The following is a 72,089-nucleotide window of genomic DNA, read 5'->3' as shown; positions in this document are numbered from 1 at the left end:
CGCTCCCCACCGCTCCCCATCGCTCTCCACCGCTCCCCACTGCTTCCCATCGCTCCCCATCGCTCTGCATCGCTCCCCATCGCTCTCCGTCTCTCCCCATCTCTCCCAATCGCTCCCCATCGCTCCGCATCGCTCCCCATCTCTCCCTGTCGCTCCCCATCTCTCCTCATCGCTCCCCATCGCTCCCCATTGCTCCCCATCGCTCCGCGTCGCTCCGCATCACTCTCATTACTGCCTGAAACATCCCACCACACCCTCAACCCCTGGCTGTGGAAAAAGTTGTCTTCCACGAAACCGGTCCCTGGTGCCAAAAATGTTGGGGACTGCTGATGTACATGGCATCTTTTAGTGTGTGGCATTGAGATTCGCTTTTTTTTTAGTTAGCATAATGTATTTTTGAGATCCATCCAAATTGTTGTGTATTAATAGTTCATTCCTTTTAATTGCTGAATTAATTAATTCCTGTTAATTTCATAATATGGGTATACTACAGTTTGTTTAGCCATTCACCTATTGAGGAACATTTTGTTTGTTTCAGTTTCTGGCTGTTACAAATAAAGCTGCTCTAGCTCTCATATGTAGAATCTAAAACAAAACAAAACAAAAAAACTGAGCTCATAGATACAGAGAACAGATGAGTTGTTGCCAGAGGCAAGGGAGTGGGGAGTGGATGAAAGGAGTGAAGGGGGTCAAACGATACAAACTTTCAGTTATAAAATAAGTCCTAGGGGTGTAACGTATAGCATGGTGACTCTAGTTAATGAAACTATATTGTATATTTGAAAGTTGATAAGAGAGTAGGTATTAAAAGTTGTCATCACAAGAAAAAAAATGTATCCATGTATGGTGACAGATGTTATCTAGACATATTGTGGAGATCATTTTGCAACATATGCCAATATCAAAGAATTATGATGTACATCTGAAAGTAATATGATGTTATATGTCAATTATACTTCAATTAAATTTTTTTTAAAGCTGCTATAACAATCATTTACTGGTTTTGTGTGAACATAGGTATTTGTTTCTTTGGTATAAATACCAAGGAGTGAAATGGTTGGGTTGTATAAATGTATGTTTCATTATTTAAAAAAAACTGCCAAACTGATTTCCCAAGTGTACCATTTTACATTCTCGCTAGCAATATATGAGAGATCAGATTCTACATTATGCCAGCATTTGTTATTGTCACTATTTTTCATTTTAGCTGTCCTAATAGATGTAGTGATATCTCATTATGGTCTTAAAAAATTCTTTTTAAACCTCTTTGTTGGAGTATAATTGTTTACAATGTTGTGTTATTTTCTGCTGTATAACAAATAGAATCAGCTATATGTATACATGTATCCCCATTTCCCGTCCCGCTAGCGTCTCCCTCCATCCCTCCCTATCCCACCCCTCTAGGTGGTCACAAAGCACTGAGCTGATCTCCCTGTGCTAAGTGGCTGCTTCCCACTAACAATTATACTTTTGGTAGTGTATATATTTCGATGCCACTGTCTCACTTCGTCCTAGCTTACCCTTCCCCCTCCCTGTGTCCTCAAGTCCATTCTCTACTTTGGCTTCTTTATTCCTATCCTGAACCTATGTTCATCAGAATCTTTTTTTTTTTTTTAAAGATGCCATATATATGTGTTAGCATACGGTATTTGTTTTTCTCTTTCTGACTTACTTCACTATGTATGACAGTCTCTAGGTCCATCCACCTCAGTACAGATAACTCAATTTCGTTTCTTTTTATGGCTGAGTAATATTTCATCGTACATATGTGTCCATCTTCTTTATCCATTCATCCGTCTACCGACACTTAGATTGTTTCCATGTCCTGACTATCATAAATAGTGGTGCAATGATTATTGTGGTACGTGATTCTTTTATTTATTTTTGTCAATTTTTACAAATTATTTTATACAAAACAGTAGCAATCTAGAATATGGGAATTATCTTCTGCTGCCACACATGCAAGTTGTGAACATTCCAAGCCAATGTATACAGTTTGGAGGGGAAGGCTAAACAATAGCATCAACCATGCTACTGAACATAGGAATTTTTTTACCTAAAAAGACTAAAAAGTAGATAGCAACGTCTTCCTAATATTGCTCTCATCATTGAAGATGGAAGAAACATAAAAAGTGACTTTTTTTAAGATTAAAAAAAGGAAAAGGAGAAACCAAGAGGCTTCTACAGCACTGCCATACAGTCAAACCATCATATTTCAATATTTGCATACTTGATAGCAGCATTATTTTTACTGAACCTACATTTAGAAATACATCAAAGCAAAATATTGTGGCAGTCATCCATCAAGATGCAAAAGAAAGAAAGCAAACAAACAAACAAAAAGCTCTAGGATGAACATATTATATGTAGATGAACATTTATGGAGACTGAATCAATATCTACATCCTTGGACTGTTCCATTCTGCCACAATAAAAGCCTCAACTCAAATTGTCAACTGTGCATTTTTTGGAGGATTTGAGTTTTTCCAGTTCTTATTATACTGCATGCTTGGAACAAAGAGGGCCATAATAAATCCTTCTACACAATGAACTTCAAGTAGACAGTTGAAAATAATTTTACTACTTGTAAACATACACAACAAGAAAAATACAAGATTCTTTTTATTTTTCAACAATCAGTGCTTCCAAAAGCACATTATCTTCTATATCGACCTCTCTCCCCTCGGTCTCTGTCCCGATCACATAATCGCTCTCTTTCTCTTTCTCTATCACGTCCTCTATCTCGTCCTCTGTCTCTTCTGTTATCTCTAGGGCGATCTCGCTCTCGCTCCCGATCTCTTTCACGAGGTCTACTTCTCCGACCAGTGACAACAGCTTGTGTTCGACGAAGGAAATCATCCACCCTCATATCATAATCATGTAGTCGTTTATCTCTGTATCTTGCTTCATGTGGTACTGGGTGATGTCCTGAGTAGAGGGGATGAGCTTGAGGAGGTGGAGCATGGTGCTGATGGTGTGGAGGTTGTTCCATTCCAGGATAAGGAGTCATTCCTCGCCGAGGTGCTGGTGGTCCCATGTTATGAAATTCCCTCAAATAATCATTGTAGGACCCATTTAAAAACACATCTCGGGGAACTCCTGAAAACCATCTATCTACTTCCTGGTATCGTGGATCCTTTAAATACCCTGGTGTCTGATGAAACTCAGGGGCATAGTCAATCCTTGCTTTCTTTCTGCTGTTATGAATATCATAATCTTCTGGTGGACGCCTTCCCACATCCCGGACTGGTTCTCGACGGGATGGACGATCTCTTGACCGGGGCTGAGAATGCATTCTTCTCTTGTGAGGCATTTTACGAACGACCTGATGCAAGTCAATACTTTCATCAGGGGGAAATAGAAGACAAAGCTGGTTTCCACATTCAAGTTCAATTTCCTGTCCATCACGTCCGATGTTTACTGGCTTATGTCCATTCCAAGGATTGGTGAGATGAGCCGACTTAGTGAAGGGTAATTCACGCCTGCAAATCCAGTCAATTTTAAAGACACCTCCCAGCATTTTAGCGTTCATTCCTGCTGGAAGTACCCAATGTATAGGAGATCCTCCGTGGTGTGATTCTGAAGAAAGTCTTGCAAATCCTTGAAATTTTCCACTGTCTCTCACAGAAAATATTAAGATAACACTCCTTGCAGATCTGAATGCAGCATTTAGTTTCTTCTCATTTACTGGCAGTGTAGACCATACACCCTTAGCTTTGGCAAGGGACACATTCTCATGGCTGTTACTCTCTATGAGAAAAAATCTCGCATCCTGTAGGACATATTTGAGTTTACTGGTTTGATCTTTTCGGACAACATGAACGGCAGATTGTAATTTCGCATGCTTCTTTTCTGAACCTGCATATGACGCTGATGCAGAGCTTCCACTTGTATCACAAACAATAGGAGATATGCCTCTAGCTCTCTTCCTTTCCTTCTTTTTCTCCTCTGATCCATCTGTTCCTGAACCAGATCTGACAGGCCCATCCGTGAAGGAAAGAGAGTCGATAGCCTCCCTTTGGGTGTCATAATCATTTCCCTCTTCCTTCTGGTCTCTCTCATCCTGTTCATATTCTTCTGCGTCCTCCTCCTCCTCTTCCTCCTCCTCCTCTTCCTCCTCCTCCTCTTCCTCTTCCTCCTCTTCCTCTTCCTCCTCTTCCTCCTCTCCCTCGTCATCCACCTCTTCATCTTCCTCCACATCTCGCACCCCTTCCTCCTCATTCTCAGTGCTGTTGCCTTGCTCATCAGAAGAACCACTGCTGCCAGTCTCATGGTCAGAGGCATGTTCTTCAGAGTTCACTTCCTCCTTAGAAGACTGGCTGGATCTGCTTGCACGTCTATCCACTTCAAGCCCAATTCTCTCAGAACCATCCGGTGTAGGGGATTTGACCCTCCTTTCAGGATCCCTTTTCCGCAGACATGTTTTCTCAGGTTGACTCTTATAAGGTTCTCTGGAGGCACTACTTGACAAACGAGTCTTCCGATCAGCTTCTAGACGTTTGTATCTTTCAGATCTTTGATAGTCCTCATTTTTATACTCTGTGACTGGCTTTCCTTCTGTACTAACCATTCTGTTGTTATTGCTGACTGATGAGCTCAGTGGCTTAGAAATCAATTGTCTTGAATGAACAGAAGGCTTTTGTTGCTTTGTGTCAGTAGATTCCATTCGGTCCCTTTTTCTTTTTGAACGCTTTTCCTCAGTTTTATCTGGTTCACTCTCTGGATTATAGAGTTCATCATCCTGTTCTGGTATTTCAGACACAGTAGCATCTAGAACAATCAGTTCTATATCTTTCTCCTCTCGGCTGTCGGCCGCCATTGCTCCCCTCTCGTTTCCGCTGCTGCCGCCGCAGCCACCGCCGCTGCTTCGACGTGACTCGGGCGGGCGCCGCAGCCGCGGCAGCAGAAGCACAGGCGCGTCCGTCAGTCCGTCCGCTGGGCTTGCGCGCTTCGCACGTTAGCCTCTACCACTAACCCTTCCCGACTCACCCTTGCTCCTCACTTGTGCCCTTTCTCTCTTTTCCGCTTTCCTCCTTTCACTCCGGCCTCCCCCACCCTAGCCCCAGCCTCCCCGTTGGGGCTTAGGGACAGGAGGCGGTAATGGGGAGGGAAGGGAAACCATGGAGGCAGCGGGCAGCGCTATAATGGAGCTGTGTGAAACGATCCCCCTCCCAAAATGCCCTGCGCTGCTTACGCTTCGTTCCTCCCTGGGAACGTCACAGTGCCACGTGACGCTTTTTGAATTATGGTTTTCTCAGGGTATATGTCCAGTAGTGGGATTGCTGGGTCATATCGTAGTTCTATTTTTAGTTTCTTAAGGAGCCTCCATACTGTTCTCCATAGTGGCTGTATCAATTCACATTCCCACCAAGAGAGCAAGAGGGTTCCCTTTTCTCCACACCCTCTCCAGCATTAATTGTTTGTAGGTGTTTTGATGCTGGCCATTCTGACCGGTGTGAGGTCCTACCTCATTGTAGTGTTGATTTGCATTTCTCTTATGATTAGTGATGTTGAGCATGCTTTCATGTGTTTGTTGGCAACCTGTATATCTTTGGAGAAATGTCTATTTAGTCTTCTGCCCATTTTTGCATTGGGTCGTTTGTTTTTTTGATTTTGATTTTGGAGATTAATCCTTTGTCAGTTGCTACATTGGCAAATATTTTCTCCCATTCTGAGGGTTGTCTTTCCATCTTGTTTATGGCTTCCTTTGCTGTGCAAAAGCTTTTAAGTTTCATGAGGTCCCATTTATTTATTTTTGGTTTTATTTCCATTTCTCTAGGAGGAGGGTCAAAAAGGATCTTGCTGTGATGTACGTCATAGAGTGTTCTGCCTATGTTTTCCTCTAAGAGTTTGAAAGTGTCTGGCCTTACATTTAGGTCTTTAATCCATTTTGAGTTTATTTTTGTGTATGTTGTTAGGGAGTGTTCTAATTTCATTCTTTTACATGGAGCTGTCCAGTTTTCCCAGCACCACTCATTGAAGAGGCTGTCGTTTCTCCACTGTATATTCTTGCCTCCTTTATCAAAGATAAGGTGACCAGATGTGCGTGGGTTTATCTCTGGGCTTTCTATCCTGTTCCATTGATCTATATTTCTGTTTTTGTGCCACTACCATACTGCCTTGATGACTGTAGCTTTGTAGTACAGCCTGAAGTCCAGGAGCCTGATTCCTCCAGCTCCATTTTTCATTCTCAAGACTGCTTTGGCTCTTCGGGGTCTTTTGTGTTTCCATACAAATTGTGAATTTTTTGTTCTAGTTCTGTGAAAAATGCCATTGGTAGTATGATAAGGATTACATTGAATCTGTAGATTGCTTTGGGTAGTATAGTCATTTTCACAATGTTGATTCTTCCAATTCACAAACATGGCATATCTCTCCATCTGTTTGTTTCATCTCTAATTTCTTTCATCAGTGTCTTATAGTTTTCTGCATACAGGTCTTTTGTCTCCTTAGGTAGGTTTATTCTTAGGTATTTTATTCTTTTCGTTGCAATGGTAAATGGGATTGTTCCCCTAATTTCTCTTTCTTATCTTCTGTTGTTAGTGTATAGGAATGCAAGAGATTTCTGTGCATTAATTTTGTATCCTGCTACTTTACCAGATTCATTGATTAGCTCTAGTAGTTTTCTGGTAGCTTCTTTAGGATTCTCTATGTATAGTATCATGTCATCTGCAAACACTAACAGTTTTACTTCTTCTTTTCTGATTTATATTCCTTTTATTTCTTTTTTATCTCTGATTGCTGTGGCTAAAACTTCCAAAACTATGTTGAATAATAGTGGTGAGACTGGGCCACCTTGTCGTGTTCCTGATCTTAGTGAAAATGGTTTCAGTTTTTCAACATTGAGAACGATGTTGTCTGTGGGTTTGTCATATATGGCCTGTGTTATGTTGAGTTCCCTCTGTGCCTACTTTCTGGAGGGTTTTCTCATAAATGGGTGTTGAAATTAATCAAAAGCTTTTTCTGCATCTATTGTGATGATCATATGGTTTTTCTCCTTTAGTTAGTTAATATGGTGTATCACACCATATTATGGTGTATCCCTTGTATGTTATTTGTTGTTTTTCCCTTGCTGCTTTTAATATATTTTCTTTGTATTTAAGTTTTGATAGTTTGAATAATATGTGTCTTGCCATGTTTCTCCTTGGCTTTATCCTGTATGGGACTCTCTACCCTTCCTGGACTTGATTAATCATTTCCTTTCCATAGTAGGGAAGTTTTCCACTATAATCTCTTCAAATATTTTCTCAGTCCCTTTCTTTTTCTGTTCTTCTTCTGTTATTCTTATAATTCGAAATTGGTGTGTTTAATGTTGTTCCAGACGTCTTTGAATCTGCCCTCATTTCTTTTCATTCTTTTTTCTTTATTCTGCTCTGCAGTAGTTATTTCCAGTATTTAATCTTCCAAGTCACTTATCCGTTCTTATGCCTCCGTTATTCTGCTACTGATATCTTCTAGAGAATTTTTAATTTCATTTATTGTGTTGTTCTTCATTGTTTGTTTGCTCTTTAGTTCTTCTAGGTCCTTGTTAAACGTTTCTTGTATTTTCTGCATTCTATTTCCAAGATTTTGGATCATCTTTAGTATCATTACTCTGAATTCTTTTTCAGGTAGACTGCCTTTTCCTCTTCATTTATTTGGTCTGTTGTGTTTTTCCTTGCTTCTTCATCTGCTCTGTGTTTCTCTGTCTTCTCATTTTGCTTAACTTACTGTGTTTAGGGTCTCCTCTTCATAGGGTGTAGGTTCGTAGTTCCCGTTGTTTTTGGTGTCTGCCCCCAGTGACTAAAGTTGTTTCAGTGGGTTGTGTAGGCTTCCTTGTTGTCGGGAATAATGCCTGTGTTCTGATGGATGAGGCTGGGTCTTGTATTTCTGAAGGACAGTTCCGTGTCCAGTGGTGTGTTTTCGGGTGTCTCTGACTTTATTATGAATTTAGGCAACCTTTCTGCTAGTGCGTAGGGTTGTGTTTCTGTCTTGCTCATTGTTTTGCATAGGGTGACCAGCACTGTAACTTCCTGGTTGTTGAGTGGTGCTGGGTCTTTGCATTGAGATGGAGATCTATGGAGAGCTCCTTCAGTTTGGTATTATGTGTGGTCGGGAGGTCTCTGGTGGTCCCGTGTCCTGAACTCCACTCTCCCACCTGAGATTCTCAGGCCTGACATGTGCCGTAATGCCAAGACCCTGTCAGCCACATGGCTCAGTAGAATATTTAGAAAAAGAAAGAAAGAATGAATGATAAATAGCATAAAATAAAGTTATTAAAATAAAAAATAAAAATTATTAATATTAAAAAATATATAAAATAATAAAAACAGAAAGAAAGAATGAAGGGAACAACCAAAACAAAAACAAAGCCACCTATGAGAACAGGGGCTAAAAGCTATACTAAGACAGACAAACAAACAAAAAAACCAAAAAAATAAAATAAAATAAAATAAATGCACAGACAGAACCATAGGTCAAATGGTAAAAGCAAAGTTATACAGAAAAAAATCTCACAAAGAAGCATACACATACACACTCTGAAAAAGCAGAAAAGTTTAAAATATATATATATATATATATATATATATATATATATATATATATATATATATATATATATATATATATATGAAGAGAGCATCCAAATGCATAACCAAATCTACCAGTGACAATAAGCTCTAAATAGTAAACTAAGATAAACATAAAAGCAGAAAGAAATTAGATGCAGAAAGCAAACCCCAAGTTTACAGTTGCTCCCAAAGTCCACCACCTCAATTTTTGGATGATTTTTTGTCGATTCAGTTATTCCAGAGATACAGGGTACATCTACTTGATTGTGGAGATTTAATCCACTGCTCCTGAGACTGCTGTGAGAGGTTTCCCTTTATCTTCTTTGTTCGCACAGCTCCTGTGTTTCAGCTTTGGATTTGGCCCCACCTCTGCATGCTCGCCTGGTGTGTCTGTTCCCTTCCCAGACAGGACGGGGTTAAAATAGCAGCTGCTTAGGGGGCTCTGGCTCACTCTGGCTTGGGAGAGGGAGGGTACGGAATGCAGGGTGAGCCTGTGGCAGCAGAGGCCACTGTGACATTGCAACAGCCTGAGGTGCCCCGTGTTTTCTCCTGCAGATGTTGTCCCTGGATCATGGGACCCTGGCAGTGGCGGGCTGCACAGGCTCCCAGGGTGTGGTGTGGTTAGTGACCTGTGCTTGCACATAGGCTTCTTGGTGGTGGTGACAGCCGCATTAATGTTTCATGCCCGTCTCTGGGGTCTGAGCTGACAGCCGTGGCTCACACCCATCTCTGGAGCTCCCTTTAGTGGTGCTCTGCCTACTGTGGGCACATAGGTTGGGAATCCCCTTTCCTCGTGCACCCCGAAACAATGGTCTCTTGCCTCTTAGGCGTCCGGAATTTTCCCCAGACACCCTCCTGGCTAGCTGTGGTTCACTAGCCCCATCAGGCTGTCTTCATGCAGCCAACCCCAGTCCTTTCCCTGGGATCTGACCTCTGAAGCCCTAACCTCAGCTCCCAGCCCCCACCCGCCCTGGCGGATGTGCAGACAAGTCCCTCAGGCTGGTGAGTGCTGGTTGGCACTTTTCCTCTGTATGGGAATCTCTCCACTTTGCCCTCTGAACACCTGTTGCTGTGCTCTCCTCCATGCTTCAAACTCCCCCCACCCCGACCACTCGCCGTCTCCACCAGTGAAGGGGCTTCCTAGTGTGTGGAAACTTTTCCTGCTTCACAGCTCCCTCCCAGAGGTGCAGGTCCCATCCCTATTCTTTTGTCTCTGTTTCTTCTTTTTTCTTTCACTGTACCCAGGTATGTGGGGAGTTTCTTGCCTTTTGGGAAGTCTGAGGTCTTCTGCCAGTATTCAGTAGGTGTTCTGTAGGAGTTGTTCCACATGTCAATGTATTTTTGATGTATCTGTGAGGAGGAAGTTGATCTCCACATCTTACTGCACTGCCTTCTTGAAGGTCCCCCAATTTTACTGCTTTTGTCTTTTAATGTTCATACTAGCTTTTGTTCATGGTTGATTTACTATCTTTACTGTATATTTGCCTATATCAATGAGCTTTTTCTTTTTGCCATTTTCATATTTATAGTTGTGACCTTTGCTTTTTCACGTAGAGAAGTTTGTGTAACATTTCCTTTAAAGCCCCTCTCATGGTGCTGAACTCTTTTAGCTACTGCTTATCTGTAAAACTTTTGATCTCTCCATCAAACCTGAATGAAAGCCTTGCTGGAGACAATAATCTTGGCTGTAGGTTTTTCCCTTTCATCACTTTAAATATATTGTGCCACATTTTTCTGCCCTGTGGGATTTCTGCTGGAATGTCAGCACTTATCATTGTGAAAGTTCCCTTGTTGATAACTTGTTGCTTTTCCCTTACTGCTTTAATGTTCTCTCTTTATCTGTAATTTTTGCTATTTTATATTTTTTAATATTTATTTATTTATTTATTTATTATTTTTATTTGGTTGTGCTGGGTCTTAGTTGTGGAAGGAGAGCTCCTTTGTTGTGGCTTGCTGGCTCCTTAGTTGTGGCTTCCCAGCTCCTTAGTTGCAACTCATCTGCTCTTTAGTTGTGGTGTGTGAACTCTTAGTTGTAGCCTGCATGTGGGATCTAGTTCCCTGACCAGGGTTTGAACCCAGGCCCCCTGTATTGGGAGCATGGAGTTTTAACAACTGCACCACCAGGGAAGTCCAACTTTTGCTCTTTTAATTACAGTGTGTTTTGGTGCTCCTCTTTGGGTTGATCCTCTTTGAGACTCTGTTGTTCCTGGACCTTGATGTCTGTTTCCTTTTCCAGGTCAGGGAAGTTTTCAGCCATTATGTCTTCAAATATGTTTTATGCCTCTTTCTCACTCTTTCTCTTCTGGGACCCCTATAATGCAAATGTTAGTACACTCTTTGTTGTCTCACAGGTCTTTTAAATTATCCTCATTTCTTTTTATCTTTTTTTTTTCTGTTCAGCATCAGTAATTTCCACTATTCTGTCTTCCAGCTCACTAATTCACTCCTCTGTATAATTTAATCTACTGTTCATTCTGTTAGTGTAATTTTTATTTCAGTTATTGTATTTTGCATCTCTCTTTGGTTCTTCTTATAACTTCTCACTCTGTTCTGTTCATCCACCCTTCTCCCAAGTTCTTTGATCATCTTTACGATCATTACCTTGAGCTCTTTATTGGGTAGATTGCTTATCTTCACTTCACTTAGTTCTTCTTCTGGGGTTTTATCTTGTTCCTTCATTTAGAACATGTTCCTCTGCTGCCTCATTTTATCTAATTTGCTATTTTTATTTGCTATAAAATAATTGCTATTTTTATTTCTATGTCTTTGGTAGGTTGGTTACATTTCCTGCCCTTGGAGAAGTGGCCTTTTGTATGACACATCCTGTGCGTCACAGGACATCCTCTGGTCACCAGAGCTGTATGCTCTAATGGTGCCCCCTATGAAAGCTGTGTGAGTCCTTCTGTTGTAGTGGGCTGACTACTATGAGAAGTCTGGTAGGCATGGCTGGCCACTTGTCTGTGGAAGCTGCTGGCTGGTGGTGAGTGGGGTCAGGTCATGAGGTGCTGGCTGTGGAACCCTGGGGTTTCCAGGGCTAGTGGTGGCCCACTGGTGGGCAGGGCTGGGTCTCCAGCTGCAGGGCCTTGGGAATCCTGGTTATTTTTATGGCTGGCTGTGCGGTCGGGGGCATTCTGAACATGGCTTTTTTCTTTATCATCTTCATAGGACATTTCATGGAGCAAAAGTTTTTAATTTTGATGAAGTTCTTAGATTTTTTTCATATCAATAATATGTTACATTTTTCTTTTAGTGGTTGCATTGTATTCAGTTGTAACGATATCTAATAATTTACTTGATTGGTCCTTTATCTATGCATATTTAGTTATTTCTAGTAGTTTACAATTAAAAACAGTGCCACAGTGATTTTCTGGGGATACTCAACTTTGTGTATGTGAGCAAATATATCCTTAGGATAAATTCCTGGATGTGGTATTGACTGGATCATAAGGTGTGTGTATTTTAATTTCCCATCAACTACAATGCAACAGTTTACATCTTTACTAACAGGGTGTGAGAATACTTTTTATCCTACACTCTCATTAACATTATATGCTTCACATTAAAAATCAGACAAATAACTTTGATGGTCTGAGAGGTAAAAAAAGTATGTATATATATATATATATATATATATATATAAATGACTTTTTATCTTATTTCTTCAATTATGAGTGATATTGAGCATAGATTCATATGTAAGCCTTCCTTCTATTGGCCATGAACTGTTCCTGTCATTTGACAATTTTTCTGTTGAGTTGGTAGTTATTTCTTAGTGAAGAGCTTTCAACATTAAAAAAGGAAACAATCCCTTTCCATGTGCAAATATATTTCTTGTTTTACCCTGTTTATAGCATTTTTGCCATGGAAAAATTTAAAATCTTTTTGGCCAAATTCTTCAGGTTTTCTACTGTGATTTCTGGATTTGTAACTTATGTAGAAAGGAAAAAATGTTTTAAAACATATGATGTAATCTATAACACCAGTTTAGGTGGAATAAATCTTTTATAGTTCAAGTGTTTTTCGAAGAATCTCAGGCCCTACTTAAGGCCACCTTGCATCTGCACTTTACCAAGACCCCTTGATGGTTCATATGCACTTTAACATTAGAGAAGCACTGGTGTAGGTTGTATATGTTTGCATTTTTCCCTTTATTAAACAGTGGTCAGACCCTGCAGAATAGATAAAAGAGCACATTTTCAGCTCAAAAAGTTTTCACTAGGTGGCGCATGGAGAATTTTAAATAACAGTTAAGATGCAAAGATTGTGAATTCAGCGAATTGTGAAAAGCAGACTTGACCTATTGGAACCATTCAGAGTGTTGAAAGAGGTTAAGACAGAAGTTAAGAGAGAGCTAATCCAGGTCTGTGCCTTGTTCTGTGATCTGCTTTTATTCTCTTCTGGTCATTGGTTTGAATGTTCTCTCACTGGCTGAACCTGATAGTTTCTTCCTAATAACTCTACAGAGGTTTGTGGAACCTGACTGGTTGCTATCAACTTCCAGAAATGGGTTTTTTTTATTTTCTGTGATGGAATCACCCTCCTTAGTAATGGCCAACCCAAAACCCACCTAGCACTGGCGGTTGGCTCATGCTGACTGGACAACCCTGGACTGTCACAAACACTACCATTGTATTTACTTTGCCCCCTCCTTTTCTCACTCAGAGCCTAAGGGGCAAAAATAGGGGAAGTGATTAGTGGCAGCCCTCCTCCAGCAAGAAGAATAAATCAGGAATTATCTCCCAATCAGGCACTTCCCTTTCCCCTCATCAGCTAGTCACATAACACTATAGAGGGAAAATGCTGTCTTTGTCCTCAGACTATTTTTGTGAGCAAATACCCTTTCAAAGTATGTACAATTGATTTAATGAGGGTCTTGATGAGTCAACAGATTCCTGAACCTTCAGAGTTCAGGATGCTGGTCTTTTTTGGGGACAGATATTTCACAACTGCCTTTAATCACTCACTATAGTGTTCCAAACACTTAGGGCCAGCCAGGGGAGTTGCCTATTTTCTTTGGGAATTGAGTGCCTGCTTATCAGGAAGCCCAAGTGAACGTGAGGCTGGCTTCTGTTTAGTAAAAGCGTGGCACACAAATGGGGACTGTGGACAGAGGTGACTGCCAGCTTCCTTGATCCAAGTTCTGTAGTTGACTCTATAGAGACAGACCAAAGCACAGTCAAGGGATGTGGGCTCTCTACCTATCTTCCTTGGTTTTACTTTCTCTGCTCTCAGGCCTTCACCATTGTAGCCACAATGCTGTTAGGAGGACTAAAAAGGCAGGGGGTGTGTTGGTGGGGGCAGTGCAGACTGTAGTGATTTTCAGAGTGTGGTCTCCCGACCAGCCATATCAAGATCACCTACTGAATCCCAAAGTCTAAAGAGGGGCCCAACAATCTGTATTTAACAAGCCCTCTAGGTAATTTTGATGCACACTAACACTTGAGAACCACTGTTTTAGAAAGTCCGTGCTACTCAAAGGAAGTCTATGGACCAGTGTCTTTGGGAGCTTCTTGGAAATGCAGACTCTCAGGTCCCACTCTCCTGAGATTCTAATGTAATTGATCTGGGATAAAGGAGCCTAATTATTGGTAATTTTAAAAGCTTCTCAAATGATTCTAATTGTGAATTGTTATGGATTGAATGTTTGTGTCCCCTCCAAATTCATGTTGAAATCCTAATACCCAATGTTTGGAGGTGGGGCCTTTGGGAGGTAATCAGGGTTAGATTAAGTCATGAGGGTGGGAGCCTGATGATGAAATTAGTGTGTTTATAAAAAGAAGAGTAGACAGGAGATCTCTCTCTCTCCTTGCATACACATAGCAAGAACAGGCCATGTGAGGACATAACCAGGAAGAGAGCCCTCACCAAGAACTCCACCGTGCTGGCACCCTGATGTTCCAGCCTCCAGAACTGTGAGAAATAAATGTTTGTTGTTTAGGCCACCCAATCTATGGTATTTTGTTATAGCAGCCAAACTGACTAAGGCATGCATCTAGGATTAAGAATTACTTCTCTAAGGAAGAAATTGTTAAGTGCATTTTATGTTTTCTGGGAGAAAATGTGGTCCCTTCCACACAGATATTAAAAGATGTAAATGATTTTCCTTTGCAGATTTACTGGAGCTCAGTTAGAAGAGCTCAGTTATCACACCTTTATCCAAAGAGGGGTAAGTTTCAGAGTTTCAGCAGTAGAAGATGGCCCAGAGGATATAGGTGAGGTGTTATAAATGGCATAACATTAGTCAATGAAACTTTCAGGTTCCCACAAGGGAATGAAGCAAAGAACTAAGATCTAGCCACTACCAGTGAGGTGAAGGCCATGAAAAAACAAAATGAGGAATAAGAAAAAGAGGGCCTGGCAGCCTAGATACAACTCCAAGCCAGCCCAGGATCATCAGCCCAGAGGCTGCAACCAAGGAGAAAGGTGGGCAGGTCTCACCATGAGAGGTGATGGGAGTCCACCTGGACTCTGCCCGAGGCCCGGCCAAAGTTAGCTGGTAGAGATGCCCAGCTCGGGGAGGGGAGAAGGCAGTATTTGGGGATGCTCCTCTTCTTTGGATGATGCAAGGCAGTGAGTTGGATTTTAGTATTCCCCAAACCACCACTGGGATCCCAGGCTTGTGTCTTATGGAATAAATGCAGGGAAAATTAAGATCTAAACAAGATCATAAAAGTATTACTGCAAGATCATTTCTTTCAATCCAGTACATATTCCTTGAGGCCTCCTAGGTATTAGACACTATAGTAAATATTAAGATTCCTAAGGCATGGTCCTTACATTTAAGAAGGGAGTCATTTAAGACTAAAACAATATCAACAACAACAAAAAGAATTTGGAGAGGTGAAAAATGTTATACAAAGTGCTGTAGTGAAAAGAACACAGAACCATTAGCCAGGGTAGCTGAATATGAATTCCATCTTTGTTAGCAACTCATTGTGTATCTTAATTTTTTTCTTCATAAAATGGACTTATTACCACCAGCATTTTCTTTCTTACCTCCCAGGGTCATCTTGAGAACCAAATAAGATCATGGATGTGAAAATAATTAGTGAAATACAAAATTTAATCATCATTATTGTCATACTTTGCTTATGCAGTTCTGTACAAATAACTTGCAAGCCAACATTTTTAGTTATTTTTGAATTACTGTAAAATAAGGGAGCCCTTTGTCAAGAGGCTGAAGAGTTGAGATGTTTGGGTTCCCCAAAGCCTCTTTGACAATTGCATTCAACAGGAGTGTTTTCATGGAAGGATGCAGGCACCATCAGGTCCAACGTAAGCTGGGTTACTGTGTTTTGTCACTTGGTGTGTTGTAGCATTGCTTAACAGGGAAGGTACTGTGTTCTTTCCTTTTTCTTTACACACATTGAGAAAATAAACCGCAGCAATCATGAAATCAGAACTTTGGTGAAACATATTGCAGAAGAACCAGGAAACATGTTGCAGTGGAGCCTGCTGGGTGCTGCTGCTGTTTGTGAGGTGAACAGGAGAATCAGGTTCTTATAGGTAAATAGAAAATGTGTACAAGGGAGTAATGTCTTGTTTTGTTTTGAGTGGTGTCCAGTACAGGACATAAGAGTGTTAGAACATTCATATTCCATGAGAACATTGAAAATGTGACTATATGAGACAGGATCTGGATTCTGACATTTATCATGTGACCTTGGGCAAGAAAAATAATCTCTCTAAATCCCATTTCTTCATTTATAAAATGAAACAATACCCACCCTTATAGGATTGTTATGAGGATAAAAGAGATACCATAAAGTAACTATCATTCTTGTGTTTAATAAATGTTCAATATCACTATGATTATTTAAAGAGTCCTTATAGAAATAGCTGCAGATAAACTATCTTTAACAGTGAAGACAAGGGCTTAAAAATGGAACACTCTTTTTCCACTTGAAAAACTCTTTATCTGCTTCAAACAGGGTAGGTACTCCATTCTGATATCATGCTGTTCTTGCTACCAGGAGTCAGGTCTGAGAGCAGGATGTTTTCCTAATTTGAATGCAACAACTGAGGTGGAAAATGATCAAGTGAGGTTTTCTTAGAAATGTTGCCTCTAATTTTAAATTCTTGCATTGATTCTTTTTGTTGTTTCTTAAAACAGGTTCCATTCTTATAGAAAAAGAAAAAAATGTCAATGTTTATAATGCTTATTAAAATAAAGTCACAATAGCCCACAAGGCCAGAAACTCAGCTTGCAGACCATTTGGCAACGAGGTGAGGCAGAGTCCTCCTACAAACACAGACAGTACGTCTCTCCTCAGATGGCATGATGGAAGCTTTCTTATTTTGTAAATTTTCCCTCATTGATAAAAATGTGTGAGATATCTATAAAATATACATATAAAACTATGACATACATTGTTGACATGAACATGAATGCATACCCAACAGGAAGAACGTGCCCACGTACATAAATAGAACTGCTGGGGGGATCAAAATGCCCAACACAGTTTATCTTTAATCTGTCAGTGACTAGGGATCAGGTCTCAGTTTCTTCTTGTCTTTATCTGGGCCACTGCCTAGGTGACCTAATCTGATCCTGTGTCTACACAGTAACCCCCAGATGGATCCCGCCATGCTCAGCCTTTCCTCCCAACTTCAGACCTGTGTATCCTACTACTGACTGGACATCTTGATTTTCTCCTCAGAGTTGTTGCTTCCACAGACTTGATCACCTCAGTAAATGGACACTCCATTCTTCCAGTTGTTCGGAAACAAAGTTGGGTTATACTTGACTCCTCTCTTCATATCACACCACTCATCCAATCAATTAACAAGTTCTGTGGTTCCCACCTTCAAAGTACATCCTCAGGTTACTCACTGCTACCACCATCATCTGCTGTTGCAGATATACACCTCGTTTCTGCTCTTTTGCCCCTAAAGTTTATCATCCTCAGAACAGCCAGTGATTCTTTTAAAATACAAATCGAATAATTATGTTGTTTCTCTTCTTAAATCTCTCTAGAATCTAAGATCTTTATAAAGACCTGTATTGCCCTACACGATTTGTTTCCCTGCCATTTCTCCAATTTCATCTCCTCCCTCCAACCCTGCCTCAATTCTCCCTGGGTCACCGGTGCCTCTTCACAATTCTGCAGCTAAGCCTCAGGGCCTTTGCCTCGAACTGTTCCTCCTGGGGTGCTGTGTTCCCCAAGTTGGTTTGCTTGCTCACCTACTTCAGATATAGGTCTCAGGTCTTCACTAAGAGCTCTGTGTAATTCTCCAAACACCTCAAGTCTGCTACCCTCTCTATCCCCTTTCTCAAAGTATTAAGTCACGTGTCAACCGGAAAACAGAAATCACTCTGAGTGTTTAAAACAGGAGGAATTTAATGCAGGAAATTAGTTCTGTGAGTGATGGCTGAGAAGCCAGAGGAGATAGAGGAACAATCCAGTAGTTAGAAACAGTAGGAAATCGCTAGTCCCCGTCCCCTCATGCAGGTGGGAGAAAGCCACCCATATCACCTGGCGGAGGCAGGCAACACAGTGGTTGTGGCAGAGGTGGAGCAATGGGGAGACAGCCACCACTACCGATGCTGACTTCTCCCTTCTCCTGCCCTCTGGGCTCTCGGTACCTCTCATTGGATGAACTCACTGAGGCCTGTGCTGAGCCTGCAGGGGACAGCACCCACCATCTTGTTCTGAGCAGAGGAACCAACTACAAGGCAAACAGGCCCAGCACCGGCACAATCTGCTCTCTGCTTTTCCTCAGAGCATTTATCATCCTTGAAATATGTACATTTTTTTGTTTATTTGTAGTTTCTCTACTTTGACTGGAATATGGTGTCCATGAAGGCAGGGGCTTTGCTGTTTTGTTCACTGTTATACCCCCAGCTCCTAAAACAGTGCCTGGCACATAGTAGGCAGTCAATAAATATTTGATGAATGAGAGAATATGTCTCAACAGACAGTGCATCTGACTTATAGCAGGCATTAAACACATATTGAGTAATTGAAACTGATTAACAATTATAATACCAAGGTAACTGTTATGTGAAAAATAACAATGTGCCAAGCTAGATGAAATCCATCTTAACATTTTATAATGCAAGACTCCTGAGAAGATCACATTCATATGAAGAAACTTATAATTTATGATGCATTTTCATTTGTGGTTCCTTCGAATCCCTAGTATCATATTTCCTGAAGCTTTTAGACTCATTTAGTTTCCATTTCATCTTCATGAATTTGTCATTTGAAATACTTCCCATTTGATTCTTTTTACTTCTAAGTTTTAAAAATAGTTCAGGAAACCTGAAATTCTAAATTCAGTGTATCAAAGCAATAAAACAAACTTTGGAAATAAATGCTTCTATTTGTTACTAGTAAAATTGAGCACTGTAATTTATTAAAAAATGGACAAAAATCATTAATTTGTCAAATCTCAGGACTAAAACCAAATTTGGCCTTATTGTCAATTAAGCAATAAATACTGCATGAAACTATAAATAGTAGTCAGACAGAAACACTTCTCTGTTCTGGAAACTTATCACTGTAAAGAGGTCTTAAATTCATTGTTGACTGTCTTGTTTGTATTTTTTTGTTGTTCCTAGAGATCAAATTCTAAATCTAAGTGATTCAAAGTGGATTTTTATTTTCATGTGGAAACTTCGGATAGATAGTGGTATTGGGTAGTAAGTGAATAAAGACCCCAAATTTATGATATTATGACCAATTTAAGTATGTTGAAGATATTTCTTAGGTGCTGATCTTCATTTTGAAGATTCTCTATATGCGAAGACAAACAAGGGGCTGAATTTCAGGCCCAAAGATATGTCATGTGTTCACGGGACTTCCCTGGTGGTCCAGTGGCTAAGAGTCCGCCTTCCAATGCAGGGGACACAGGTTTGATCCCTGGTTGGGGAACTAAGATGCCACATGCTGTGGGGCAATTAAGCCTGCATGTCACATCTAGAGAGCCCATGAGCTGCAACTACTGAGCCCGCACGCTCTGAAGCCCATGTGCCACAGTGAAGACCCAGCACAGTGAAAAAAAAAAAAAAAATATATATATATATATATATATATATATACATGTCATGTGTTCAAAATAATTGCAAGACCAAAACCAAAAACAACAATAAATCATCCTGTTTTCCTCTGGGACAAATGGTTCATTCAGGTGAGAGTCTTTGGAGAGTCCACCCATGATAAATAATAGAAAGGTTATGATGAGTTTCTCTCTTTGTCCCAAGGCAAGAAGAATTCAATACATTCTCTGTGTGTGAATTTATTTGTTCCATCTCAGCTGCTCATATCTCCAAAATGAATAATATTTCTTGACATAGTCTTGTTCATGCTTGTTTTTAAAGCTGTTTCTTTCTTTCAGGACCTGATCACAGGTCCTTGAGAAAACAAAGTTTGCTGTTCCAGTCAATTTGTTCCCAGTATGTGTATGGTACAGCAGGCTTCTAGTTTTTCCAACTGTTTGTACTTTTGGATAAACTGTTTAACTTACCTAATTACAATAATGATGGCTCACACTTATCTGACACTGTGCATTAAGTGCTGATTCTACGAGCTGTATGTGACCAGTTGTTCAGAGTCTGGGTTTCTTACTCTCCTCCTTTCACAAATGGAGAACCCAAGGCACAGAGAGGTCAGTAATTTGCCCAAAGTCCCACAGCTGTTAAATGGAGGAAGTGGCGGCAAGCCTAAGCAGTCTGGCTCCCGCGCCCATACTCTTCCCAGCCTCCAGGCTAGCAAAGGGAAACTAAAACGTCTTCTTTATGAAGAAAGGCCAAAGTGTATTTTGGTACTCTTCTCTGGGAGAAAAAATAAGCTGCTTTTCCAAGAAAAGGGAGGCCCTGACGGCATGTTCAAGAGACAGTAAACAAAGTTACAACTTAACTGCTTTATGTTTAAAAAGAAAAATAATTAAATAAGGAGGAACTTGGGTTCCTCATAGAGGGCAAAGCAGGGAGGGGGTCAGACAGGGGAGACCGAGGGTGGAGTCCAGGGCAGAAGTGACTGGAGAGATGACTGAGGGTTGGGTTGGCTAAAGGACATTAAGAATAAGAAGGCTTTTCCCCAACCACTTGGAGGGCCTTAGAAAACTCCATAGGTTTTTTGAAGTCAAGTTCATTTAAATATCAAAGGATGAGTGATATCACCTGACCTCTGGGTTATACTTATAAATCTTTAACATTGCCCTAATAGTCAACATAGGTTCCTTAGAAAACTGTTTTTAGATATTCCACTAGGTTGAAAATAGGATTATTCTTATAGTTGTATCAAATTTTTTCTTGAAAATCAGGGAGACAGTAAATGCCCATAAGCAAATCTGAGTACAATTTCAGATGCTCTCCAAATATCACAGGTATTTATGCCACAGACTGAGAATAGATGTCAGGAAACAAAACAAGACTGATCAACATTTGAAAATCTACTTCATGTTATGTACTAACTTGCACTACTTTTTCTAATAAGCAATGTTGAAATAGAATTAATGTACAATAAAATTCACTAATTTTAGGTGTACATTCTTAAAAAATATATATTCAGTAGTCTCACCACCACCATAATCATGATATTGAACATTTCCATCACACGTGTTCCTTTGTAGTCGTCCCTTCCTCCACTTCAGGCCCCTGGCAACCAGCCATCTGTTTTCTATCATTATAGTTTTGCCTTTATAATTTTTCATATAAATGAAATCACATGATACATGGTCTTTTGTGTCTGTCTTCTTTCATTTAACATAATGCTTTTGAGATGCATGCATATTGTTGCATGTATCATTCATTTATTACTTTTTATTGCTGAATAGTTGTCCATGGGATGTACCACAGTTTATCCATTCACTGATTCATAGACATTTGGGTTGTTTCCAGGTTTTAGATATCATAAATAAAGCTATCATGAACATTTATGTGCAACCAGTTATGTGAGCATGTTTTCATTTTTCTTGGATAAACGTTTAGGAGTGAGGTCATTGGGTCACATGACATGTATATGTTTAATTTTATAAGAAACAGCCAGACTATTTTCCAAAATGCCTGCATTATTTTTCCTTCTCACCAACGCTCTAAGAGAGTTCCAGTTACTCTACATCTTGTCAACATTTGGTATTTTCTGTCTTTTTAATTTTAAACATTCTGGTGGGTATGTAGTAGTATCCCATTGTGGTTTTAATTAGAATTTTCCTAATGGTTAAGATGTTGAATATCTTTTCATGCGTTTGTTAGCCACTCATATAGCAAATATTTTAGCCATTTAAAAAACTGAGCTGTTTGTCTTCTTATTTTCAAGTTAGAAGCATTCTTTATATATTCAGGATAGAAGTACTTTATCACATATATATTTTTTGAAAATATTTTCTCCCAATGTGTGGCTTTTCCTTCCTTTTTGAAAAGCAACGTTTTTTGTTTGTTTGTTTGTTTGTTTTTGTGGTATGCGGGCCTCTCACTCTTGTGGCCTCTCCCGTTGTGAAGCACAGGCCCTGGACGCGCAGGCTCAGCAGCCATGGCTCATGGGCCCAGCCGCTCTGCGGCATGTGGGATCTTCCCAGACCGGGGCACGAACCCGTGTCCCCTGCATCGGCAGGCAGATTCTCAACCACTGCGCCACCAGGGAAGCCCTGAAAAGCAAGGTTTTTAAATATTGATGAAGTTTAATTCATCAATTTTTTCTTTTATGGTTCACACTTTTTATGTCCTATCTAAAAATCTTTGCTTGATCCAAGATCACAACATTTTAAAAAATATTTTCTTCTAGAAGTTTTATATTTTTAATTCCTCTATTTAGAGGTCTATGACCCATTTTTAGTTAATTTTTGTGAATGGTGTGAGTTAAGAATTGAAGTATTTTTTTAAACATGTTTGTATATTTGATTATTCCAGGGAAAGTTTTTTTGAAAGATGCACCTACTATTCCCTACATGCTATGTATTAAGCTGTACTTCTTAAAATTTACTTTCTGGTTCAAAGATGAAATCACTCTTTTCTATATCCCTTTGTTTTTCTGTTTTTCATGTGACTCACTTTATTGTGGTATTCACTTTTTTTTAACATCTTTATTAGAGTATAACTGCTTTACAATGGTGTGTCAGTTTCTGCTTTATAACAAAGTGAATCAGCTATACATATACATATATCCCCATATCTCTTCCCTCTTATGTCTCCCTCCCTCCCACCCTCCCTATCCCATCCCTCTAGGTGGTCACAAAGCACCAAGTTGATCTCCCTGTGCTATGAGGCTGCTTCCCACTAGCTATCAGTTTTACATTTGGTAGTGTATATATGTCCATGCCACTCTTTCATGTCATCCCAGCTTATGCTTCCCTCTCCCTGCATCCTCAAGTCCATTCTCTAAGTCTGTGTCTTTATTGCTGTCTTGTGCCTAAGTTCTTCAGAACCTTTTTTTTTCTTTAGATTCCATATATATGTGTTAGCATATGGTATTTTTTTTCTCTTTCTGACTTACTTCACTCTGTATGACAGACTCTAGGTCCATCCTCCTTACAACAACTAGTTCAATTTAATTTCTTTTTATGGCCAAGTAATATTCCATTGTATACATGTGCCACATCTTCTTTATCCATTCATCTGTTGAGGGACACTTAGGTTGCTTCCATATCCTGGCTATTGTAAGTAGTGCTGCAATGAACATTGCGCTACATGTCTTTTTTGAATTATGGTCTTTTCAGGGTATATGCCCAGTAATGGGATTGCTGGTTTGAATGGTAGTTCTATTTTTAGTTTTTTAAGGAACCTCCATACTGTTCTCCATAGTGGCTGTACCAATTCACATTCCTACCAGCAGTGCAAGAGTGTTCCCTTTTCTCCATACCCTCTCCAGCATTTATTGTTTGTAGATTTTTTGATGATGGACATTCTGACCGGTGTGAGGTGATATCACATTGTAGTTTTGATTTGCATTTCTCTAATGATTAATGATGTTAAGCATCCTTTCATGTGTTTGTTGGCAATCTGTATATCTTCTTTGGAGAAATGTCTATTTAGGTCTTCTGCCCATTTTTGGATTGGGTTTTGTTTTTTGATATTGAGCTGTATGAGTTGCTTGTATATTTTGGAGTTTAATCCTTTGTCAGCTGCTTCACTTGCAAATATTTTCTCCCATTCTGAGGGTTGTCTTTTCATCCTGTTTATGGTTTCCTTTGCTGTGCAAAACCTTTTCAGTTTCATTAGGTCCCATTTGTTTATTTTTGTTTTTATTTCCATTTCTCTAGGAGGTGGATCAAAAAGGATCTTGCTGTGATTTATGTCATAGAGCGTTCTGCCTATGTTTTCCTCTAAGAATTTGATAGTGTCTGGCCTTACATTTAGGTCTTTAATCCATTTTGAGTTTATTTTTGTGTATGGTGTTAGGGAGTGTTCTAATTTCATTCTTTTACATGTAGCTGTCCAGGTTTCCCAACACCACTTATTGAAGAGGCTGTGTTTTCTCCGTTGTATTTTCTTGCCTCCTTTATCAAAATAAGGTGACCATATGTACGTGGGTTTATCTCTGGGCTTTCTGTCCTGTTCCATTCATCTATATTTCTGTTTTTGTGACAGTATCATACTGTCTTGATTACTGTAGCTTTGTAGTATAGTCTAAAGTCAAGGAGCCTGATTTCTCCAGCTCCGTTTATCTTTCTCAAGATTGCTTTGGCTATTCGGGGTCTTTTGTGTTTCCATACAAATTGTGAAGTTTTCTCTTATAGTTCTGTGAAAAATGCCATTGGTATGGTAGTTTTATAGGGATTGCATTGAATCTGTAGATTGCTTTGGGTAGTATAATCATTTTCACAATGCTGAATCTTCCAATCCAAGAACATGGTATATCTCTCCATCTGTTTTCTTTCATCAGTGTCTTATAGTTTTCTGCATAGAGGTCTTTTGTCTCCTTAGGTAGGTTTAATCCTAGGTATTTTATTCTTTTTGTTGCAACGGTAAATGGGAGTGTTTGCTTCATTTCAGTTTCCGATTTTTCATCCTTAGTGTATAGGAATGCAAGAGATTACTGTGCATTAATTTTGTATCCAGCTGCTTTACCAAATTCATTGATTAGCTCTAGTAGTTTACTGGTAGCATCTGTAGGATTCTCTATGTATAGTATCATGTCATCTGCAAACAGTGACAATTTTACGTCCTCATTTCCAATTTGTGTTCCTTTTATTTCTTTTTGTTCTCTGATTGCTGTGGCTAAAACTTCCAAAACAATGTTGACTAATAGTGATGAGAGTGGGCAACCTTGTCTCGTTCCTGATCTTAGTGGAAATGGTTTCAGTTTTTCACCATTGAGAACGATGTTGGGTGTGGGTTTGTCATATGTGGCCTTTATTATGTTGAGGTAAGTTACCTCTATGCCTACTTACTGGAGGGTTTTATCATAATTGGGTGTTGAATTTTGTTAAAAAGTTTTTTCTGCATCTATTGAGATGATCATATGGTTTTTATTCTTCAATTGTTAATATGGTGTATCACATTGATTGATTTGCATATATTGAAGAATCCTTGCATTCCTGCGATAAAACCCACTTGATCATGGTGAATGATCCTTTTAACGTGCTCTTGGATTCTGTTTGCAAGTATTTTGTTGAGCATTTTTGCATCTATATTCATCAGTGATATTGGCCTATAGTTTTCTTTCCTTATGACATCTTTGTCTAATTTTGGTATCAGGGTGATGCTGGCCTCATAGAATGAGCTTGGGAGTGCTGCTCCTCTGCTACATTTTAGAAGAGTTAGAGAAGGATAGGTGTTAGCTCTTCTTTAAATGTTTGATATAATTCACCTGTGAAGCCATCTTGTCCTGGGCTTTTGTTTGTTGGAAGATTTTTAGTCACAGTCTCAATTTCAGTGCTTGTGATTGGTCTGTTCATATTTTCTATTTCTTCCTTGTTCAGTCTCAGAAGGTTGTGCTTTTGTAAGAATTTGTCCATTTCTTCCAGATTGTCCATTTTATTGCCATAGAGTTTCTTGTAGTAATCTCTCATGATCCTTTGTATTTCTGCAGTGTCAGTTGTTACTTCTCCTTTCTCCTTTCTAATTCTATTGATCTGAGTCTTCTCCCTTTTTTTCTTGATGAGTCTGGTTTATCAATTTTGTTTATTCTCTGAAAGAACCAACTTTTAGTTTTATTGATCTTTGTTATTGTTTCCTTCATTTCTTTTTTTTTATTTCTGTCTCATCTTTATGATTTCTTTTCTTCTGCTAACTTTGGGGTATTTTTGTTCTTCTTTCTCTAATTGCTTTAGTTGTAAGTTTAGGTTGTTTATTTGAGATGTTTTTTGTATCTTAAGGTAGGATTTTATTGCTATAAACGTCCCTCTTAGAACTGCTTTTGCTGCATCCCATAGGTTTTTGGGTTGTCGTGTTTTCATTGTCCTTTTTTTCTAGGTTTTTTTTACTTTCTTTTTGATTTCTTCAGTATATCTTGGTTATTAAGTAGTGTATTGTTTAGCCTCCATGTGTTTGTATTTTTGACAGATTTTTTCCTGTAATGGATATCTAGTCTCATAGCATTGTGGTTGGAAAAGATACTTGATATGATTTCAATTTTCTTAAATTTACCAAGGCTTGATTTGTGACCCAAGATATGATTTATCCTGGAGAATGTTCCATGAGCACTTGAGAAGAAAGTGTATTCTTTTATTTTGGATGGAATGTCCTATAAATATCAATTAAGTCCATCATGTTTAATGTAACATTTAAAGCTTGTGTTCCCTTATTTATTTTCATTTTTGTTGAAGTGTGCATTGGTGAAAGTTGAGTGTTGAAATCCCCTATTATGATTGTGTTACTGTTAATTTCCCCTTTGAAGGCTGTTAGCATGTACCTTATGTATTGAGTTGCTCCTATACTGGATGCAGAAATATTTACAATTGTTATATCTTCTTCTTGGATTGATCCCTTGATCATTATGTAGTGTCCTTCTTTTTCTCTTGTAATAGACTTTGTTTTAAAGTCTATTTTGGCTGATATGGGAGTTGCTGTTCCAGCTTTATTTTGATTTCCATTTGCATGGGATATCTTTTTCCATCCCCTCACTTTCAGTCTGTATGTGTCCCTGGATCTGAAGTGGGTCTTTTGTAGACAGCATATATACAGGTCTTGTTTTTGTATCCATTCAGCCAATCTCTGTCTTTTGGTGGGAGCATTTAATCCATTTACATTTAAGGTAATTTTCTATATGTAAGTTCCTATTACCATCTTTGTAATTGTTTTGGGTTTGTTATTGTAGGTCTTTTCCTTCTCTGTGTTTCCTGCCTAGAGAAATTCCTTTAGCGTTTGTTGTAAAGCTGGTTTGGTGGTGCTGAATTCTCTTAGCTTTTGCTTGTCTGTAAAGGTTTTAGTTTCTCCGTCAAATCTGAGTGAGATCCTTGCTGGGTAGCGTAATCTTGGTTGTAGGTTTTTCCCTTTCATCACTTTAAATATGTCCTGTCAGTCCCTTCTGGCTTGCAGAGTTTCTGCTGAAAAATCAGCTGTTAACCTTATGGGGATTCCCTTTTATGTTATTTTCTGTTTTTCCCTTGATGCTTTTAATATTTTTTCTTTGTAATTTATTTTTGATTGTTTGATTAATATGTTTCCTGGTGTGTTTCTCCTTGGATTTATCCTGTATGGGACTCTCTGCACTTCTTGGGCTTGATTGATTATTTCCTTTCCCATATTAGGGAAGTTTTTAACTATAATCTCTTCAAATATTTTCTCAGTCCCTTCTTTCTTCTTCTTCTGGGACCCCTATAATTTGAATGTTGGTGCATTTAGTGTTGTCCCAGTGGTCTCTGAGACTGTCCTCAATTCTTTCCATTCTTTTTCTTTATTCTGCTCTGCAGTAGTGATTTACACTATTTTATCTTCCAGGTCACTTATCCATTCTTCTATCTCAGTTATTCTGCTACTGATTTCTTCTAGAGAATTTTTAATTTCATTTATTGTGTTGTTCCTCATTTTCTTTTGCTCTTTAGTTCTTCTAGGTCCTTGTTAAACGTTTCTTGTATTTTCTCCATTCTATTTCCAATATTTTGTATAATCTGTACCATTATTGCTCTGAATTCTTTTTCAGGTAGACAGCCTATTTCCTCTTCATTTGTTTGGTCTTGTGGGTTTTTACCTTGCTCCTTCATTTTCTGTGTGTTTCTCTGTCTTCTCATTTTGCTTAAATTACTGTGTTTGGGGTATCCTTTTTTCAGGCTGCAGGTTCTTAGTTCCCGTTGCTTTTGGTGTCTGCCCCCAGTGGGTGAGGTTGTTTCAGTGGGTTGTGTAGGCTTCCTGGTTGAGCGGAATAATGCCTGTGTTCTGCTGGATGAGGCTGGTCCTTGTCTTTCTGGTGGGCAGGTCTGCATCTGATGGTGTGTTTTGGGGTGTCTGAGACCTTATTTTAGGCAGGCTTTCTGCTTGTGGGTGTGTTTGTGTTCCTGTCTTGCTCATTGTTTGGCATAGGGTTTCCAGCAATGTAGCTTGCTGGTCTTTGAGTGGAGCTGGTTCTTAACGTTGAGATGGAGATCTCTGGGAGATTTTCGCCATTTGATATTACTTGGAGCTGGGTGGTCTCTGGTGGACCAATGTCCTGAACTCGGCCCTCCACCTCAGAGGCACAGGCCTGATGGCTGGCTGGAGCACCATGACCCTGTCATCCACATGGCTCAGAATGAAAGGAAGAAAGAAAGAGAGAAAGAGAAAAAATAAAATAAAGTTATTAAAATAAAAAATAAAATATAATTATTAAAAATTAAAAAAATTTTAAAATAATAAAAAAGAAAGAAGAGAGCCACCAAACCAAAAAACAAACCCACCAATGATAACAAGCACTAAAAACTATACTAAAACAAACAAACAAAAAACAACAACAATAACAGAAATAAATACAAAACAAAAAAAACCGGACAGACAGAACCCTAGGACAGATGGTAAAAGCTAAGCTATACAGACAGAGCACACACAGAAGCATACAAATTCACACTCACTGATAGAAAAAATAGAAAACGTATATATATATATCGTTGCTCCCAAAGTCCACCGCCTCATTTTGGGATTATTCATTGTCTATTCAGGTATTCCACAGATGCAGGGTACAAGTTGATTGTGGAGATTTAATCCACTGCTCCTGAGGCTGCTGGGAGAAATTTCCCTTTCTCTTCTTTGTTCACACAGCTCCCGGTGTTCAGCTTTGGATTTGGCCTTGCCTCTGCATGTAGGTCGCCTGAGGACATGTGTTCCTACTCAGAGAGGATGGGGTTATAGTAGCAGCTGATTAGGGGGCTCTGGCTCACTCAGGCTGGGGGGATGGAGGGGTACAGAATGTGGGGTGAGCCTGCGGTGGCAGAGGCCAGTGTGAAGTTGCAACAGCCTGAGGTGTGCTGTGTGTTCTCCTGGGGAAGTTGTACCTGGATTATGGGACCCTGGCTATGGCGGGCTGCCTAGGCTCCCAGGAGGGGATGTGTGGATAGTGACCTGTGCTTGCATACATGCTTCTTGTTGGTGCAGCAGCAGCCTGAGCGTCTCATGCCCGTCTCTGGTGTCTGCGCTGGTAGACATGGCTCACGCCCATCTCTGGAGCTCATTTAGGCGACACTTTTAATCCCCTCTCCTTGCACATCGTGAAACAAAGAGGCAAGAAAAAGTCTCTTGCCTCTCAGGCAGTTCCAGACTTTTTCCCGGGCTCCCTCCCGGCTATCTGTGGCGCAATAGCCCCTTTCAAGCTGTGTTCACGCAGCCAACCCCAGTCCTCTCCCTGGGATCTGACCTCCGATGCTGGAGCCTCAGCTCCCAGCCCCCACCTGCCCTGGTGCGTGAGCAGACAAGCCTCTCCGGCTGTGAGTGCTGGTCGGCAGCGATCCTCTGTGCAGGAATCTCTCCGCTTTGCCCTCTGCACCCCTGTTGCTGTGCTCTCCTCTGTGGCTCTGAAGCTTCCCCACACCCCCAGTCCATCTCCAACTGTGAAGGGGCTTCCTAGTGTGTGGAAACCTTTCCTCCTTCACAGCTGCCTCCCACTGGTGCAGGTCCCATCCCTATCCTTTTGTCTCTGTTTTTTCTTTTTTCTTTTGCCCTACCCAGGTACGTGGGGGAGTTTCTTGCCTTTTGGGAGGTGTGAGTTCTTCTGCCAGTATTCAGTAGGTGTTCTGTAGGAGTTGTTCCACATGTAGATGTATTTCTGATGTATTTGTGGGGAGGAAGGTGATGTCCACTTCTTCTTTTTTTTTTTTTTTTTTGCGGTACACGGGCCTCTCACTGTTGTGGCCTCTCCCGTTGCGGAGCACAGGCTCCGGACATGCAGGCTCAGTGGCCATGGCTCACGGGCCCAGCCGCTCTGCAGCATGTGGCATCTTCCTGGACTGGGGCACGAACCCGTGTCCCTTGCATCGACAGGTGGACTCTCAACCACTGCGCCACCAGGGAAGCCCCCACTTCTTACTCTTCCTCCATCTTAAAGCTCCTCCTATATCCCTTTATTTTAGGAATCTGGTAATACTTAACCCAAGGAAATAAATGTGTGATTTGGAGGACTAGCTGTAGGAATTCCTGAGATATTCTGTGCTTATTTTCTATCAGTTGACACCTACTGAATCCATCACCTAATCAGAATCAAGTTCAACTGACAACGTCCCATCTTTTGGGTCAGAAAATTAATGTAGAGCTTTGCTAAGCATTTAGCTTTGAGGGTGTAAAGGTAAAACTTAATGAACAGATACATGGTTGGGTTTCTAAACATACAACAGATACATATAAAGAGGTCAGGAAATTTCTACCAATAGGTTTAAGCCCAGGTGACCAATATACACAGGAAACACAAGAAATCTCTACATTTCTTGTATATGATATCAGTGTGCACACAACTTGCTTTTAAACTTTCTAAGGAATGGTTCAGTGTATTGGTCTATGCTTGGGGTGGGGTTGGGAGGGTTGGAAGGAAAACTACTTTCCTACTCCTGCTAGTTCCTTAATTGTTGGGGGATCATCTTTAGTGTAACACTTCCTGCATCTCTCTAGGCTCTCACTCCTCTCTTTGGTAGGTAGAATAACTTATTTGAATGGTGAATTTGGGAGCAGAAACTAGGCACATGTAGCTCCATCCTTGTTTCTTTCTCTTTGGGCTCCACATAGTCTGTAGGCAGCTCACTTTTTCTTGGGGAGGCATGGTGCTTTCCAGTTCTTCCCATGACTTGTAAGTATAGCTCACTCTAGAATTTGATATTAGGAAGCTTGCTTGTCCACAGATACATTCTCCAATATAAGCTTTTTGTAATAAAGGTGGTATTTTACTCTCCCAAATGTATGTTATTTCTCAGTGGGTTCAGAACATGGGTAGGGATGAGGGATGCAGTTTATCAAGCTTCTCCAACTCCGAAGGTCCAGACAAAATAGAATGCTAAAGATTAGTTTAATAAATGTCTTCAGTATTTTGTTATTATAACAAACGTCTTACTTCTTCAAGTCTACAAAGCATAAAATATGTTTAAAGTCCAGTGAGAGTTTTGTTTATACATAACTTCCTGTAAAAAGAATCAGGAAGCTCAAAAAGCTGTTTGACTCTTAACTAGATAGATATTTAGAACTAGGACTGGCAACTTGATGTTAAAGAATAGTTCTATTCTCCTTTGAAGCAGAGTTCAGATTAAAAGACCCCTTGAGGTTTATTTTAGGTCTATGACTTTATTGATAACTGTAGTTTTTCAGCACATGAACAATACTGAAAATAAGCAAGTTTAAGTTCTTATGATAAAACATCTCCACTCCCCCTGAATGTACATTTTCCTCGCTGATAGTAAAATCAGATGATGAATTTAACGGTTCTCTGCATTGAAATCAAGTATTGGTTTTCATTATTCGGGTAACGTTCTTTGCCTTAGGGTCATATTCAAATTGCTTTGATCTACGGAAGAAGTAGAAGAATCCTAAAGAGAGAGAATCATGATTAGTTACCTTGCACCACTATACAATGAGTCCACACTTTTTAATTTTATGAATATAGAATAAAATAACTGAACATTATATGGAGAGAAAAGAAATGTGTAACTATATAGATACATTTTACTCTGCTCAGTCACATGAGAAATATTATTTTTATTTCCCTGACAAAATAGCCAAGGTATGAAACATGAGTTTCAAGGGCTTACTACCTTTCTAGTCAGACTGTGGTTTATGCCAGAGGTTCTCAAACTAGGTTTCAAAAAAGTGTCTCAGAGATGGGGAGAAAGAGGCACCTGTGAGTATGGCCTTGGTCCCTACATCCTCATTTTCCTAGTGTTGCTCTGGTTAATCTGTTTTAGTTTTTGAGGTTCCATGTTACATTTCACTAAAATAACAGATGGTGTTACTCAAAAACATGTTTAGACTCCTGCTTACTTCATGGTCTGGTTTGTTGTCTTTGAAGATATAGTAGCTGGACTGATGCATTAAATTGCTTGAGGTTCTTTTAAAACTATAGATTCCTGGATCTTACCCACAATCCTACTGCCTCAGAAACTCTAAGGAACTTGTAGTTTCATAACCTCAAGCTGTGTATATTAAACTATGTACATTAAGATTGAGAATCACTGTTCACTTCACGTGCTTAGTCATTTTTCACACTTAAACCTCTTCGGGGGTATCTTTATAAGGTATCTTGGATCAGTGATAGTTAATTTTTTGCAGTTTTGAAATAGTATGACAGAGAATATAATTCAGAACTTACTATTCAGTTTTTGATAAGGCCCTCAGATTAAAGTTTATTATTATTTACATGTACTCTAGAGTAATAAAATGACGTTAGAATGGAAACATTTAAGATTTCTTGCTGTCTTATTTCACAGTCGGCAAAGTCTTCCAAGTATCCTTATAGTCAGGCACTGATGCTTACCTTTATGTTGGAAAGCAGCATCCACTTGGAGACCAATTCCTGGAAAGTATTTTACCACCCTGTGTGGATACCCTTTGTCCATGGTTTGGGTAACTTCGTCATACCTGGAGACATGGATTTGAAAGGTTTTCAGGGGATCTTAGTTTTGGAGGGGGAGGGCTTAATTTTTTACTGCCTCCTTGGAGTCAAGCAAGGATGTAGAAAAAAAAAGTCCTACTGGAAGAAAACAAGTTGGATCAATAATAAAATAAAAATGGCAAAGATTATGTTTGGTTAAATCACTTATAATGTCTTGAAAGCAAGGAATTATGAGGGGGAAAAGCCACATAATTTGCCGGATTGATGCTATTCTGTGGAACTGTGAAATCAAAATAAGAGCTCATCCTGGAGTTTCAAAGACTTTGACTAGATATGTTTGTCATTGGCGGTTTGGTTGGCACCACCAGATTTATGATTTTATCTTTATTTTTTTAACTTGGAGAAAGGTCTTTGAACTGATTGAAACATTCTTTTGTTTGGCGAATGCCATCCACCTAGGATTGCCCTCAAGATAACACTTTAGGAAGACTGTAGGTTAATTTTATTTTTGCTCATGTTAAAGTGAAGTTATCTGGATATTTTTCTCCAGAGTAAAACAAAGGGTCAATTGTCTGTAGACTTGCCTCCAGCACCAAATGCCCACAAAGAAGTAGGTTTTTCTTGTGTTTTGATCACAGACAGCTGCATCAATTTTCTTCACACGTCTTGGAAAGCCAAGTATATGGATGGATTTGGGATAATCTGGCAAGACAGCATATCCTCTGATCATCCAGAAGTTTTCATCTAGGAAGAGAGAAAGTGATTATCTTCTGATTTGTTTCCTAAAGGGAGAAATAGCTGTCTTAAGAAGTTTGAAAATAATTAGATGCTTAGTTCCTTTCAGGTTCAATGCTTAGAGATTTAGTAATCTTATGTCTCCATTTATTCTTACTGCTTTCTTTAGATGCTTATATCATTAACATTACACAAATAATATATACCTATAGTTAGTAGTGTGCATACCCATGTCAATTGAATTCATTGTATTAATTCTTTCCAACTCTGACAAAACAGTCAAGTATTTGGACATGTTCTCCTAAATTTCAGCACCCAAGTGTTCTCAAAGGCAAGTAATCTGGTGAAACCCGTATAAAAAGTAGGGTTGCTGGGCTTCCCTGGTGGCGCAGTGGTTGAGAGTCCGCCTGCTGATGCAGGGGACACGGGTTCGTGCCCCGGTCCGGGAGGATCCCACATGCTGCGGAGCAGCTGGGCCTGTGAGCCATGGTCGCTGAGCCTGTGTGTCCGGAGCCCGTGCTCCGCAACGGGAGGGGCCACAGCAGTGAGAGCCCCGCGTACCGCAAAAAAAAAAAAAAAAAAAAAAAGTAGGGTTGCTAATTTGAATATTAGATACCAATTGAATCTGAATTTCAAATAAACAATAACTAATTTTTGGTATAAGTATATCCAAAATATTGCAAAGGACATACTTATACTAAAAAAATATTTTGTTTTTTTGTCTGAAATTCAAAGCATCTTGTATTTATATTTGCCACATCTAGCAACCCTAGTAAAAGGGGAACATAGAAGAGAAATGGGTTACCTTTATTTTTCAGAAAAAAAGACTTTTTCATTTTTGTTATACAGTTTTCGTTTCTCCTGTGCTGTTGGGATGGTGTTTATCTTCACAACCACAGAGAATCCTTGGATAGTTCTTCTTTTTTTTTTTTTTTTTTTTTTGCGTTATGTGGACCTCTTACTGTTGTGGCCTCTCCCATTGTGGAGCATAGGCTCTGGACGCGCAGGCTCAGTGGCCATGGCTCACGGGCCCAGCCGCTCCGTGGCATGTGGGATCTTCCCGGACTGGGGCACGAACTCGTGTCCCCAACTTCAGCAGGCAGACTCTCAACCACTGATCCACCAGGGAAGCCCTGGTTAGTTATTCTTTATGATAGGAACCTAAGGTCAGGGAAGAAGCCCTGTCTATTTTGCTCATTCATGAAGATTATATTCCTTGCACTAAAATACCCACTGAACAGTTCAGGCATCCAGCGGGAGAAGAGGAATAATGATGGATAAAGTTACCTTTAAAAACCAGAATCTTGTCTTTGGGGTTCTCATATGCAGCTTGAATATCAGCTGGCAGAGATGGCCAGAATGAAGAGATTAATTCAAATTCAACATCAGTGATATCATAGTAGATCCTCCATAGATGCCTGTGTTAGACAGAAAACCATACTTTATACACAGTGTATATATATCTATTTCAATGAAAATGTTGCAAACTGACACTTGTCCCTTATCTAACTGGTTGATATTTTCCTCAAACAATTTATAGCATTAATACAAATTTCCTCAGCAAATTTAGGTGGTTATGAGTTCAATTCTACCCTTTGGAATACCAAGGCCAGGACATGACTTTGTGCCCAATCTTTTGGGAACTTAGAATAGCAAAATACCCATGGAAATCTCATAAGTAGTTCTCAGTGTGCTCAATCATCTCATTTTTGCCAAAGCAACGATTCCCAACATTCTAAGCCAATACCAAGCAATCTAAGAAGAATTTTTTGGTGCTGATGTTTCCTAGAATAAAGAAATGTTATTATTCTCATGGCTAAATATTTCCTCAGATTTTCCTTCTGGCTGTAAAGTTCTCAGCCTATCAGGAGGACTTGAAAAGTCCTTATAGTCCATTTTCCTTCCCATGCTGGCTACCCATCCCTGACAAGTGGTCTCTCAGCCTTGGCTATTAAGAGCATGGTAGTGACAGCATGTCATTACAGTGCTATATAGTTGTGGGTGGCAGGAGTCTGATTTCAGATATTCTTTTCTTTTGCCCCTATATCCTTGTCAGATGGTGTATGTCTTGATACTTTGTTCTGAAAATATGGTCATGGTATACATAACTGACACACCATGTTGCAAGTTAAGTGCAGTAAATTATACATAGTGAGAGAAGAGATTTCCTACCACAGCTAACACTGTTGATTCGGCTTCAAGAAAAGGTCTGTCGATGCGTATTTAACAATTGGCTCTCCAGGTAGGAAAAAAACCTAATTTTTATCATTTGATGATTTCCAGGGTGTAAATACTCCAACCATGGCCAGTTGCAAGCTACCAAAGTGATTTGAACTAGTTTACAGAATTCTTGAAAATTTAACAGTTGGATCCTGAAATGGTATAAGCCAGCTCCAACACACCACCAGGAGTGATGTGTTATTTTAGCTAAGAAGTCACTGGAAGTAGACTCTGTTTCAATGGCAATTTAAAAATTTGCCTAAAAACATTTAAAAATTAATTTATCAAACAAGTAAGAGATATGTGCACAGAATAAAACATTCAAACAATATGGGCAGTTATAAAACGAAAAGGAAAGGCACATATTCTCACTACCCCCACAGCTCTCTTATCCCCAAATCTCTTGAAAAGAAAAATCTTCATAGGAAGTTGAGGTGTTTAAGGGAATGGGTTTACCTGCCTTTAAAGAACATTACTTCTCTGCGGAAAGTGGTGATAGCATCAAAAGTCAAATCGGGGTCACAGACATGGGGTACAGTGGGTCCCTTTGGCTTAGCAGGTGTCTTAGGTGGACTTCCTTGATGAGAAAAGAAATACCTTAGTGAATTAAGAAGGCATGTAGAAATACCTACAGAAGGATCTTACCCAAGAGAATATTTTCTTCATGATAATATTTCAAGAAGTGATTTTCTCAACGTCCTTCCTGGAAGGCTTTCAATTCAGTTCACATATATTCAGATTTGTTGCTCACCATAGATGGATTGTATTCCATTGATATCGTCCTGAGAAAGTGGGTATTTGCTAGGATCCAGGGAGACATAATTTGGGAACATCAAAGCTGTTTGATCATTGGTGTGAGAGAGCCCCAGTGAATGACCAAATTCATGAGCAGCCACAAGAAACAAGCTGAATCCTTAACAAAAACAGAGGAAACATGAGTACATTAGTCATTCAGAAGGAGAATGATTGCATCTGAGATTAGGAAGTAACTGAGGGGAATGATGAAAAGGCTTGCCAAACAGCAGATAATTCTTATAACATATTCACCATCATTTATCTGGGAAATATTTCAAGATTGATTGGTATTAGTCACATCATGGAGAAATATAACCCAGAGTTAACAGATGGCAGGAAACAGGTGTCTCAGAAATGGATAGTAGTAAAAAAAAAAAAAGAGAGAGAGAGAGAGAGAGGGAGAAGCCGCCAGTCTTTGGTTGTTTTTACGCTGCTGAATGTGATCATGTTTCTCCTACCTATATTATTCAGAGGTTCTCCATTGGCTGTAGGATCAAGTCCAAACACCTAAACATGGCCTTCCATGAACTAGTCTCTGCTTTTTTTTCCAGCCTCATATTTTATTTTCACATTCCATGAGCTAGCCATATTGAATCATTTGCATTTCTCATCTATGCCATGTTCTTTCTAATCTCTGTGTCTCCATATCTCCATCCCTTCTGCCCAGCGTATTACTTTCTCACCCCGCTTTCTCCCCACTATCCCATGTATTCCTCAGGAATCCCCCTAGAGCCATCTCCCTCATGAGGCTTCTCTTATTCCACAGCTCCTATCCAGGCTGACTTAATTGCACCTCTCTCGGTTTCTGTAGACTCAGTGCTTAATTCTGTCTTTGCAGATAAGTACTGCATTGTCTATTTCTTTCACCAAGCTGTGTACCCTTCAGGTACCTGGACCATGTCTTAATCATCTTTTATTCCTGGTGACTGAGAAACTGCTTAGTGATGGTTGCTGGATATCCAGGTTTTTATGTGGTTGATAGAATGGTTAGTTGTGCCTCCTATACAAGACCATAGTACTCTGTATTTTACCACACCAGAAGTCATACCATGCATGATTGGAGTTGCCTTTTTATTTCTCTGTCTCTCCCACAGTCTGTACGTTTCTAAGTATATAAAAGACTGTCCTTGGACTTTCAACTAAGCCTATGGACACGAAGGAAAAGGCTGAGCCTTTTGTGATGGAGCTTTGTCCAGTGATGTTTGCACAAAACAAACATGTAATGGCAAAAAATTATTTCATGGACTTTCATGCTTTTCTGCTCTGGCTTTTGCTGCTACCCTTTGTCTGGCTGGCAATATCACTGCATGTGCTTTTGGACAGGGATGGGACAAGTGACTCTTTAAAAAAGTAATTCAAACTCAGATCATCTGAATGAAGTTCAAACATTTATTGTGGCTTTCAAGACCTTCTATTTAGGACTCTAATCTGAATCTTATTCACCATTTTAGCCTTCTGTTCCACCACAATTCTAATACTTGGGTTGGTTGGGTTATTCTGTCTAGAACTGTTTACTCCACTTTGCCTTCAGAGTTCCTGCAGAGCCTTCAGGTCTCAGGTTTGGCATCACTTCCTCCCTGACCTCGGTATATGGATTGGAGTTTATCTTATGTGCTCCTATTACATTGCCATAGTTCCCTTTATCCCACTGTTGATCATACTAATTTTAATTGCCATTTGATAGAGTGTGTCCTCTAGACTGTAAACCCCTGGAGGGCAGGGTCTGTGTCTTGTACACTATTGTATATTCCATTTCTATCACAGAGCGTGGGTCAGAGTAGATGTTGAGTAAAGGATTGTTGCGTGATTTCATTTATCAAATATTTGTAGAGTATCTCTCATGTCCTGACAATATTATAGGCTGTATGATACTGTAGAAAAAAAAGACAACATTGCTGCCTTCTTGGAGATGTGACTAAATAGATAAATTGGTATATAATACATCAGTACCTTTGTGAATAGTTTTTCCTTCTCCTAGAATTCACTCTATCTAATCATCATCATTATCATTAATACTAATAATCACCAACATCATCATCAGTCTCAAACACTTTCTGAATGTTTGCTAAAGGCAGGTGCTTTGCAAGGTGTTTTCACCTTCATTACAGATAACGTGTGTCATCCTTCTGCAAGTAAGGTCTGCCAAGCCACAGACCACTGCTCTTCTCCATCCCAGCACTGCATCTGTAGCGGTCTCTGAGGTCTGTTTCAGTTGTTTAGTGCACATGTGTGAGTAGAACATTTACATTCACATACAAGCTTGACACTGACCTCCCTTTGGGAGATTCTCAGGAAAGCCTCTCTATGTGCTCAAATTCCTCCAACATCATCAAGCAGTGACTGTCCTCCCCTTAGGAAACAGTGGGATTAGCAGATGACAGTTGTCTATTGCTTTTAAGGAAGTTACACTAAGACTTTTGTGCCCTTTCCATAGAGAGAGCTTACATATACGTAAAGAAGGTAATCATATATTATACATTATTGCCAAATTTTCTATTTAAAAAATCTGATTGGAGGTCACATATGCTTGAGATTTTATTTTTTTTTTATTAAAGAACAGGAAGGCATTTTCCCTTCTACGTCAGTGAGGTAAGAGTTATATGATTGGGCATCCCCCAGGGCCAAAAGTTTCAAAGCTGAGGGAATGTAGTAAAGTAGTTAGAAGATAACCCATTTTAGTATTGTTGCCTGGCAATCCAGCCAGAACTTGGTGGAGGGCTATATTTATCCTCTGCTTTGCTCAAGCAAGTTTTGCCAACTTGGGGCCCAGATCACATTGGACTTTTTCGTAATCGACCCCACACATCCCCTTTGACAAGGGCCCTTTTGCAGTATGCGTAATAGTAATTTTACTACTAAATATTGGAATTAATAGGGATAAAATGACAGTGAAACTTTCATATCTACCTCTAGATATGAAAGTAAATACTGGCTGACAAAGTGGAGTCATTCTGACTTCGGTGAGCACTAAGATATTTCCTATAACTGCCTGATTGGACATATCCACACTGCCTTTAGGCCAAATCCAGAGAAATATTAGGACATGTTTCAGCAGGAGATACAGACATGGTCCATTCAACTACTCTGTTGTTTGGGTCATGGTGTCACCCTACCTCTTTCAGTTTCTTGTCTTTAATGTAACTCACGTGGCAGTGGCAGCAACCAATCCCAGACTTCCCTGGTACCTGAAGTTCAGCCAGCACTGAGTTCTTTACCCTCTTTGTTTCCTAGCTCTTGGAAGAACAATTACATCACATGATCAGACTTAGCAAGGAGTGGCCACGCATCATTTTGAGTCACTGGCTTTCAGTTTTGCAGAAACTGTAAAACTGACCCACAGACTGTCTAGAGTTACGTGGTCAGGACTGAATTGTGTCCTCGCATACCATCCACCAGAGAGACACAGCCTCCACTTTTCTGGGACCTGGGAAACCAGATGCCAGACCCAAGATGACTGTAGTCAATGATAGAAAAAAAGAGTGGGAGAACCCAAGAGTCTATTCAACCTGCTCCTTCATTTGAGGCACATATTTTTACTATAGTAAAGTTTTGTATTTTGTTTGAAAAGTAATAAAATATCTCTTATTTTAGTGCCAGGGAGGCCCATTAAGAGAAATAAAATCTACTCACTTAGTCTGAAGAAATAAGTCAAATATAAAGACAAGGGTCTAATACTTTGGCAGACAGGCAAGAGTTAGAAGAGGTTCATGCATATAAACAGACTTCCTATGGGCCATAAACCCACACAGCATCCTTCAATCACTAACTTAGAATCACCACCTCCCCAGAGTCTTCTTTCAATCCTCAAGCCAGAGATGACTTCTGCCACGGGTATAACAGACAGCACAGTCTGCCTTGTATGGTAGTGAGTGGGTCTAGGCCTTATACATCACACAAGATCATGAACCTCTGAAGAGCTGGAACTTTTTGAGTACAACTTTGTGGTCTGTACAACACCTTGCGCAGTTCCAGGCACATAGTGGCCCTTCAGGCATTGTGGGTATATGAATGAACATCTGAGTAAGGGAAGAATGTTCTGATCATAACAGGATTAGCAACTTTATGAAGATGTTGTGTGGATAAGGCTCTGAACTGGACAAGCACAATTGTTTGAATAGACATTGAACACTTTCATCAATGTCATCTGGAATATGAAAAATCGTAGGGAAATTGGGAAGTAAAAAGCAACTAGTTGCAAAACTATTCCTTTAGGAATTTGTATGAATAACAAAATTTTGTTCATAAAGAAAATCGGGCTCACCTGCTCCATCCTTGGTCCAGTTTTCATCCTCATCAAAGTGAGTGTCTCCACCCAGACCCAGACCAGGAGGAAAGGCATGGCCAAGGACTCCCAAGGGGCCATCAAAATAACGAGGACACCAACCATGGACTGAGATACAATTCATGGGGGGAAAAAAGATCAGCCTCTTCAAAGCTCCTGGGATGAAATAGCCATATTGTTTTACCTGCTGAAAACCTTACCTCGGGTCCTAAAGGCAATCATGATGTCTGCAATCCCTTTGGAAATCTTGGTGAATATTAGGGGAGTAACTTTGCTCCACACTTCTAAACCTTTTTGGATAGCCTCATCCACATCAGCTCGTGCCATATCTGGAGTGTAGTTTATGATTCTTAGAAATTAACAAAAATATATCAATTGGTGGTTATACATGCATGTAAACACATACTATGGAAAGAAAATAATTTCTATGTCATCAATTATATGCGGCAGTAACTTTTGATATGGTGCTATTGTTACATTTGTACACTACTTTACTATTTAAATAAGGTACTTTTACGTATGCTATATAATTCAATCTTTCATTTGCCCTATTCATCAGGTAGTATTATCACACTTTAACAAATGAGGCTCAAAGAGGTTAAGTGACCTCCCTAAGATCACATCTTAAGTGGGAGATCATTAATCTCATGTATGTGTTTGCTGTGTATATGACTGTATTATAAATATCTTCTAAAAAGAATTGAGATTTATTTCCTCAAACGGCTTGTAGAAATCAGTCTTATGCATGTGTCATATATTAAGAGTCTCACTTGAGAGCCACAAAGAGTTTGTTACTCAGGAAAAGATCTTCCTTTAGTTTATATTCCCTATCTTGATAAACGTATTTTTATCTCAATCCCTAAGGCTCAGTAAGATGAAGGAAGAACTATCAGAAAGACTCTTTAGGGCCAGCCAGGAAGGCTCTAGAGCAGTGGTCAAAGTCACTGACTCTATCTCAGGTCACAGGTGCACTTCATCTTCTTTCTGCCAATAAGCCAGCTCCCTTTCCTTGAGATGTCTGTGGTCCACCTTAGATTTGACAATCTGACTCACATGCATCTCTGACATGAACTGGTTGTGCTCCAGGGTCTTCCCATTTTCCCTTGAGCACACTTCATTTGTACCTTTAAGCATCTGCAATCAGAAGGCAGATCCTGGTCCTGAGCTTTGATAGAGGTGGCAGAGGCTAGAGATTAGAGCATATCTTCCAGAGCCAGTCTGCTGAGAAGAGCTGTGTAAAACGGCCTATGGCAAATAAGCTTTTGTTTCTCTGTGTTTAAGGTGGTAATAGCAGTGATGCCTATGTCACAAATTTCTTGGGAGGACGGAATAAATAAAACCTATCAAGTGCCGAGCACACAGGAAGTGCTCGGTAAAAGAAACTATTATTATTTTTGTTCCTTGGAGATTATTTTCATGTTCCTTTAGATTAGGGGCAGAAGCATTACCTGTATGTGAGATTGTATTTCTTCCACCCAGGGAGAGTGTAGCCATACTAACCCACATCAGGCACCCCACATCTGGGTGTCTTCATGATCTCAAGGGTATTTGAGTCCAGTTTTCCAGTCACTGTCAATCCGAAAAATGCTTGCATTTCACGAATTTTGCTGTCTATGAGACCTCTGTTCTTGCTTTGAACAAGATGACTCCCTTCTATTTCGAGAGAGTAGAACTGGTTGAGATACGCCTGACCAAAAAGACAAAAAAAAAAAGGCACAGACTACAGGAGAGCAGATCTCCATCACAGGAGAAAACAAAATTTTCTGAAATCCTTTTTGGCAGTAGGAGGGAAAAAGGAAATAAGTAACAAGGGAAAGGAAGGAGTGAGAGAAGAAAGAAGAGAGGAAGAAAACAAAGAGGAAAGCAAAGAGTCACCCTGTGCTTTCAGTTTTCAAGAACTCATTGAGCTATGTGTGACCAGAACTGGCTAAACCCACACAGCCCATGAGACTCCAAACTTCCACAGAAGAGAAGCAAGCTTCTTCTGTGTGTTAAATTATCTTGTGTCTTACATATTGTTGCTGTTACTTTCATTATGGTGTTTCCTTGAAACAAATGCTAGAGGAGATGTGATTATCCATTTTGCAAATGTAAATAATTTCACCAAATATGGCAAATTGGACTGATTTTTAGAGGGAATTTCCAAAACAATGTGTTTTTCATACATATAGGGATAAGTGGCTCCAAAATATAGATGGATTCTCCTGGTTGGTCTTCAAATGCTTTTATGGAGACCTCCTTTCTTGCAGGGCTGACCCTTTCTATTCTCACTATCTCTTCACTTGTAACTATTGCTTAAAGTTGTAGCAAATCCTGCCTGTCCTCCACCCCACCCCTACTCTCCACCCCTCAAATTTCCTTGATGTCCTTAGAGCCAAGGAAAGGAAAAGCAGCTCCTCACAAGAAAGTTCAGGACCCTTTGGTAGGAACTAGCTGTCTTTTTAAGTCCCAATACAATCAATAAAGTAAAAGTTTTATTGATAGTCATTAATAACATTTATTGAGACAGTACCTGAGCCAGTTGCATGTTTTCTTCATTTTCCATCGTTCGGTCTGTGGGAAACGCAGAAGAAAATGTTATAAAGACCAAAAATAGAAGAAGGCTCTTCATTCCTCTCTCTCTTCAGTTGAAGCCTTGTCCTGTTTGCATAGAATTTAGAAAATAATAGTGAGACGTGGCATGAGTTGGCTTGTATCATCCTTTGATTAAAAACAGCAAAGGACATTTGCCATGGGGTGTGTCATGATATGTTTTTTTTTTCCTTAGGTTGACTTGATTTTGCAATCATGATCTACAATTGTTTGGTAAACACAGTCATTGTTCATTATTGAATTCAAAATAATATAAAGTCAGCCTCCAAGTTACTTTGTCCTTGCAAAGTTGAAGGTTTTCCTCTTGAGAGTTTATGAAATAATTTTCCTTTGAATAAAAGCCCAAAATATTTGTATAAAAAGATAATTTTCTTTGTAAAAAATTTTTATCTTTTTTGAAATCACCTGTTATGTTTGTAAAATTGTAATTTGTTGCTTCTTCTGAGGAATACAATTTCACCTGTTGTCTTGCTCTTGATATGGATGCTTTCTGCATTCTAATAAGCAAGCCATGTCTGTTTCTCAAAAAAAAAAAAGTATGGTGTCATGAAAAGACAATTGATTCAGGAATCAGATTATCCTAATTAACTGGGTAAACATCAGATGTTTACCAAGAACTTTCTATTTTCCTGTCACACTAAGATACCGTTCCAATCTTGTTGGAAAATTCAGACATATACAGAGACTAATGCCAGATAAAATGAGAAAAGTAGCAAAATGCATGTGAAGATTCTAGAGACTGAGAAGGGTCAAAAGGTAGAGAGATCACTGCAGATGTGTGTGGCCTAAAGGCTTCAAGCAAGTGGAGCCTGCATTGGCTCTTGAAGAACATGTAGGAGATTTGGTTTTCACAGCGGAAAGGAGAAGGCATATGAGTGGAGGGAGGCCACAGGAAACAGGTACCATGGTGGAAATGAACTATAGGAAATCTGTCCTGACTGGAGCACATGTATGTGTAGATAGCCATGGGAGATAGGGATGGAGAGTCTAAGAAAATGTGCAAGGAAAATGCCTGTTTCTAATCTTTTCGTATCTAGAATGCCATTTATTCCATCCTCACACTTGACTGAGAGTGTTTCTTGTTATGGAATATCAGACTGAAATAAATCTCCCTTAGAATTTTGAAGTTACGGTTCCATTGTTTTCTAGAATCTAGTATTGTTGAAAATGCTTTTATTCTGATTCTTGATATTTTTCTTTTTTCTTCTGAAAAATTTTGAAAGTCTCTTTAACCAGATATTCTGAAGTTTTATAATGATGTCTCTTAATGTGAGTCTTTTTGCATTAACATTGCTTGGCAGTAAGAGCGCTCTTTCATTATGAAAACTTCAATTCAAGGAAGCTTTCCTCTATTATTTCTTTGATAATTTCTTTCCACCCAGTTTCCTCTTTCTCTTTCTGGAATACATATCTACTGGAACTCTTGGATTAAATCTCTGTGTTTTCAATATATTCTTTACTATTTTCCATCAACTTTATTTCCAGCTCACCTACTGAGTTTCTTATTTCAGTTATATTTTTAATTTCCAAGAGCTCTTTGTAGTTCTCTGAGTATCCTTCTATTTTTTTTACTTTTTTGTATTTTGTTAAGTTTTTGGGTGTAAAATATGTCTTATTTTTAAAGAATATTAAGTATTTTTGTTTGCTTGTTTATTTTGACATTCTCTTTTGCTCCCAGGACTGTCTCTATTTCTTCAAAGTTTCTTTTTTGGTGTCTGTTTTTGACATTAGAAGCTTTTAAAAAAAATGTTTGGATATGTTGTACTCTGCAATCTGTTTAAGATTGAGACTGGAAACTATGTGTGCACTGGCAGGGCTTGCCAGTTAATGACCTTTACTGCAGGGAGGTGGGGGCAGGTTCCAGACACTTCATGTGGTGTATTAGCTGGAATGAGATTTGGTCAAAATGTAAGAGAAAAACCCCAAATAATAGATGATTAATAAACATTGAGTTCTTCCTCATGTAAGAGAAGGCCAGATGTGGCAGTCCATGGCTTGTATGACAACACCACATCATCAGGGATGTAGTCAGCAGACACCTTGCTACACCACCCTCTCAGTGCCAGTGCCTTATGGTCCAGGAGACTTCTGCAATTGTATCTGCATTACAGGCAGCAGGAAGGAGGAACATAGAGAAAGTAAGTACCCAGTCTCTTTCCATAAGCCCATGGAGTATTCTGCTTACACTTTTTGGCAAGAAATTAAACACATGGCCAAATCTAGCTGTAAGCAAAGCTACAAAATGTAGTCTCTTAGCTGGATGCATTGCTACCTCAAATTAAATTGGGGTCTTACTGCAGCAAAGGAAGGGGGGAATCATGTTAACATAGGTAACTAGCAGTCTCTGTCCCATTGAGATTTCTATAGTGTTGGTATCTGTAAATCTTTTTTCTTGGGTGAGCAAGTTTCTCCAAAGATGTCACCTCCAATTTCCCATCATTTTAATCTCCCAACAACAAAGTTATAGGAGGTGCCTCTGGTGCCCCGTGTAACAATCCCCTCAGTACACCTCTGAATTTAGTTGTATGGTGGTGGACAGGCTTGTGTAACTCACCTTGCTCTGACAAAGTCCAACCTTAACCACAGACTGGGTGTCTTTCTGCTTTCCCAGGGCGTTGAGCTGCCATGAAGCTACAGGTCAATTCCTTAGAGCTACCCAGTGCGGGAGGGAATTGAAGGATTAATGTTGAAGGAGGGAATTGAAGGAGGGAATTGGAGCCTGGATCAGATCCAGCCTCCGATCCACTGGAGATTTGAACTGGAGATTTGAACAATTGAAAGGTGTTCTGTAAGCTTCTCAGGAGGTCCTGATGGAATTGAGCCCCAGCTGCCCATAGTAGAAACCTCAATAACACATACTTGTATTGACTTTCCCTCTTTCTGCTTCACTCTGCTTGCTACCTCACCCTTACTTCCTGGGACCATGTCCTGAATAAAGTAACTGCACTGAAGTCTTGTCTTAGTCTTTGCTTTTTAGGAAACTCAACCTAAGATAAAAGTAATATCATTCTTAAAGTTTTAAGCTTATATTCTTAAATCTCTTGTCCTCACATAAAACTTCAATGTAACATCCAAAAAATACCACATGTTGTCAAGAAGAAAACCAAAAAAAAAAAGGCGAATTTAAAAAATTCTTTACTATACTTTGTATTGCTCCTTCACTTCCTATGACTGTGAAATATGGTTAAAGAAATAACATGAACTCAGTTCTTATCTTGAAAATGTACAGATGAGGCTTGGGCCAAGAATCTATCATAGCTAACTGGTGCAACTAGCAGCTGTTCTGAGATGAATCTCCCATCTTCGTGCCTCTAAAAACTGATTTCATAAGAAGTTTTAGAAAATGCCATAGTCTGGAATTGACTCTTAAAGAAATATCCAGTTCTTACAGGTCCTTTTGCCCTTTGACATTGATACAATGAATTGCTTATACACCTCTCTCACTTTCCCTAGCACAGCATCTGGAACAGGTAGGTGATTAATTGTTGAATAAATGAAATTATAGTATATACTAGTTTCTATTTTCTTATCTTGTAAAATAAGTTGAGAATAATGTATTGACATACTTGAGGGAATCTTTGAAGACATAGAATATTGATAAAATATTTCATAAACCTGTGAAGTAATATCTAAAAGTTTAATATCAATGTAATATTTCTGATAAAGGAAAATGGCTGCAAATATATTGAAATTTCCTTTTTATACTTTAGATGAACTATATGGTAGTATCTTAAGAAATTATAGTACATCACAAGTCAGTCATTTAAAATATTTATTTTAAAATCATTTAATAGATAAATTTTGAACCAGAAAAAAGTATCAAAGTATATTAAATCAATCATCTGTGGGGGTTAAAAACTTTACAGGAAAATAAATAAGGATGTGCTAGTGATAAATATATTTTACAATTCACATATTTTATTGTGTAATAAGCTGCACTGCATTACATTCTAACAACTGCAGATATGACATTATAATGATTTTAATGTCTAGACTAGTCATTATGATACCACAAATCTTAAAGTTCTTAACGGAAAAGAGCCATTAGCAAATTTATGCATCTAAGCTCAGTTTAATTCAATTAAATGAGATTTATTGAATTTTGTGCCCAACACTATTCTGTTTGTGTGGCAAACCCTGGTTATCTGTAGAGGGTGTCCTCCTGAGGATCCCAGGGAAAAACAGAAATAAGGAACAACAGATTTAACTGGCCCATTTTCTTGAACTCTAGAAGCTAGGAGACGGGAGAGGAAGTGGTACCCCTCCTTTTTGCTTCTCCCCTGGGAAGATGCCAGTAATCTTTACTGGGGTTGCAAGTCTGTATTTCTGTACTGATTCATTTCCGTAAGTTCAGGTGTACTGTATCAGCTTCCTAGAGCTGCTCCCCTGGGAAGATGCCAGTAATCTTTACTGGGTTTGCAAGTCTGTATTTCTGTACTGATTCATTTCCATAAGTTCAGGTGTACTGTATCAGCTTCCTAGAGCTGCCTTAACAAAGTATCACAAACTTCGTAGCTTAAAACAACAGAAAATTTTTAAATCACAATTTGGAAGTTACAAATTCAAAATCAAGGTGTCAGGAGGGCCATGCTCTTCTCTCTGAAGGCTCTAGGGAGGATCCTTCCTTGCCTCTTCCAGCTTCTGGTGGTTGCCGGCAATCCTTGGCATGTAGATACGTCATTCCAATCCTGTCTCTATCTTTACATGGCCCTCTCCACTGTGTGTCTATGTCTCTCCTCTTATAAGAACATCAGTTTTTAGGCCTACTCTGATACAGTATAACCTCATGTTAACTAATTACATCCTCAAAGATGCTAGTTCCAAATTAGGTACATCTGTAGGTACCTGGGGTGAGGGCTTCAACATACTTTTTTGGGGGGACACAATTCAATCCACAACAAGTCTCAACAACATTTCTTTCCAAGAGTGGAAAATAGCACCACATTTTTGGCAAAAGGCAATGTATACTATTTATGTTGTTCATAATCCTTACTTATAACCAAATCCAGTGCTAAATTACATGTAGCAGTTACACTTAAGACATATTTAAAAGACTTAAGAATAAATGGGCATTTTAGAAGTCAAATAAGCAAGTGAGGAAATAATGAATATTGAGGTGTCAAAGAAGGCTTAATTTCCTTCTCCTTGTGATGGATTCACTAACCTGAGATGGAATATAAGACAAAATTAGCCTCTGCAAACAGTGGAATACTCCAAACTTATTTTCAGTGAGGATCGGTCCAATGAATACAGTGAGAGCAAACAATATTACTTATTGTTGAAAAAAGTATAACTAGGACACAATGTAATAGATATGCAGATTAGATCTCCCTTCCATATTCAGAAAATGGGCACAAACGCACTTGATTTTGCTTCGGCTTTATCTACAGTTAAGCCATCTATTGCTTCTTTCAACTCTAGTAATCCTACGAGCAGTAAGATCAAATGCATAATATCTTGGTCCACTGAAGAAAAGGAAGAAGGCTATAAGAAAAAAAAAAGATATAATGTATTGAATTAGCTTGTAGCAGATCTTAGATGTTTTCAATTAAAAAGACTCCACTCCTGTCCTAATATAACGTTGCAATGCAAATGAGATACTTAACATTTTTAAAAAATTTATTAAGTTTTATTTTTTTTTCTACTTACAATTCTTCTGGAAAATTGCATCAACTCTACTTTCTATTCCTTGAAAGCTACTTGCTATGCTTGTGGGATAACCTGGTTCCATGGATTGACTTTGCTCATCATATCTGATTAGAAAAAAAAAATTGTTCCACATTTTAAGACCAATACAGTGTACAGTGATTAATAGTTTTCTTTAAATTGTATGTACTTTACATAATGCCTTCACACGTATTTTCTCATTTGTTCTTCACAATGTCCTATTTACTGGGAAACTAACAGTGGTTAACTTCTCTACCTAAGCATACATACATATTTATAAAATATATGGGTATCACTAATACAAAAACAGGCTTCTGATTTTTGGGGCAGTGTTATTTTCAGAAAGGAGAGCTTATATGTTCTAAGGCTTTTACTTAATTGGTTCATAGTCTCTATCTGAATAAATATAAATAATAATTTCAAGTTGGGAATCAAGTTCTGTATAACATTTGATTGAGTGTAGTAGAATTTAACTCTTAGAATTTAATGAATAAATGAGAATTAGCCTAACTCTTTCTTTGCATCACATTTTAGTGTTTTATTAAAGTTCGCTCTGTTTCAGGATATAGAATCCTCAATACCATTGTGCAGGCATCTTACCTTTGTAAAATTTTCAAAAGCCATAGAGACATCAATTATCTTGTGAAAAAGAATGCCTATCAGAGACCACCTAGATATTTTAAACCTTCAGATGCCTGATCATTGACGGTTTGTAAAGAGGGTAAAGAAACATAGATTTCAATCTCTAATGGAAAAAATAGTTTCTCTTACCTCCAGAATTAGTTGTTTACAAAGAAGTATGTCTTTCCCCTGTAGGAAACAGCTGCGTCTATTTCTTGGACACTGCTTGGGAAGCCATAGTTTGCTATATTCTTGGGATAACCTTGCTGAATATCATAGCCACTTACAGCCCAGTACTGATTACCTGCCAATGATTCAGGTTATATGTTACATAAAGTTTTTCCATTCCTACAAAATGTATACCAATTCTTAATCTTTGCATAAATTCATCATAGAAATGAAAATGGAAAAATAGTCTTGAAAAGATAGAGGTGGTAAAGTGAAGACCATTGGGCTATGATAACTCTAGTGATTTCCTAGCACCTGTAAAACATTTCCAACTTTGTAGCCTGACACTCAGGGCTCCACACTTGAACGTCTTATCTCATGTTACTTCTATACAGAGATTAAACTAGAGCCTTGGGGAATATTAGAAAATTATATCTGGGATGAGGGTGGAGGAAGGCTAAAGGGTCTAATAAAGTGTCCTCATTTTGTAGATGAAAAAACTGATGCCTGAAGAAGGTACAAAATGCTCAAGTTCATACAGCATTTAGTGGTGGAGATGCGACCCAACCCAGGTCTCGTGACAAAAGCTAACACTCTCTTCTTGACTCACCTCTTTGAACCTGGAAGGGACCAAAAGAAGTCCTGCCCTTCCCTTCAGGAGGAACTAAAACAAGATGAAAACCTTAGGCAGTTACCTTTGAATATGAAAATTAGGTCCTTGTCAAAATCCTCATAAGCAGCCTGTATACCATTTACCAGGGATGGCCAGAAGAGAGAAATGAAATTGAGTTCGACTCTTCGTAGGTGAGGATGCTTTCTCCAGAAGTACCTAATGGAACATAAGGGAGAAAACCACACACAACAGTCTAAGCAGGCAGCTTCTATGAGTCTTGGGCTGGTATTGATCCTATAAGATTGCTGGGAGGTTATAACATACAGTGAAGACAATGCTTCCAGCACAGTGACCAGCATATGGCCAGCGCTTTATGGTGATACTGTCCATCTGGTGAGTACTTTATAGTTTTCAGACGACCTGATAGGAGTGACCGTATTTGATTACATTTTACATTGCCCGCCTCCTCACACATTGACAAGTTTTATTTTGTTAGTCTCTTTCATTATTGTTGCTACAATATGTTAAGAATATTTAGAATATTCTAGCAAAAGCAATACAAGAACACTCCGCCTGTGAGTACACAATCACAGAATAGCCAATGGAAAATTGAAAAATTCAGTCAGATGATTTTCCCTGCAGCTTATTAAGTGACAGTTTCCATTCACTTGAATGAATTTGGGTGTAATTGAGTGCTATTTTGGTGTTGGGTAAACCCAGCTGTAGAGTTCCCAACAGCTAGAGTCCATGTCTGTTTACATCATCACAAACATCTAAATGCTTACAGATGTTTTAGCTTTTTTTTTTTTCTTTTCCTGGACGTTTTGATTTACCTAGAAAACACTATCAATTCCAACGAGATTCATATGCATAGAATTCAAAGGAAAAGCTGGGTAATGTGTAATATGTGACTTAATTAGAATCCAGTTTTAAGTTATGCCAGTAAAAGAAGTCAAAGGAAGGAATAGTTCATTCTTATACTTGTCTTTAAAGAAAAGTATTTCTCCGCGGAGTGTAGTGATGGCATCACATGTCAGTCTGGGGTCACAGGCTGTGGGTGTGGTTGGTCCAGTAGGTTGCACAGGGTTGCTCGAAGGTCCTGAAAGTAAAAAGGCTTTTTATAAGCATGAGTCCAGGGTGAATTTTGGTGTATTTCAGTTACATCTCAGGTTGGTGAAGGGTCTTCATATGAAAAGAAATGCTAACTAACTATCCTATAAGGCATTAAAGTAATCACACATTAGGCTCTCTTAAAAGCTTTATTTTTTTAAATTAAAAAATAAAAGAGTGGGGTAAGATGAATTGGGAGAATGGGATTGACATATATACACTAATATATATAAAATAGATAACTCATAAGAACCTGAGGTATAGCACAGGGAACTCCACTTCGCTGTACAGTAGAAACTAACACAACATTGCAAAACAACTATCCCTCAATTAAAAAAAAATTAAAACAAAAATAAAAGAGTAATGGTAGCTTTAGGGACAGTTCCAAGGTAAGGTGTGAAATAAAGAAATTTGAATTCTTCCCCCTCCCCTCTGCCAGTTTAAAATTAGAATCCCATGCTTCTTTCCCTTCTTGCCTTCTCTTTCTGCATTTTTAGTCACTCAGTATCCACTTTCTCCTTTCTCACTAAAATCCACCTTCTGGAAAGAGATCCCCACAGCATAAATCTAAATCAAAATGTAGCAATATTTTTTCTATAAGTATTTAAATTTTAATGTATTTTCCCATTGTAGAACGAAAGGCTGCTAACAGTTCAAATATAGGCGAGTGAGGAAGGGAGGTGTTTTCAGGGGAAAAGGGATTGGGGAGTAGAGGCAGTTAGACTAGGTCTCATCATTCCTGAAAATTCTACTGTCATGAATAAAATTCGTAGTTGTGGGACCCTGGCATGCTTGTTTTTGTACTGCTGTCCCACCAGAGAGGGAGAATGTTTTACACAATTCGACTCCACGACACTCCCTTTCAATCAACATTTAAAACCTTTTTTTTTTTTTTTATTTTTAGAGAGCTGCAAACCTCTTCTCTGGTTTCTTGTTCTTACAGCCACTAGGGGGCAGGAGGGCAAGAGGAAGGAGATATGCAATGGTCTTGTCAGACAATACTTAGACAGAGGCAAAGGCCTCTATATCCCTCCCTGAAAAGTATTAGTCCTGTCTTTAAAAAATGTTTCTTTCTCTCCATACTCCATCCCCACTCCCCTGTTTCCCTCACAGACAACAATCTTGATATGTTCAATATATATGTATTTATGTTTGTTAGCATGTTTCTTGAAAATGCCTTGCTTTGTCTATATACATATTTAATTTGTGTAGATTCATGTATTATGTAATTTATACACTGAGTAATATGTATCATTCTCTTTCTTTTCAAGGAAGCACAATGTTTTAAAGACTCATCTATGTACATCTGATTCAGTGCTGTACATTACTCTGTGGCAGGCATCCACCACATTTTACCCATATATTCTCCTCCCGATGGACTCCCAGTTGCCCTCTAACTTCGATCACCATAGCCAAGACTGCAATGAACATCCCTGACATGACCAGGTCTCACCAGGTACCACTGCTCTTCAGATGACCTTACCATAGATGGCCTGAATGCCACTGATGTCATCTTGAGGGAGCGAGTAGGTGCTGGGCTCACTGAAAGCGTAGTTGGGATACATCAAGGCACCAGGGTCAGAGGAATGAGCGAGCCCTAAGGAATGGCCAAATTCATGGGCAGCAACAAGAAACAAGTTGTAATCTGAAATGCAAGCATGTGTGGTGAATGGCTCCAAGTAGATTGAAGGGTGGTAGAAATAGGATCTCAAGGAATGCAGCTTCTGAGCCAAAACTCCCTGGAGAAACAGCCTTTCCCATGCCTGCCTTTTTCCTTTTCTCTTCAGGTACCTGAAGAAATGGAGATTGGAAGGAATCAAGGTAGGGGCTATAGGTTAAGATTAGGTGAGTATGAGCTCTTCACCAAATCTTAGAACCAAGAAAGACTGCTGCCTTTATTCCAATTCCCATATTTCATGGGCCTGAGGCTCAGGGAAACGATGGCAGGGCCATCACAGGTCTCATGACTCTCAAAAGCCCTCTCCTCCCATGCACCCATTCTTACCCCTCTCCAGTCTCCCAGGCCCACTGCCCCATGAGGAGAGTCTCAGTCTGCCAGGCAGAAACAGTGGCCTCAGATGCAGAGCTGACCCACTTTGGCTCCCTGACCACTCAGCACCAGCTCTTCCTTGATTCTGAGCTCTCCAGGAAGCTTCAGGAATTTTCCACCAGAAAGAGACAAACACTGCTTCTTATTGCTTCCTACCCTTATCTTTTAACTTCCATGAGCATAATACCTTTCGTAACTGGGAGCTTAAAAACTTGCAAGGCTTGCACTTCCTGTCAAATAAAGCCCGAGCTCCTTTGCCAAGTCCAAGACTACTCCATTTGGCTCCAGCAGACATTTGAGGACTAGATTTCTGATGTGAATCCTTCACTCCAGCTAGTCTATGTGCCATTTCACAAACACACTGTGCATTTTCTTACATGTCTACTTAAAAAACAATCATAGTTGTACAGCACTTTCTTATATGCTAAGAATTGTAATAATATTTAATCTTAACAACATTTTTATGAAGAATTGTTAGATTACTTTTATGACAAAGGAACTGAAGCCCAGAGATTTTTGAATACCTTGTTATATTGGCCTTGCAACTAATAAGTGGTAGAGCTGGGGTTGAACCCAGGTATGATGTCAAGACCTGTGTTCTTACCACCATGTTCAACTTCCTGATGATAATTAGCCTTGTAATATTCTACCCATGTTCTAAGACTTTCTTTCTTGATCATCACATCCTTCCATTTTGCATTAGTAAATGCTTTAAAAAACATCTTTGAGTGTCTGGAGTACTGGACAAGGGGCTCTGGGAGATTTGTCATGATGCATAGACTAAAAGGGGATATGTGTGCAAACAAATAGAATGCACAGAATAATGAGTGGGGCAGTTAGAGAAGAAAAAATCAAGGCTGTTGTTATTCTGAGAGGAAAGCTTAATTTCTAGCTGAAAGACAGGATGGGGGTGGCATTTGACGTAGCATGGAAAAGAGGGATTTTGAAAGGTGGGGCTTAGGGTGTGGGGAAAGGCATTTCAGGAAGAGGAAGCAGTGTGAGCAAATGTAGGGCAGTTGGAAAGCACATGGTGTGATCTAGAAACAGTGAATGTGCCATGTGGCTGCTGTGTGTGAAATATGAAGACAAGCCATGGAAGATGAGTTTGGAAGATCTCCAAGAGCTTTCAGTGTCAAGTGAAGGTATGTGGTCATACTTGGCCTGGAAAATGTAAACACTGGGCTTTCCAAATGTAAAGATGGGCTTTCCAAAAACAAAACTTCTTACAGTGCTGGGGAAAATTAGAGGGAGCCAAGATTGGAGGTAAACAGTCCAGGTGCGAATCTGGACCAGTTAATTCAGGTAAGAGGTAATGACCATCTGAACTAGTGGGGAGGGCAATAGGAATGCAAAGTCGTGGGGAGTGTTTACTGTCTTTGGGTACTCACAGCTCCTAGCACAGGGACTTAGGTAGAATCAACACTCAAAACATTTATGTTGAGAAAATGGTGGGAGGAAGAGGTCCCAAGCAACGGTAAAAGGCTTCTTTCCTATTATTTTCTGAAAAGTGTTCTTTGTCCTCTTGTTACCCTGTAGCCTTGTAAAGTACCATATGGTCTGAATATACCTCTCCTTATTCTCAGTTCTTCCCTTCATGTGGTCTTCTTCTTACTCTGAGTCTTCTCCTGGAAGGGGTAGTTTGCTATATGGAAACGTATCATTGAAAAAGAGCTCCACAAAGATGAAATCACCAGATGAATGAGAATAACTAGATGGTTGCTCTTTCCTAAATGGGTCAGTTTTCTAAATAAACCAATTATTTCTGAATTTCCAAAAATAGGAATCTTTTTCAAACATCATTAAATTTCACAATATTAAAATATATACCTTAAAGCAGTGGTAAGCAAACTTTTTCTATAAGAGTCCAGATAGTAAATATTTTAGATTTTTATGAGCCGTATGGTCTCTGTGTCAACCACTCAGCTTTGTTATTGTGGTATGAAAGTGGCCATAGATGATACATAAACAAAAGAGTATGTGACCCAGTTCCAATAAAACTTTATTTATACAAATAGGACCAGGAAGGACTTAGCCATGCTCTGTTGTTTTCTGATTCCTACCTTAGGAAACAAGGTCAGAATTTAGCTTCAGGATTTTTTCTAAACCTAAATTAACTTAGTATCTTGAGGTAGCAAGAATTCTAAATGATCAGTTTGTGTGAGTGTGAAATTTTACAATAACTTGACTGTGTGTGTGTGTGTGTGTGTGTGTGTGTGTGTGTGTGTAAGAGGGCAAATTCTAATGTGGAAAAGTTCATTTAGAAGCTGCATGTGGACATAACCTTGGTGAACTTACTTCTGGAGGTTTTGGTCCATGTTTCTTCTGCATCAAAATGAACATCTCCTCCAATACCTGGGCCTGGCTGAAAGGCATGAGCAAGGATTCCATTGGGTCCATCAAATGGAGAATTGTCCCCATGATCTGAAATAAAATGATTTGTATTAGGTATTTGCCAAGTCTCAGTTTAGCCAGGGAAAGAAAAAATCGAGCATGACTGCTTTGAGCCCACCTCCTTGGAGAAAGGCAATCTTGATATCTGCTTCTTCCTGTGAGGTCTTGGTGAAGTTCAGGGGTGATACGCGACTCCAGAGTTTAAAGGCTTTCTCAAGAGCTGTTTCCACTTCAGCCTCTGACAAATCTGGGGTATAGTTAATAATCCTTCAAAATGAGAAGGTGTGTGAAATGTTCATTATTGTTTAGAACAGCAGCCCATCAGTAGATTGAATTGCTCTAGTTTGAAGTTTGTGCATATGTGATATGCTACCACTGAAGAGGGTGCAAGGAGGGGGTGCAGGACTTAGGGTTGAAGACAGATGTAGGTTCTGGACCAGTTACTACATGTCTTTAAACTCAGTTTCCTTATTCATAAAATGAGGATAATAAAATAGTACCCCTCTCATAAGGTTGTTGTGAGATTAAATGTATGTAAAGCATTTAGTTCACTACTTGGCAAATAGTAGTATTCAACAAACATTGGGTCTCATTATTATTGTTATTATCATCAAGATGCATGAATGGTGGGGCTAGATTCTCTCCAGCAATGATTAAGCCTTTTTTGGGTCCTAAAGTGAATTCTTAGAGAGACAGCCTAACTTTGCCATAGTCCTCTTTAGACTGGTAGAGAAAGAAGACAAAAATGGCAGGCTTTGGATTGAAAAGAACCCATGGGACCTTTACCCTTCCATTCTCATACTCATTCACTAGAATCTAAACTCTATAAGAGCAGGGATATTTATTCATTTGTTTGTCTCTAGTGTATTCCGAATCCTAGAACAGTACCTGACACATCATAAGAGTTCAGTGAACATGGGCTGAATGAGTGAATTCTGACACTCTAGAAATATTACTTGTAGGTCAGATCGGTTTGTTTCCACTTGGGGTTTCCTGGAGTTATCATAAAATCGCCAGTATCGGGCACTCCACAGCGAGGCTTTCCCATCACCTCCAAGGTTTCCTCATTTGGCTTCCCTGTTATGTTCAGCCCAAAGAAGCGCTGCATTTCTTTAAGTTTCTCAACAATCACACTAGTGCTGTTCTTCCTTTCAGACTGATATTTGTACCTTGGTAATTGGTAGAACTTTTCTAGGTAATTCTGGAAAAAGATAAACATGCAAGGGCTTTGCTGTGAAATTTCCTTCAGTTCTCTGTGCATTTTGCATTCATTTTCAAGTTATTGCAGAGGTCAAACCAAAACTACTAACCTGATAGTCACAAAGATAAAAGCACAAACTTTCTGGTCGACTTGGACGACCATTGCCTACTGGAAGGAACAGTCCATCCATTCAGTGATACAGTTAATATTTATGCATAAAAATAGGTATTTCATAAGGGGTGAGTTCCACATCCTCAAGCAAAATGCTAGTACACAGTCAGGAGACTGCCTTCTTATTTTTAATAAAAAAACAAAATAGCATCAGCGTTTATTGACTCCTTGAAGTATTAGTTGCAGCAATGCAGATTCTCTTTTTTAATCCTCTTTTCACTACTGTAGAGAAGGTTTAATCATACACATTAAGACATGAAGATGCAGAGAAATAAGGAACTTGCCAAGAAGATAATCAGGTCCCAATTCACCATGTTGCTTCTCAAATGAGAATTAATGGCTTCAAAAGAAGAATTCCAAACATGTTTTGGGGCAACAGCAGCATCACTGTCATTAGCATTTTATCCACCACAGTAACTCTTTGGGAGGGGCCAAAACTCATTAAGAAGGTTCTGAGGGGTGTTAACAAGCCAATCGTGAAACCTCTTTCTCTTACCTTAAGCATCCTTAAGCGGCACTTTGCAAGTGACACAGGACAGAGCAATTTTGTGCTCACACAGGCTTTGAGATCAGATAGATTTGGGTTCAAATCTTAGCTCTGCCACAGATTAATTTTGTGTGCTTGGACACATCCCTTAGATGACTTCAGATTCACATTTGTCTCTTAAGTGGAAGTAATAATCCGCCGCCCTCATAGGATTGTTTTAGGATGAAATGAGACAATGTTTGTGAAATGCTGAGCAGGGCGCTTTGTACAGAGTCTTAATCACTTCTATTAACCCATGGGTTACTGTTATCAATGTAAGAAATCTATTTTTTTAAGTGAAAGAAAAATATCAACAAGAAGAAATGCTTTTCTAAAACTGTAATGCTAAGAAAATTGTGCATGACAAACTTCTGACAGCATTCCCTTGTGTTTTTTTTAAAAATGTGGCCTTTCATACTGTGAAACAATGGAGAAGAGCTATCAGTTTTGCTTTTACAGTGCTTTCAAGAGTTTATAAACAGCCCCATAACCTGGTTTTAGGAAATATGATTACACTATGAACTGATTTCTAGTTCCTTAGAGTTTCCCATCCTCGTGCTGTATGTACACCTGAGATTTCTGGCTGCAAAGACAAGTCCATATAGAAAACACCAGTCATGTAGTAATTGTGTTGCAGATACACTAGAAGGGAAAATATTAGGTAAGTGAGAAAGAAAATCATTTTATAATTTAAACCATTCCTTCTAAAAGTTTTCCCCAGCTGCAGCAGCTCGGCAGCAGTATTTTCTGAGGGTGTGAAGAACCCAGCTTGTTTGCATGCCCGGCTTTCAGAGGGCCCAGCTTGGAACTCTCCAAATCACTGAAACCAGATGTTTAACCTCAAACAAATCATTCACATAATTCTTTCAGGCTGCTTTAACTAAAAAGAGAAGAGAACCCAAACAATTTCCTCATCACCAGCAAATCAACCGCCCACCTAATTGATAGTTGAGTTACCTGAACAATGTTTGCAGTTTTCTCTTGTAGGAGTTCAGAATGTACTAGAAAGGCCTTGGAAAGCTGCATGTGGAGTAACAGCAGAAGTGGAAGCATTTTCAGACGGAACATGGCCTCGTCTTCAAAAACTACCTCTCCTGGCCTTCCTCTGCCCCTACTCCTGATGGGTACCCTGAAGTTCAGAGTATCCCATGTCATTCACTGCTTTCCTCTGGTCCCTTATAAAGCCCTGTCTTAAACAATTGCCACATCAGGAATGTGAAGCAACGCGGGTTAATTGCACTCTGACAGTTTTGCAATGTTATAATGTGATCTAGTACCCCCCAATAGGGGAGTCTTTCAATGGAAAAAAAGTACAATTTGCTACTCTGTTTTGGGGGTTTTTAGATATTTACTTTTGCAAAATTGTCTGGTCAAGGAAAAGGAATAGGAGACTAATTCTGAAGTTAATGAACAGCAGTTACATTTTCTGGGCATGTCAGATGCTGAGGCTGTACTCATTTGTGCAGTAGAATATTGTTTGATTAGTGGTAGGTATCTTGGGGCTAAGGAGCCTAACTAGAGAATCTCTGCACTTACCCACCCTTGTTGTAGGTGAGGAACATGTGTGCTTGTGTGCATTGTGACAAAGCTGGATGTATATGGGGGTCCCAAAACAGTTTCTGGAGGATGTGGTTTTAGTGTCAATGTGTTTTCTGCAAGCTGGATTTTGCATGGGAAAGACAAAGAAAGCAATACTGATGGTAATGATAATAATGATAATTTGCTAAATATTTATTATGTCCCAGACTTACATGCTGTATGTATATGACCTCAGTCCATCCTCACAAGACCTTGGGAGGTAGATGCTATTATTATCTGCATTTTGCAGATAAAAAGCAAATCCAGAGAAGTGAGATGGCTTATATAAATCACATACTAACCTTGTGGAGGAGCCAGGATTCAATAGTAAGGGATATGTTTAGAGGCCGAGCTGGCAACTACTATATCAGGCCCTGTTTTCTAGTCTTCCACTCCAACACCCGGCTGGCCCACGGTGGAGCAGTAGCTCCAGGGCTGTAACAACTAGGAGGCCTTGGCTTGTGTTCATGGAGAAGACAGGGAGAGTGAGCATGAGATGCCTTGTACACTCCCAAGGGTAAATACCCTGAGAGGACTTTCAGGCAACGTGGCTGCATAGCGGCTGTATTGATCAGAGGCCCTTGGGCCTGCTTTCAAATTGTGTCACCTGGTCTCACTTATTCTGACTCTATGTGCATTTAGATTGTTACCATACACAGTTTTTGTATACATTCATTTACATATATTTATATATACAGTTGACCCTTAACAAGGGGGAGGGTTAGGGGTGCTGATCCTCTGTGCAACTGAAAATTTGCATACAGTTTATAGTCAGCCCTGTGTCTACTCAGTTCCTCTGTATCCACGATTCCACATTGGCAGATTCAACAGTACTGATCATGTAGTACTGTAGTATTTACTATTGAAAAAAATCCAGGTATAAGTAGACCCATGCAGCTTAAACCTATGTTGTTCAAGGGCCAACTGTATTCTGTAAGGGCAGGTATTCCTGTGCATAAATGTATATGTCAACATGTATGATGTATAACATGTGTTAATATATTATTTGAGATGCTATGGTAGGTGGTTCAGTTCCCTCCTGAAGTCTTCTACAAGCTTTTTAGACAATCCAAAGAAATATGTCTTGAGTTAGAACCTATCTAGATAGCAGACGAATGTTTATGTTGTAGATTCTTACATTCACTCAGGAAACATTTCCTGACACCTATTGTATGCCAGGTGCTGTGATGGGTACCAGATTATTGGAGATAAGTTAATAGTGGTTCAGATGAAATACTGTGGGAGTCTGGAGGAAAGTGCAATGATCAGGTTAGGTAGAATCAGGGAAGGCTTCATGAGGGATGTAGCATGAGAACTTGTCCTCAAAGGAAAAGTAGAATGTGGATGTGCAGAGAGTTGGGGATCTATTCCTTGTCCTCATGTGCTAGTTTTTTTTTCCAATTGGTTCAAGTAGCTCCAAGGTCATGATCATGTTAACTTTCCCTGGGTACACAACTTAGTCATGATGTGGCTTCCTCTGCGTTAGATCTTTAGTGAAAAAACCTTTTCTTCCTAAATGAGAATGCCTTAACATTGGTCTACGCTATGTTGAGTTATTTTGATTCACTGCCTTGTTTATAAGGTTTATAAATGTACTTTCTCCTGAACATAATGGGAAGCAATTTAGACAAGAATCCCAAACTTTGGTAAACTCAGTTTTCTAGTGTTTGTGTAAATGTTCTGTTAAAAACCAGAATTCCTGGATTTGGATCCCTGATGACAGGTCCAGCTCCATTACAGTGGTGGAGAAAGCCACACCTGTTTTCAGGGCCTCCGCCTTCCGCTTTTTGAATTCTTTCTCTACACCTGACCTCCCCTCACCTCTACAGTGTCTGCACCTCCCTTCTTCTGGTGCCTGGAACCCAGAGTTCTCTCAGGCTCTCTCTCCTCTGAAAACCTCCTTCTGGGAAAAGACCAGCTATCAGTCATTTCCACTTTAGTGTGCACTTAGGGGCCATTTAAGCCAATTGCTTACTAGAAAAAATAAAAAAAAGACAAACAAGCTAACTTTTTTTTTTTTAATGAAGTCTTTGTTCCCCATAATCTGAATTTCAGAGCAAGTAAAAAAGACAGTGGAAATTTAGTTTTGGACAGACACAATGAATGACAATGGAGGACCATTCTGTCTCCATAATGCCACCCCCTGTAGATAGCAACCTTGTCTGATCACCCGATGTGCTGTTCCACAGCAGAGGTAGCAACTTGTAATTTTACAGCTTAGTTTTTCTTTTTCAGCCCAACAAGAAGGAACTGATTGCATTGATATCGTTTGTTTTCTCTTTAGTTTAAAAAAAAGATAAAAGGAGAAGAATGTGTCTAGCTAGCTGGGATGGGCATAGGCAGCAGAGAAAGCTAACTGGAGGTGCTCCTAAGTTCTGATCTTGAAAGCTGAGTGGGAGTTTGCCAATGGGGAATGTGAGCGGTAGAGGAAACAGCACACGCTAAGTACAGAAGTTTACCCAGTGACGCAGGTGGACCTTTGATTCATTCACAAGCAAGATGTCTTCTGCATCAAGCAGTTTTGGACTGTGATGATCAGGATGGACGTCTCTACCCCCTGATCAAATGAACAGATAATTGTTGGGGTCAGTTGTGGTGAAGATAAAGAGCATCAGATGTGAAATTATACTAACTGGGTTCGAATTGTAGTTCTGCCACTTCCTACTTATGTAACTTTTAGCAAATCATCTAAGTTCTAAGCCTCAACTTCCACATCTATAAAACTGGGACATTAACATCTCCCTCGTATGGCCTCGGGAGGATTGGATGAGACAGTGTATGTGGGAGCTCCGTGTAAACCCTCCTGTGCCCTCTTCCCTGTATTGTGAGTGTGATGAAGTTATGGCCATGGTCGTTCTTATGTCCGTTCTATAAGTGGAGTTAGCAATGTTGAAAAGCTCCTCTTTTCCAGAAAGAGAAGTTCTTCAAGGTTAAGCCACTGAGTGATGAAGTAATTTCCATACAGCTTCCTTCAACATCCAGAGCTCAGGGCAGCCAGGGAACATATATGTGTAAGTCACACACCCTTCACACAGAGTATAAATGGTTAAGTTAAAAGTCACACAAGCCATCATGTACTAAACATTGCACTAAGCTGGCAGTCTTTACTGTCAAGTGAGGGAATGTGTGTAGTGTCTTCACTCTTAGGACTCAGCCTTAGATGTTGGCTATGTATTATCTCCCTTTACGTTCATAATAATGCAAGGAAGAAGGGATTATTATCCCCATTTTAAAGATAAGGAAAGTGAGGTCCAGAGATCTGATTCCAACATACCTTTCCATTTATCTTTCCTGGTAATCTCCCCTTTGTTCTCTCAGTGAGGAAAAATTCAAAATAAGGCAATGGTTCTCAGTCTTGGCTCTACATCAGAGTCTGTATTAAAAATACAGATAAGTGTGGGACTTCCCTGGTGGTCCAGTGGCTAAGACTCCGAGCTCCCAATGCAGAGGGCCTTGGTTCAATCCCTGGTTTGGGAACTTGATCCCACATGCATGCTTGCAACTAAATATCCTGCATGCGGCAAGGAAGAACCTGTGTGCCGCAACTAAGACTGGGCTCAGCCAAATAAATAAATAAATATTTTTAAAAAATACAGATAAGTGGGCTCCACTCCAGCCCCCGAGTCCGAATCTCTGGGGTGGGGCACAGGCATACATAATTTTAGGGAGCATCCCAAGTGATTCTGAGAATGAGTTAAGAACCCCTTTGCAAGAGAGTATAGAGAACATACGCAAGAACGTGAACATCCACACCTTAAGGGTTCAAGAGAAGGAACAATCACACTCATTGAAGAGATCAGCAGAGACTTCATGGAGGGAGTGGCCTTGAGATAAACTTCAAACGATGGACTGAATTTTGACATTGATATTCAGGTAATGAGGGTGGAATTAGAAGAAACAAAGAGCAAAGGCAGAGATATGAGAGACTTAGTATTCTGAGACGCAATTTCTTTTTCTTTTTTTTTTTTTTTTGTGTGTGTGTCACTGTCTATTCCAAATATAGGCCGTTTCACCCTAAGACCTATAACCATGCCAAGCTTCAGTTCATCCTCTAAAACAGAGATCATGATGCTCTGTCCATTGGTGTAATGGGGTATTAAAGTCTCCTACTATTATTGCACTGTTGTCAATTTCTTCCTCCATGCCTGCTAATAGTTGCTTTATAGATTTAGATTTGGTTAACAAATGTTATATGGTCTTTTTCTATTGATCCCCTTATATAATGTCCTTCTCTGCCTTTTGTCAGACCTTGTTTTAAAGTCTTCTTTGTCATATGAGTATTACCACCCCAGCTTTTTTGTCATTTCCATTTGCATGAAATATCTTTTTTCATCCCCTCACTTTCAGTCTGTGTGTGTATTTAGGTCTGAAGTGAGTCTCTTGTAAGCAACATATAGATGGGTCTTGTTTTTTAATCTAATCAGCTACCCTATGTCTTTTAATTGGAACATTTAACTCATTGACATTTAAAGTGATGATTGATAGGTATGTACTTATTGCCACTTTCGTTACTTATTTTGTGATTGTTTTTGTCGCTCTTCTCTGTTCTTCTCTTCTTCTTTAAGTTTATTGCCTTGTGATTTAATGATTTTCTTTTTTTTCTGCTTTATAACAAATTTAATCAATTATACATATACACATGTTCCCATATCCCCTTGAGACGCAATTTCAATGTGTGTGTATGTGTGTTCAGAGTGGGGGTGGGGTAACCACAAATCTGACCAGGTATTCTTGGACACCAGCAGGGTTTCTGAGAATTCAACTCAGTCCTGACACTACCAGGAGAGAATATCTGATTCCACAGGCTACGGGTTCAGTTCTACAAGACTCTCCCCGACCCCACCACTTCAGATGCCAGTCAGAAGCCCAAGTTATCACCTGTACTTCTGACCAACTGGCGATAAATCAGGAGTTCCCACGGCCTTCTCCTTGGGTTTGATTAATTTTCTAGAACAGCTCACTGAACTCAGAAAAGCATTTTAGTTAGTAAACCACTTGTTTATTACAAAAGGATATAACTCACAATTAGTCCAATGGAAGAGATGCATAGGGCAAGGTATGTGGGGAGGGGCACTCATTTCCACATGGCCACCAACGTGGAAGCTCTCCAAACTCTGTTCTTTTGGGTTTTTACGGAGGCTTCATTGCATAGGCACGATTGATTAAATCATTGGCCATTGGCCGCTGACTCAACCTCCAACCCTCCTCCCCTGCCCCTCTCCCCAGGGGTCAGGGGGTCGTGCTGAGAGTTCCAACATTTAATCACACATGGTTGTATCTTTTAGTGACCAGCCTCCATTCTTAGGTGTCACCTCATTAACAAAAGACACCTTTATCACTCTCAACACTTAGGAAATCCCATGGGTTTTGTGAGCTGTGACTCAGAAACTGTGGCTCTGAATGACCAAATATATATTTCTTAGAGATCACAGAAACCTTGGTTTATATGTAGAGACTAACAAGGTATACTGGGATTGTAAGGATAGAATTTATAAAGAGGAGCAAGTTGGAAAAGTAGCCTGGAACCAGATGGTGGAAGAGCAGGGACTGAACATCAAAAAGGTCAATAAAAAGCAGTCATAGTTTGTTTCTGGGCCTAGTGGTGATCGAGCTGAGTTAATAAAGCTAACCTGGTCCCAGTGCCTAGGACAGACTAGGGTGGGGAGGAGAACAATTGAAGGGTGGGATAAAAGTTGTAGTGAAAGGACCTGGCCCTGGGGGGGGGGGCATGGTATCTTCCTACAAGAAGAGGAGAGATATCTCTCTTTGTTCAAGGATGGGTGGTGAAGAAATGAGGTTGAGGAAGACAGGCGGGAACCTGGGTCACCACACCCCTCATCTCCGGGGCAACCATTCACATCACAGACATACACTGGGGAATCTGCGCTGCATAATATCTATTGTCTGGATAACATAAGAGCTGTTGTCTTGAGGATAGCAGGTAGGAGCCAGGTCAGGGCTTGAGCCTGAAGGAATTGGAGGTGACTTACAAAAGCTGTGCTAGTAAATTCAACTGGCAGGTGAGGAGGCCAGTAAAGCATGGCTGAGCAACAGTGATGGCCCAGGCCTATGAGAGGGTGGCTACAGTTGGCAACAAGGATCCAATCCCTACCTTGTTTATTAGCTTCAAACATTTCCATTTACCACACCCCTGCTTTTCAACTCCCCTCCCAACTGGAGGGTGTTGAGGATAAGACAAAAAGGAGAAAAAAAAATGACCCAGCGATAGTCAGTAACTGTACACATACACGTTTGACAGAGACCCATGAGATCTGACCACAACATGATAGGCATTTCCATTCCAAGCTGCTCTGTTTCTGGTGGGAGGAAACTGCTGACTGAAATTGCCCAAATTCTCTTCCCTCCTCAAGCAGTCCATCTCTGTGGCTGGGATGTCTCGTTTTTCGTTTCTCCTGAGGTGTGTGTTTTCTGAATCTTCTCCACTCTCGGTTATTTAGCCTCATGCCCACCTTACTATACCAAGAGATACTACCTCCTACCATAGGCAAATTACCTCAGTTTCTGTCACAGAAATCTGATTTCCCTCATCCCAGACTCCTGATAACTGCCCTTCCTTGTGTCCACGGATCTCTCTTTGTATTCCTACACCAGAGCCTGTTCTCTTTAAACCTTCTCCTCACTCTTTTTCTTTTCCCTCATTGACGCCTTCCCCTCTGTCTGCAAATGCGGTCAGAGCAAAACAAAACAAAACACACCAGTGGCCTTCTCATCACCACCGTCCTCACACTCTTCCCCTCACACTCAGATTCTTGGAGTCCTCGTCCAGTACTTCCTCACATTGCACCTCTGCTCCTTGTCCCCTCTTGGCCCAGCCTCCCCCTTGCCTGGCACCACTGGAGACGAGAACTCATCTGAATAAACTGTCTCACATCTTTAGGGACCCCACTTGATAATGTTCTCCCTCATCTTGGTCAATGGTTCTCAACTTTTTAAACCTGGAATATCAGAAAGACACCACATAGGCCTTTTGGTGACTGGCTATCTACATACTGCTGTGTATTAGTTTCCTATGGGTGCTGTAACAAATTACCATAAGTTTAGTGGCTTAAAACAAGGCAGATGTATTCTCTTACAGTTGTATAGTCTGACATCTGATATGGGTCTCACTGGGCTAAAACCGAGGTGTCAGCATGGTTTTGTTTCCTTCTGGAGGCTCCAGGGGAGAACTGGATTCCTTGCTTCTTTCAGTCCCTAAAGGCTGCCTGAGTGCCTCAGCTGTGGCCTCCTTCCTCCGTCTTCAAAGCCAGAATGAGTGCTTCTCTTTAACACTTCTTCTGTCATCACATCTTTCCCTGACCACAGCTGGGAAAGGTTCTCTGGTAAATAGATTGGGCCCACATGGATACTCTCCCTGGTTCAAGGTCTTTAACTTTAGTCACACTTGTAAAGTCTCATTTGCCATGTAAATTAGCACATTCACAGATGTCCAGGGATTTGAGTGTGGACATCTTTGGGGCTGTCACTGTGCCTACCACAGGCAATAATTTTCAATGGGAAGAGATGGGGGTGGCCAGTAAATGTGTGGAGTGACTGCACAGAGAAGGGTGTCTGAGAATCTGTGGGTCTGCATGTGGTTCGAAAGTCCTTTAGGACATCATGCCCTATAATCCCAGGACGACCTACACCCACGCTGGTTCCCATTTGAGTACTTACTAAACACCCATTATTAATCAAGGGCTGTAGCAAGTGCCTTTGCAAAATCACTTTCATGTAAATCTCATAAGTATGGTTTTTTAAAGCAATACAGAAATCGAGGATCAGAGAGGTTAAGTGAATTACCCAAGGTCACATGGCTAGCAGGTGTGTAATGTAAGTGGATTTGGGAATTCAGTTTTTGTTTCATAACTTCGACTCCAAACTCTTTCCATTAAAGCTCAACAAAGTCATACCCTGGAGGTCACCTTTTACCTTAGTAGCTTCTTTAGTTCAAATGTTACACTAAGGTCCCCATAGGAATATTCCGACCCTTCTTTCCTCCAAATTCTTCAAGTGTGGTTGCCTAGCACATGAGGACAGAACTTCAGAGGAGCCGGAACCGAAGTCCCAGGGCCCTCATAGGCAGCTAGTTTATCTTTTGTATGTGGAGTGGAAGTCTGGAGACCTGGGTTTGACCCCTTTCTACCATTTACTTGACCTTGGACAAGTTCCTTTATCTCTGTGCCTCAATTTCACATCTCTGATTGGCCACTTACAGCTGTGGAACCTTGAACAACTCACTTCACATCCATAAGCCTCAGTTTCCTCCTGTAAAATTGTGACAATAGCAGCTACACAGTATGAATGTCGTGATGATTAAATATAGATTTGCATGGAAAATGTCTGCACATAGTGCAAAATAATAGATAAGAGTTCTCTGACAACTGAATAGGAAAGTATCTCACAGGATAGCCATGGGTTCTAAGGAGGTAATAGATGAAAAGCAGACTATAAACTACAAAGGGCTATTCAAAATATTTATTTTATTTTAAAAGTATTCTAGTAATACAGGAATATGCTGTTAAAAAAAGAAAACAATTTCAAACACGCAGAAGTATGAAAAGTAAATGTGAAGTTCCCCAACCCCCCCACCTCACTCCACTCCCGTCCTCTGGAGGTGACCACTGTTAGCGTTTGGATATGTCTCCATCCAGACATTTTTCTATGTCTTAATGCTAAAGATTAAAGATTGTTATTGGATATAGAAGAAGTTTCCAGGACTACAATGTGTCCCGAGTGTAAAATGTCAGATTCTCCAAGGCTAGGCTGGTGTAGAGTAGTAAACAAGGCCTAAATCAAGTCATGGAAGACTTGTCATCCCTAGCCAAGCTAGTGGTGATCATGCCCATGTAGAACCACTAGAGGGCGCTCGGAGTCCATCTGGGCAGTGAGCTGTTTGGTCAGGTCAGTAGTCTGAAACAGAAACGTTATCTCATTTAGCGAGGGTTTGAACGAGGCAGGTCAGTTGGAGAACTGAGCATTGGACACTCAGCCAAGGCTCATTAAAATGCATAGTTGGCTGTAGGTGAGAATACAGAATGAGAAACTCCACAGAGTGGCCACACACTCCCTAAGCACACAATTTTGTACTCCATTAACAGAAGAACATCTTAATGTCATGTTGTGTGTAGCAGTTTTAGGAGGCCACTGATAGGGCCATCTATGGTCACACAGTGGCTGTCATACATGTCACAATTTGCTTTGGACAATTTCCTGGTAGAACAAAATATTTTAAGTCTGCCAAATAACGGTTGAAGACTTGATGACTACCTACCATCAACAGAAATGAGGTACAGAAGAACCTGCAAGAAAATTGATAGCTGTGCAGAGAAGAGAAGGAAGCATGGAAATGATTTCTTTCATGTTTCTGCTCCACTGCTACCTTGGTCTGAACCACCATCATTTCTTGCCAGGACAATAGGCCTTCTTGTTTCTATTCTGGCTACTCTACAATGTATGCTCAACACAGCAGTCAGCATACATTGCTTTGCTCAAAATGTTGCAAGAGGTCCCAATTCTGATTTTACCCAGAGTGAAAATGAAAGTCCTTCAATGGATTACAAGGACCTTTCTGATCTGGCCCATCTCTTACCTCAATTCCTATTCTTGGCTTCCCTTGCTCTGCCGGAGCCTCATCAGCTACTTGCTTTTCCTTGACTCCATCATGCATGTTCTATCTTAGAGTCCTTGCCTTGACTGTTCCCTCTACTTGAACACTCTTCCTCGGGTTTTCACATGCCTAGGTCCTGCTCTTCTTTAAGTCCGCTCTTAAAGGACAACTTGCCAATAAATCCTAACCTGACTATTCTAATTAATCAGTGACTCAGTTGACTCCCCCTCCCTAGCACTCTTCATTCTCCTCTTCCTGTGAACTTTTTCTTATTCCCCATGACATGTGTCATCTTCCTATATACTTAAAAAAATTATATTGACTACTTAGTATCTGTTTTCCTTGAACCCCACGAAAACAGCTCTCATTGTTTTGTTTACTGAGGTATCCAAAATGCCTAAAATAGAGCATCCACATAGTCGGTGATCAGTAAGTACTTTTTCAGTTAATACATACATAGGGACTACTTAATATCATGATATTTACTATGTGAAGAATTCAGGCTATAAAAAAGTAGGCACAATATATTTTCATATTTATAAAGAAAAACATAAGCATTAAAAATACCAGAAGTTAATAGCCCAAAATATTAACAGTGCTTATCATTGGGTGGTAAGATTACAGGTGATTTGTGTTCTATTTTTGGAATACTTAGTATTTTTCAAGTTTTCTTTCCTTTTCCTTTCTCCCATTTCCTTTCCTTCCCTTTCTTTCTCTTCCCTTCTCCTCCCTTTTCCATTTCCCTTTTTTTCTTTCTTTTTTTAAACTCAAATTTTGTTACACATAGCCCTCAGTTCATGACACATTATCCTCATTAGTCTATACAGACTCTTTTTATTATTTTTCTCAACGTTCTTCTCTTTACCATCCACAGCTCAAATACCCTCCGCTGCCTCAAAGTATTTAATATATTTCCTTCTAGTTTTCCTTCCAAATGTTCACTTAACTCTGCATATACTGTTGAAAAATATATAGTGTTGTTTTGTATCTGGATCTTTTTTTTTTTTAAATGGCACTGTTCTTTATATTTCATTCTGTTTCTTACATTTTCAATAAACATTTCATCTTTGAGGTCAGTCCTTGCTGCTCTAAAGTTACTTTAGTGTACTGCTTCTCACTGCTGCATAGTATTCCGATAGTACAGATAAACAGATAGATAGATAGATAGAGAGATAGGTAGTTAGATATAGATAGCTCACATCCTATTTGTCAGTCGCTAAACAAAGGCCACCCAGGCTGCTACTACCTCCTTGCTGTCAAATAGTTCTTTAATAGTCATCCATTTATAAGTCTCCTATGGAATTTATACCCAGGAGTGGAATTGCTGGGGTTAGAGCTTAGGCATTCTTACAATACTAGCAGATATTGCTTCACAATGGTTGTACAAATGAACACTCATACCAGCTGTAAATGAATTTTTATTTTCTCCATCTTTTTCCCAGCAGTTAATATTATCAGAATTTCTAATTTCTGCCATTTTAATGGATATAAATTTGTATCTTGATTACATCCATATTTCCCTGACTGAAAAGTAGGACTGAGAGATATCTTGAGTCACAAATCAAACCTTAGTAAGTTTTAGAAAATTGAAATTGTATCAAGTATCTTTTCTGACCACAATGCTATGAGACTAGATATCAATTACAGGAAAAAATCTATAAAAGATACAAACACATGGAGGCTAATCAATACACTACTTAATAACCAAGAGTTCACTGAAGAAATCAAAGAGGAAATCAAAAAATACCTAGACACAAATGACAATGAAAACACAAATGACACAAAACCTATGGGATGCAGCAAAAGCAGTTCTAAGAGGGAAGGCTATAGCAGTACAATCCTCCCTCAAGAAACAGGAAACATCTCAAATAAACAACCTAATCTTACACCTAAAGCAATTAGAGAAAAAAGAACAAAAATACCAGAAAGTTAGCAGAAAGAAAGCAAGAAATCATTAAGATCAGATCAGAAAAAAATGAAAAAGAAGTGAAGGAAACAATAACAAAGACCAATAAAATTAAAAGCTGGTTCTTTGAAAGATAAACAAAATTGATAAACCATTAACCAGACTCATCAAGAAAAAAAGGGAGAAGACTCAAATCAATAGAATTAGAAATGAAAACAGAGAAGTAACAACTGACACTGCAGAAATACAAAGGGTTATGAGAGATTACTACAAGCAACTATATGCCAATAAAATGGACAACCTGGAAGAAATGGGCAAATTCTTAGAAGAGCACAACCTTCTGAGACTGAACCAGGAAGAAATAGAAAATATAAACAGACCAATCACAAGCACTTAAATTGAGACAGTGATTAAAAATCGGCCAACAAACAAAAGCCCAGGACCAGATGGCTTCATAGGTGAAACCTATCAAACATTTAGAGAAGAGCTAACACCTACCCTTCTCAAACTCTTCCAAAATATAGCAGAGGGAGGAACACTACCAAACTCATTCACAAGATGACATTCACAAGAATGTCACAAAGAAAGGCCAATAACACTGATGAACATAGAAGCAAAAATCGCCAGCAAAATATTAGCAAACAGAATCCAGCAGCACATTAAAAGGGTCATACAGCATGATCAAGTGGGGTTTATTCCAGGAATGCAAGGATTCTTCAATACACACAAATCAATTAATGTGATACACCATATTAACAAACTGAAGAATAAAATACATATGATCATCTCAATAGATGCAAAAAAGCTTTCAACAAAATTCAACACCTATTTATGATAAAAAAAAACCCTCCAGAAAGTAGGCATAGAGGGAACTTAACCTCAACATAATACAGGCCATATATGACAAGCCCACAGCCAACATTATTCTCAATGCTGAAAAACTGAAGCTATTTCCACTAAGATCAGGAACAAGAGAAGGTTGTCCACTCTCACTACTATTATTCAGCATAGTTTTGGAAGTTTTAGCCACAGCAATCAGAGAAGAAAAAGAAAGAAAAGGAATCCATATCAGAAAAAAAGAAGTAAAATTGTCACTGTTTGCAGATGACATGATACTATACATAGAGAATCCTAAAGATGCTACCAGAAAACTACTAGAGCTAATCAATGAATCTGGTAAAGTAGCAGGATACAAAATCAATGCACATAAATCTCTTGCATTCCTATACACTAAGGAAGAAAAATCTGAAAGAGAAATTAAGGAAACACTCCCATTTACCATTGCAACAAAAACAAGAAAATACCTAGGAATAAACCTACCTAAGGAGACAAAAGAACTGTATGCAGAAAACTATAAGAAACTGATGAAAGAAATTAAAGATGATACAAACAGATGGAGAGATATACCATGTTCACGGATTGGAAGAA

The 72,089-nt window shown here is 39.5% G+C and overlaps 3 protein-coding genes across 3 annotated transcripts; all 3 read right to left on the bottom strand.

Moving 5' to 3' along the window:
- Positions 1–2,656: 2,656 nt before the first annotated feature.
- On the bottom strand, positions 2,657–4,819 carry LOC307056477 (YTH domain-containing protein 1-like; the record flags this gene model as incomplete). The annotated part of the gene is made up of 1 exon (XM_079709293.1): positions 2,657–4,819. The coding sequence occupies one exon, from the start codon at positions 4,817–4,819 to the stop codon at positions 2,657–2,659; it is 2,163 nt and encodes a 720-aa protein (XP_079565419.1).
- Positions 4,820–31,164: 26,345 nt separating this feature from the next.
- MMP27 (matrix metallopeptidase 27) lies at positions 31,165–43,071 on the bottom strand (the record flags this gene model as incomplete). The annotated part of the gene is given in 12 exon segments (XM_079708936.1): positions 31,165–31,317; positions 31,321–31,406; positions 32,351–32,454; positions 33,013–33,172; positions 34,451–34,581; positions 35,840–35,960; positions 36,135–36,296; positions 40,440–40,568; positions 40,661–40,809; positions 41,909–41,955; positions 41,959–42,147; positions 42,973–43,071. Coding segments are annotated over 12 exon segments (1,530 nt in total).
- A 5,361-nt stretch (positions 43,072–48,432) lies between these two features.
- On the bottom strand, positions 48,433–58,638 carry MMP8 (matrix metallopeptidase 8; the record flags this gene model as incomplete). The annotated part of the gene is given in 11 exon segments (XM_079708358.1): positions 48,433–48,536; positions 48,702–48,805; positions 49,491–49,498; positions 49,502–49,644; positions 50,204–50,337; positions 51,103–51,220; positions 52,715–52,876; positions 55,577–55,702; positions 55,791–55,939; positions 56,629–56,873; positions 58,528–58,638. Coding segments are annotated over 11 exon segments (1,404 nt in total).
- Between the last annotated feature and the right edge of the window lie 13,451 nt (positions 58,639–72,089).

This window comes from Hyperoodon ampullatus, assembly GCF_949752795.1.
Source record: "Hyperoodon ampullatus genome assembly, chromosome: 7".
Lineage (NCBI taxonomy): Eukaryota > Metazoa > Chordata > Mammalia > Artiodactyla > Ziphiidae > Hyperoodon > Hyperoodon ampullatus.
The sequence above is the reverse complement of the archived record's forward strand: the minus strand, read 5'-3'. Positions and strand labels throughout refer to the sequence as shown.